Source organism: Triticum urartu, chromosome 7A, assembly GCF_056163025.1.
Source record: "Triticum urartu cultivar PI428250 chromosome 7A, HENAU_Tu73, whole genome shotgun sequence".
In the NCBI taxonomy this organism is placed as follows: domain Eukaryota; kingdom Viridiplantae; phylum Streptophyta; class Magnoliopsida; order Poales; family Poaceae; genus Triticum; species Triticum urartu.
Window position 1 is genome coordinate 136104216 of NC_141879.1, and position 72089 is coordinate 136176304.

Sequence of the window (72089 nt, forward strand, 5' to 3'; positions counted from 1 at the left end):
GTGCCGCCCACGGGAGACAGGAGCAAGAACAGAGGTTGAAGAAGGAGCACGACTGTTGGATTAACATCGAACGGTCCAGCTGCTAGAATCATTTGTTGATTAAGTTGACAAAGCCGTGCGTACACGTCCGCTTAGTAGGCCCACAAGCCAGTCACCAAATCTGACGGGTCCCAGATGTCAACAGGATGAATATTTTTTTTTGCAAAACAAGGTGGCACTTCCTTCCGTGCGAAGATACAGCCAATGGGTCCCAGCTGGCAGGTGGAGGAAACATTTTTTTCAGCTTAATAAGGATGAACTTTCCTTGCGTGCGACCATGGACCTCGTGGGTCCCAGCCGTCTGGCTCTCCATGTAAAGTCCTCTTCCGATGACTCTCGTTTGTTGACCACGCCGCACTGAACGCAGCGAGGCGGTGGACGACGGCGAGGCCCCGGACGGGAACGACTCGGAGATGGGAAAACGCGACAGTGGAGTCGCAGATTGAGAGGAGGAGAAGGGTTATAACTGGTTCTGTTGCGGCATGGGGCTGTAGTCTGTGGAGAATAACAGGAGGTGTCGAGGGGTGGAGGGATAGCCTGGCCGGCGGTGGGGTAGCGCTTTGCAGTGATGCGTGCTAAGCAGAGCCGCTAGCCGGCGGAGGCCGGACCAGGCGGTCCCGACGACGCTGGAGGAAGAAGACGAGATATTGAAGGTGCATGCCGGCCGTTGGATATAAATCCAATTGTTGTGGATGACACAATCATTTGTTGACCAAGTTGACAACGCCCTGCGTAGGTTTCGACCTATTGGCCCACATGCCAGCCTACAAAAATGTGGCATATATTTGACCCATGTTTTTTGGAATATACAGTCCATTTGCTGGGCTGGGTGAACAAATAATTTCACGTCAATCAGAGCCAACAAATAAGATCCAAATAATAAGTACAACAAAGATGCCTACACATCTCATTGATTCCCAGCTTGCAAGATTCAGAACCAACAAATAAGATCCAAATAATAAGTACAACAAAGATGCCTACACATCTCACTGATTCCCAGCTTGCAAGATTCAGAACCAACCCATTAGAGCCTTTTGATAAGGTGAATATCGGGATTAAATCCATCTTGGCTAGCCATGTCATACAATCGAAGAACTTGGCGAATGCTCTTGACCGTCACAACATCTGTAGTTGAGTATTCTTGTTTGCACATCATGTTTGCACAGCACAAACAAGGAGACAAGAGAGCATGATTTCACTTTAATAGCGTCCTCCTTGAACTCAACCTCCAGCTCTTCTTGGATGAGGTCTGCCTGGAGTTCCATGATTCAATTCATGCGCCTTTTTCTGTAGTTCACCTGAAATGAAGCAAAGATTGCATCATTTAGCTAGCAAGAAGTACTTGCTATTGTGAGCTGGCAGGTTCTTCTTTAGTAGTTGCACTAAAATTGAGGAACATTAAGGTTGGTTGTCCGGCTCATGTAAGGTGCAACTATAATTTTCTTATCCTTTTGTGCAGTTCCACTAAAATAAAGTGTCATTGTGGTGACAGTGACGGCTCCATCTTGCAAAGGCTAATAAAATGTTGCACGAGATTACCAGTGGAAGTTGACGGAGATTTTGGAAACTCCAATCACCATTTTGTGCAGTTCCACCAAAATTGAGAGATGTTGCCCACGTGACATTTTAGTTGAACTGCACAAGACACTCATTCCAAAAAAGAGTTTTGTGCAGTTCACCAAAAGGTCACAATAGCAACAAGGTGAAATGGATATCCCTATTTGCACAAAAAGATAGAAAGTAAATAGTTGCTGGTCAATAAGAATATATGAAACATATACAAAATGAAAAGAAGCATCTTAGTTATGTTCATGGCAATCACGCAAGGACAGTAGAAATTTTAAAACGTCAGCAATGCTTCATGTTACCAGAAGCATTACGATCAACAATGAGATTCCTCAAATATGGGATTACTTTAATGGTGGCATTGCTTGTTTACCAGACACAGTAAATCAACAGCAACTAAAGAGTTGGTTTAAGGGCATGGGACCGTGGGGACACCAGGACACTCAGCAGCGTAAAGGGGCAACTTACTTATCATACTGGGGAAAACAGCAGGAGTGCCATTGTACTATGTGAGGGCAGCAAATCTAATCTTGGAGACCTTTTACTATGTGAGGGCAGCAAATCTAATCCTGGAGACTTTTTACTATGTGAGGGCAGCAAATCTAATCCCGGAGACCTTTTACTATGTGAGGGAAGCAAATATAATCTTGAGACCTTTTACTATGTGAGGGCAGCAAATCTAATCCTGGAGACCTTTTACTATGTGATGGCAGCAAATCTAATCCTGGACATACTCTGTTGACTTGTCCACCGGCCGCCATTTTCTATCCTTTTTTCAACCAATAATAGATCTGTTCCTTATCAAGTTTGTACTGCGTTTTCCCATTATTTCCCTTTTCAACCAAGAGACCGGTTGGGTATCCGGTCTCTACTACTTTCACCATATTATTTCCTCTTTGAATCAAGTCCTAGATTCATGCTACAACTTTCCCCCCTTTCTTCGTTGTTTGAACAAAGCCCTAGATTCGAATGCATGAAGTAGCTTTACCTCTAATAATACTAAAAATTTAGGTGGCTTTGGAAGAGCTGATGGGAGTAGAAAAAGATGCACATGCAGACACGTGGGGAGCTGGGGCAGTAGAGCAAGGCCGCTTTCGAAGAACTTATACCTGAGGGTCGCCGGGATGTCGGCGGCGGCAGGTTGGATCTGCGGACAATATGGAAGGGAGGAAGAAGGGTCGGAGGACCTCCCGAGCCGGCCATGTGTCGGAGAGAACAACACGGGTAGAGGATCGGGCCCCTTCGGCAGCTGTGGGTTTCCTCCGTCGGCGGTGATGACCGCGTGAATGATGCACCTTTTAGTCCTCTACACACACTGGCCGAAGGGATCCGGGCGGATCTGTGACCAGCGGTGAGCAGAGAGAAAATGTCGCTAGTGCTGTCTTGTTTATATCTGGAGAGGATGAGAGAATGAAGAGCAACCCTAGTAAAGCAAGCGCTCATGCCCCTGCGTCCATATATAGTGGAGTGATTATCTTTTTTCTCTCCACAACAAGCGTTTCAATTTGTGTACGTGGCATTAAAGAAAAGAAACTCTCTATTTAAGGTGACTACTGTACGACTCCTACTTACTACTAGTAGTACTACAGTATTGTTCACTTGTGCTCCCTGCCCCTCCATTCATTGAACAACCCCACGGGTGAATAAACATACAGTAAGTACTGTATTTATATAGAACGAACAAGCTCGAACTATTTTCGCGTAGTTAAAAGTTGAGGGCGGGGCTTTTCCCGGGCAGTACGCGCGGCGGTTTTCGGGTAGGGCTAGAAGACTATTTTAATTTTTTTTAAAAACTTCGAGATGGCTACATAGCATGGAGCCGACCCCAACGATTTTAAGCTTACAGGCACGGTACACGCTATCCTAGACTACTATACACATGAAACTGCCACACGAGCGTCCGGGCTACGCTTGGCTCTTCGCCTCTTCGGGAAGTCGAACAATGATGGAATACTACTGCACTGGAGGAGTACTACAGTACGCTTCTGGCCATCTGACACCACGTGCGGGAGGGAGAGCGTGTAGCGAAAGCTTCTCCTAGTTTTGCCAGCCACCACACTCATGGGCGAGGGAGGGACGCTCCTGCCTTTGCATGTATGATAGGTGGGCCCTACAGGTGTGTGGCCAACCTATCATATAGCCAAAGGCAGGTGCAATTTAGTCCGCGAGGGAGAGGATAATCAAACTTCTCGTTGATGTACGAGTTGACGCGACACATCAAAGCACTGCACTCGATATATTTCAATAATTTGCGTGTGTGACTCCCAGATGCAGAGGCCGGGGGTCATCATCCTCCTTTTCGAGAAAAAACAGACGCCTGTGTGAGAGGACGAGTGCGTGCGTGCACCTCTTCTCTTCCTGTATAACGTACTACTAAACTCAGAGTACAAGTTTTTGTGGGTGGCACGATTGCGCGTGTGAGAAGTCCCGAGAGATAGGTTTAATGCATTAATTGCAATGCATGCATGCATAAAGTACATGCATTGGTCAATTTTCTCTTAATACTTGCATGCAATGATTTAATGCACCTTGGAATCTGAACATGTGTTGGGGACAACCAAATTGAGCCTTATAAAATGGAAAAACTAAAATTTTGAGATAAGCACTATAAAACCGGAAAGGAGGGAGTAGAAAAAGAAGTACTCCATCCGGGAATAGTGCCGCACTTCGAAACTAGAACCGTCAATAAATTTTGAGCTTGCGTCTCGTCACATTCCAAATTACTCCACGCTATATTTAATTGCAAACTTGTTCACACCGATCACAACCTAAACGGTTTTCCACTTAGGAGCGTATTAGTACTCGGTTATAAATACTAGTATGCCAAGATGACTGCACATTCCTCCTCAACTCATCATCCTCGAAAACAAACAAGTCATTCAGCATTCTTCCCTTGCGTCTGCCATGGCCAGCGTGAGTTCTGGGTCGAGAGATTGCCACCAGGGAGAGGCGAGAGCAGCTGACATGTCCCGCCGCGCGGAAGTAGCAGCATAGAGGTCCCGCCGCGCCGCTGAAGCAGCACGGAGGTCCCGCCGCGCTGTCGATGCAGCCGACTGGTCCGGCCGCGCCGCGGAAGCAGCAGAGATGTCCCGCCGTGCCACGAATGCAGCAGAGATGTCCCGCCGCGCCGCGGCGGCCTGTGAAAATTTCTCGCGGGCAGGCGACGACTGTTACAGGTGCATGCATGCGATCGTCCATAGCCAGATGGATCAGATCTCCGGCTCGGCGAGGTTGCAGGACGACATGATAGCCTCGTTTGAACAGGCTACCGGCGTCATCCGGCAACTAAGGGAGGGCAATGAGAGGCTCCGGGCCGAGCGCGACCTGCTGAGGGAGAAGATCGTCCTAAGTGCAGACTTGCAGGAGGAGACCAGTGCCTTGTTGAAGAAACTTATGGACGAGAATGACATGCTCCACAATGAGCGCCAAATGCTGGTGGAGGAATCCGTGGATGTTCTCAAGCAGCGTATTGAGGACACAAAAGAGCTCATCGCCGCTCGCCGTGGAGACTAGTTTCCTGGTTTCTTTTGATGTAATAATCGGTTTAGGATGTGGATTGTGTCGTCGGTTGTGAAATGTTGGGTTCTAGCGCAGATGTTTGGCCTTTGTTGGCCTCTTGGGATGTTGTGATTTCAATCTGGTAGCTTTTAGTCCTTCGTGTTAGGCTGGAGTTGTGCTGAACTTCTTGTGAATTGTGGTGGTTTTCAGTAATGAAAATCGGAAGGGGCAAGCCCTTCTTTGATAAAAAAATTTAATCGTCCTTATATATTCATCAGTCTTGCTATAAGTCGCAGTATATGCTATATAGGTCCGTCGGATCTTACATCAAGATCCATGCTTTCAGATTTTCTTTTTTCTCTCTTAAATCTCAGTCGAGCGAGACATAGCCACGCCATTAAACAGAGGCTCGGGCGCCATTAATGGAGACCTTGGCAGAGAGGTGGACGACAGTTGGAGGTGAAAGGGCTCTCCTCCCGATAAGCACACGCAGGGGTCTGATCGCACGCCTCTCGTACTCAAATAGCTACCCTGCACGGCGCCTCCTAGCTAATAAAAAATGGGGACGTGTGGCGGCACGTAAATGATACTATTATGTAGAACGCCCATGGTTTCAATAATACTTGTGTTTCCGATTGTAACGTGACAGCACTTGTTCCAAAATGACTTTGTTGATTGTTAATGTGTGCGCCTTCACAAATCGGACTGCAAATTTACCACAGCATGTTGGTGCCATGTCATGGCACCAAGCCAAGTTTCATTATTTTCATGCGTGTTTTGGATTTACAGGAATTAAAAAACTAAGTTTCTCAATGTTTCCAACCCAGCCACGACGCCCAGAATTTTGAATTTCATTCCCATTTCTTGCATGGAACCTAGAAATTTACCCGAGGACACACATGTGATTTTTCAACCAACTTTGGTGCACTAGAACATGTGCTTGTATTTCAAATTTGAATTATTCACACAAAGGTGACACGTTCCCTCCCAGAACCACGAGCCATCTTGAGAGAAGCTCCGATTTGCAAGAAACTTATACCAAAATTTGTTTCTATTCGGCCAATTTTTTTACCACGGCATGGTACTACCATGACATGACACCATGCCAAGTTTTATGATTTTAAAAACAAGTTTCTCAATGTTCTCGACCGACCCATGATGCCCAGATGTTTGAATTTTATTCTCATTTTTTGCATGGGACCTACTCCCTCCTTCCATCTATATAGGGCCTAATGTGTTTTCAAGACAACCTTTGACTATTGACAAGATTAATAGCACATGAGATGTATACTATGAAAATTATATTATTGGAAGCTCCTATGACATACAAAATTGAAGGTATGCTTTGTGTAAGTTGTATGTCATATATTATTGCTCTAACGTTTGGTCAAAGTTAGCCTCGAAAAACGCATTAGGACCTATATAGATGGAAGGAGGGAGTATAAATTCACCCGAGGACACAAATGTGATTTTTCAACCAACTTTGGTGCACGGGAGCATGTGCTTGTAGTTCAAATTTGAATTATGCACATTAAATGACCAAAAACTCAATTAATGTGTAAATAAGGCCAAATGAAGCCGGAATAATTCCAAAATTTAACAGGGCACTCATGTAGTTCTATGTTGCCTTTGTAAATAAGCTCAAGGGGGACAATGTATATCGTTTCGCACTCAAAGGTGGCATGTTCCCTCTCAAAACCATGAGCCTTCTTGAGAGAAGCTTCGGTTTGCAAAAGCTTATACCAAAATCTGTTCCTATTCTGCCAATTTTTTTACCACAACATGGTAGTACCATGACATGACATCCATGCCAAGTTTCATGATTTTCAGACGTGTTTTGGATTTACAAGAATTTTAAAACCAAGTTTCTCAATGTTCTCGGCTGAGCCACGATGCCCAGATGTTTTAATTTTATTCTCATTTCTTGCATGGGACCTAGAAATTCACATGAGGACACAAATGTGATTTTTCAACCAACTTTGGTGCACGAGAGCATGTGCTTGTATTTCAAATTTGACTTATGCACATTAAATGACCAGAAACTCAATTAATGTATAAAAAATCACAAACGAACCCGGAATAATTCCAAAATTTAACAGGGCACTAATGTAGTTCTATGTTGCCTTTGTTAAGAAACTCGAGGGGGGGCAGCGTATATCATTTCACACTCAAAGGTGGCATGTTCCCTCTTAGAACCACGAGCTTCCAAATCGGCCCAATTTTTTTACCACAACATGTTAGTGCCATGACATGACACCATGCCAAGTTTCATGATTTCCAGGCGAGTTTGATTTACATGAATTTAAAATCAAAGTTTCTCGATGTTCTCGATCGAGTCATGACGCCTAGATGTTTGAATTTCATTCTCATTTATTCCATGGGACCTAGAAATTCAACTAGGGACACACATGTGATTTTTCAACCCACTTTGGTGCTCCGGAGCATGTGCATGCAATTCATATTTAGATTATGCACATTAAAAGTCCAGAAACTCAATTAATGTATAAAAAGGCCAAATGAACCCGAAATAATTCCAAAATTTAACAGGGCACTCATATAGTTCTATGTTGCATCTGTAAATAAAATCAGGGGGGAGGCAGCGTATATCATTTCGCACACAAAGGTGACACGTTCCCTCTCGGAACCACGAGGCTTGTTGAGAGAATCTCCGGTTTTGCAAGAGGCTTATACCAAAACTTGTCCCAATTCAGCCAAAAATTATATGTATGAAAATAGGGTTTAGATAATCCCAAACATCTCGCTACCTAGACCAATAATGTACTATGATTTGAATTCAACATAAAATGGATACAAATATTTGAATTGGAGAGCGTATGGTACATGTAGTTCATAGTGAAATATAATTACTGCTATATGTATGTTTTCTGTTATCAAGATAATATTTAAATTATTGTATAACTTGACAACAAGCGTATTCAAGTAAGGAAAATTGATTCAAATTTAATCCATATGGCAGACGACAATATATATGTTCACATGGTGGAGTAAAATGTTCATATATGATGGAAGATCAAAATGTACGACTACATCAATTATAAACCGCAAGGTCACCTAACGATATATTTGAATTCAACATAACGTGGATTCAAAAATTGAAATTCGAGATCTTGGCATCTGTAATCATATAAAAAGGGACATTACTCTTTCTTTGGTGGGAATTGATTTGTTTTTTGTTGTTGTTGAGGGAAGTGCGAATCAATTTGGTATTATGCAGGGTAATCTTGTTCTCCTGATTTTTTTAAAATTTTTCTTGTAGTTTTTTCAATGGCATCTATAACAATATAGTAAAAGGGGACATGACTCTCTTGTGTCTGGTGTGAATTGTTTTTTTACACGTTAAGTTTGTTCTGCCGAACAAGGAATCCGCACCTTGTTATACCGAAATTTTCAAGCTCGAGTATCTTTTGTCTCACCTGCTTTGAAACTCCCGCTTCTTCAACCCGCGCCGCACCTTGTTATCCCGAAATTTGAACGCGTGCGAGAACTCCCTCCTCGTCCGAAATCGTTCCCGCATCCCAGACACGCGAAATCCCCCTTCTACCCCTCTACCGGAAATGAAGTTCCACGTCGCGGTGTCAAAACCGGTGGGGGTACGCTGGTAACTTACCCTACATTTCGGACAAGCGCGTCCCTAAGCTTGGCTCACCCCTCCCCCTTCGCCCCCCATTCGTACACCGAGGCCGCCAAAACCCGCGAAACCCCACGCTCCTCCGTCGGCCTCCCAACCGCCGCCCAACCGGAGACTCTTCCCCGACTACGTCATCCACCGCAACAGCTCGCCGTCCCTCATCCACCGCACCGGATGAGGATCTGTTGTCGATCTCGTCGTCCCGCCGGATCAGCCGCCCGTCCTCCACCTCCAAGGAGCTGCCCCGACGTTCGCCTCGTCTATCGCGCCACCTCAATCCCCACAGCGCCGTCTTGACCTGCCCCACCGGAACTGCAACACCCTCACCAATTCCTCCGATGAAGCCGAGGCCAACTCGGCGCCACCAAGGAGGTTCTGCACTCACCGCTGCATTTTATCTTTTATTCGATCTCATGGGGCTGCCGGTGCTCGATACCGAGCAGACATGGCGTGTCTCCATCGACGGCGCTGTCGTCGGCCACATCATCCACGGCGTCTCTCCCCCATGTCGTTGCTTCCTCGGCGGCGACTTCCACAACGGCACTAGCTGCAGCTGCTCCGGCTCTCGCTCGCGCTGCGGCTCTGTTCTTGTTGTCGGTCGCGCTGCTGCACTGCTCCTGCTTTTGTTCATGCTGCTGCTCTGCTCTTGCTCTCGCTTGCGCTGCTGCTGCACGACCTCCATCAGCTATAGGAGTTGCTGCTTTAGCACTCGCTCGCGGTGCTACTGCACGACTTGCTCTCTGCTAGTGCATTCCCTGCTCGAGCGTCTACTGATTTAGATCACTGCTTCTCTGCTACTAGTGCTCGAATGCCCTAAACATCTATTGCAATGCTCTATTACTAGTTCAATCAGTTTCGATAGTAAAATTCAGTTTCGACTGTGAAGTTCATTTTCTTTAGTTAAGTTTAGAGTGAACAGTACTTACAACATCTGTCGGAGCCGTGGCGCGGCTGATGCGTTTTACATCTAACACCTTTTGGTGATGTATTTTACATCATCTATTGCAGATGATATTAGGGTCCCACTTCAGATTAATGTTGTCTGTCTTGTCATGCTTCAGCCTTGTCGCCGTACACCTTAGCGGAGCTGCTCCAACGATGGAACCGTCCATCACACCAGAGCAGTACCCTCGACGCCGTTTCTAGAGGCCTCGGATCTTCTTCCCCGCCTCTGATAGTCACACCAACATCATCACCATCCTCCACGTCCAACCCAATGATGCTGAGGTCCACAAGGCTATGCCAAATAGGTTGTACACTCGTCGCATCACTTTGTTTGTCCATTCCTCTGTTCTTCCAATCCATGTGAGCCAAACACCCAGGTTGACTGAAATCCTATGTTTCCAAATGCTCTGTTTTGCACGTGCATTCCTATCCTATTCCTGTGTTTTTTCTGCCCCTGTGTTTATAGAATCCTCCAATTCTAAGGAGCCCTTACAGATTTACTTCATTTTCAGATAGGCGTCAAAGAAGACTCTGTGTGTTATGTCCTGCTCCTGCCGTGCTGTCATCCACCCCACCCGAGGTCCACCGTCGATAGAAGCGTTCACTGCACCAGAGATCCCCCCCGCAGACTTCCTTTCGCTACCTCAGATCATCTTCCCCGTTGCCGGCAGCCACGCCAACTACATTACCATCATCGACTGAGCAGATGAACCTGAGGACTACACAGTTCCGGAAGAGATGTCACAGTCTTTCTTGTTTGCTTACGTTATACATCGGTTATTATTACCTGCTACTTTATCGTTCAATCTTGAGTTTTGAATTGCCCATGTCTCATATCGAGCCAGCAACGAATAGTATCTGTCTACTATCTAGTTCATCTGGGTCTTCTATGTGGTTCATGTTGGGTGGGCAACAAATAATAGATGATCCATTGTCTATCTTTTTAAACTGAAGCTATAATCTACCTGCTATCATTTGTTTTGGATCCATCCACTCGTTTGCTACCATCAGTCTTGATTTTTGCATGCACCCCTTAGGCCTTACAAAATCTAACTATTTTTTATTATGCATGTCAGATATTGTACACAATCGTACTGAACATGTAGAGAAAAAGAGAAGACTGTTGCGTGCGAATATAATGTCATGCAGACGTCGCTCCATGGTGGGCGAAGTGCCCCCCCTCCTGCATTTCCAGATTGTATTCCAGAGGAAGATAACTATTCAGATGGAGATTCAGAAGGAGCCGACCACGCCTGTTTACCACCTGAGGTGTTTGCTCTAACCTGGCATGCTGATGTTGGTCATATCATGCATATGACGCCTTGCATTGCTTACATTATACATCTTATATGTCAGCAGCTTAGTTTAGATTTGCTTTGTGTGAATGCCACCTGTTTGGTTTCTATATCATACTCCCACCATTCCTAAATATTTGTCTTTTTAGAGATTTCAACAAGTGACTACATACGGAACAAAATGAGTGAATCTACACTCTAAAATGTGTCTATATACATCCGTATGTGGTAGTCCATTTGAAATCTCTAAAAATACAAATATTTAGGAACGGAGGGAGTATATTGGAATTATTCAATGCCATCGTATTTAGCCATGAATCATATACGTGAATCATGCAATGCCATCCTGTTTAGCCAGTCATCGTATATGTGAATTGTATAGTGACATATTTTGTCCATAATGTATTACATTTGTCAACAATGTTTATACATTCATCTAATCTTCCTGTGCATCAGCCATTTGAGTCGGTCATGGGAAAATCTGGAGTGAAAACAAGGTCTTTTGAGCAGTCAGTGATACCTGTCGATGCAGATTTCTTGTGAATGCCTCCTGTTTGCTTTCTATATCAGATATGTGAATTATGCAATGCCATGTTTTTCAGCCAGTTATCATATATGTGAATTATGCACCGCCATGGAGCCAGGCATCATATATGTGAATTATCTCATGCCATCTTTTTTTCATTACGTATTCCATTTGTTGACAATCTGTGTATATTGAACTACTCTTCATGTGTATCAGCCATTTGAGCCGTTTATGGAAAAAATCTGGAGTGAAAACAAGGTCTTCAGAGCAGGCAATGGTACCTGTTGAAGCATATATCTCAATGGTTACAGGGAGCTCCTCAGAGGAGGATTCAGAGACAGATGACTAGTCCTATATCCCACCTGAGGTGTATGTTCTAAGTTGCAATGTTTATATTTCTCATATGATGCATATGGTGTCTTGCATTGCTTAGTTTAGACATCATATGCACAATATTGAATTCTATCTGCTTAGTTTAGAGATCATACATGCGAGTGCCAGCTGCTTAGTATATGAATCAATTATGTCAATTATATCATGCCATCCTGTATACTTAGACAACATGTATGTGAATTATTTCATCCCAACCTATTTTAGAAAGACATCATATAGTTGTGTCATGTCATCCTCTTTAGGTACTCATCATATGTTGAATTATGACATTATATCCTGTTAAGTTATCCATCATATATGTGAAACTGTGTCATGCTATCCTGTTTAGTTAGGCATCATATATGTGAAACTGTGTCATGATGTCCTGTTTGGTTAGACAACATATATGTGATCTACCACATCTATCTATCATACAATGTCTGTACGTTCAATTTCTTTTCTTGTTTATCAGCCATTTGAATTGGAGGGGGTTCTTGAACAGGACAGCGGTACTGGCCAGCTACAAGCGCTTGTGCCAGCGGTACTGGCCAGTAACTCGAACATCAAGTTACTGTGGCTGATAAACACCAGTCCTTTCTTGTGCAATAGCAAGCGCTGGAGGATTTAAGCGCCAAACAAGAGAAAGTTAATAAGCTTGCTAAGCATCTTGCCAGCATTATGGGTACCCAGGATATTGTTTCTTGAACTCTTCTGAAGTGGTTTCAGTTCTGGACTTGTTTTGCTGCGGCGTTTATATGCTGCTTTGTTCCCTATATTTGCACTGGTGGCGAACTTTGATGCCCAGTGGATGTAATATGTGCAATAGCCGTGATAGCCTAGCATAAGTTGCTTGCTTATTTATTTCCTTGTTGTCTTGTTTATATGTTTGCTTGTTGTCAATGCAGTTCTTTTTCCGCGGTTTGCTAGTGGTTGCAATAACCTATTTTTTAAAACTAGGCCACAATAACCATGGGCTAATATTTACTGTAGTGACACTGGGCCTCCTACGGGCTGTAGAAACAGTGGGCCTTCTACGGGCCATAAAAACAGTAGGCCTTCTACGGGCCGTAGAAACAATGGTCTTTCTACAGGCCATAGAAACAATGGGCCTTCTACGGGCCGTAGAAACAATGGGCCTTCTACGAGCCGTATCATCAATGGGCCTTATACCGGACGTATGATCAATTGGCCAAACATGGGCCAATAGCAGGCCGCATTATGGCCGTAAACGGGCCATCGTTAATAGGCCGTATTTGATGACGCTATGAAAATGGCCCAACGTATTAACGGACCACAAACGGGCCGACTGTAACCACGGGCTGAATTTGGCCCACAAGCAGAAAGTGACAGTAACGGGTTGTAGGTAAACGAATGCTGGAAATGATCCCAAGAATAAATGGGCTCTGAGAAGGCCGAAAGATAACATGGGCTGGAAATGGCCCAATGGAATAACGGGCCGTTAATGGGTATAAAGTGATACACTGTTCATTACGGGCCAGTTTCACCAAGGGCCGTTAATAGGTGTAAAGTGATACACTGTTCATTATGGGCCATTTTCACCATGGGCCGTTCATAGGCCAAGAGTTACATAGGGCCTCATATGGGCAGAAAGACGTCATGGGCCATACGTGGGCTAGAAGTGAAAGTGGGCTGGAATCATATTGGATGTCCCAGATGACGCTACTGGGCCTAATTCGGATAGGGCGTAACGAGCCTTGGGTTAGCGGGCTGTAAATGGGCTATATGCGAACAGGCCGTTAACATGCTTTCCATGGGCCGGCCCTTTCACAGGAATGGGCCTCTGTTGGGCCGTGCCACATGTCGACGTATCATAGGCGCCTTCTGTCCAATGAGTGGATGACATCTGTCCCAACGATGAGCCGACACGTGTTTCCTCCAGCCAATGATGATTTTACACGTGGAAAATCCCCATTGGTCGGGGCTGTTAACGGGTTATCGGATCCAAAACCCGACCCGATAGCTTAACGACGTTCCGTTATGGTGGATGCCACGTGTCGGTCACCCTTGACGAAAGCACTTCTGTGACGCGCGATTTATCGTCATGGAAGTGCACACTTCCGTGATGATAATTTTGGTAATGTCATAGAACACTTCTACGACATCACAGGTATGACTATCTTGATTCTGTCATAAAATCATCATGGATGTACATGCATGAAAAAAAACACGACCTACTGTGACAAACACGTATCATCACGGAAGTGTATTTTTTTGTAGTGAATCTGGTCAGTCTCAGCTTGCTTCGTTTTGAAATCCACCAAATATTTAATGGTTGTCTTGAGTACTGCTTGTGATTGTGTTGTTTTCTTCCTCAACATGTCAACTTCATCTCTAAGTGCAGAAGCAGAATCTCTTTCTACCACTAGTTTAGCCTCTAGAGCATCAGCAGTTGGCAATTCATAATGCACGATTGGGCCGGTGCCACTGCTGTGGGATGATGCAATGTCCATGGGGACCTCGCTCTTTGATCTTGGGCTAACCCATTTTGCCATTAAAGTTCCGATTGGATTCAGAAAAGTTGAAGTTAGCAAAACATCTCAACTAGGAGTTATAAAAGCAAACCAGTTAAACAAACAAGGAATTAAAGAGTTTCAATTGGATGCTGAAAAGTACTTATTAACATCATTATAACCCGCTGTTGCAGCAGCAAAGCAGTTAAACAAACAAGTAGATATTTAAGTTAAGGCAAACAGGTAATTCTTAACAGTAAGTATCAAACACATAGATAGGCGCAGTCTACAATATGATTAACAGGCTGTGCCATTATGTAATCAGTAGCAAACTAAATTAAGCCAAGCAACGTAATTGAACAATTTTGCAATAAGTGGCTAACTAAAATTCCGAGAAGCAGGTAACTAAACTTATGCTAGTGTTCGCACATGAACACGTCACCGTGTACCCTTGACGCCAAGGGTGATGCACCACAGCTCACGTCGAAGGAGACCCGGCCGGAAGCGCGGTACGCAGGCAATCCGGCGGGCGCTTTTGAAGACCCGAAACCCCGCACGCCCGGGAGGGACCCCGTCTGGACACGCGGCGGCTATGGGCTGCCCTAGGTCGACCTGATCGCCCCTAGGGCCTCGTGGTTATCCGCCCTGCAAAGAAGAAGAACAGACGAAGAACGAGGAAGAAGAAGAACTGGGGTTAAGGAGAAAAGATAAAAGATAAAAAGTGGTAGATGAATTGATCGATTGTGTGTTGTTCAATCGGCCGTCACCCCTTAGATACATAAGAGGCGGCTGGACTTCCTGTGCAAGGAAAAGGGTTGGATTCACATCCATAATCCTAGTCAGATTCGGATTGGTTTTATCCGAACTTTCCAAAACTGTTCGGTTTAAACTGGCTGCACCTTGCGGGTCATTTTTGTGATGGTAAACGATCTTGGATGAAAACGAGCCCAAAAGCAATCTTAACCGTTTCGACGAGACGAACAACTTTCATGTTGAAAGTTTTTTGATCAGAGGTCATCTTGAGGGTCAAATTGGTCTCGCAAAACAGGCTATTCTCTCGCGCTACCCATCACACATGTGTTTGGTGGGGCGCGCCACATCTCGCCTCGTGACAGTGCTGCACTCCGATTGCTCTAACTTTTGCATAAGAACTCGGATTTGGACGATTTTTATATCAAAATCAACCGTTTCGACGAGACGAAGACAACTCGTGTAGGTCATTTTTCCATTTGAGGTCGTCTTAGGAGCTTAATTGTCCAAACTGTACTCTGAATATAAGATCTTAGTACTTTGAGCATAGTTTCGGCCTTCGAGATGAAATGGGACGACGATGACCCAAACTTCAAAGATGTTCATATCAATAATACAGAACTATTTCATGTAGATCACTTCTCCATTTGAGGCCATGTTAAATAAGTTCTTGACCGTGCCAAAATCTGGTGTCAACACATGCCCCCTGTTTTTTGGCAAAGCTTGTGTGCCGAAAAATAACTTGCACATAGCTTGCTCTAAGGACGATGTCAACACTATATCGGCCATTTTGCATATGCTTAGACGATAAGTTTATATCGACCATTGTTTGTGTGAATATTTTGATGCAAGCTTGGGTGACTTTCCCAACTTCATTAATCTGACTATAAAGTTCCATAGGTATGCATGTCAAGACCATCCATCAAACATATTGTCCACCCTTCTGCTAGGATCTTGCAGATTATCAACAATGAACTTTCTCAAATCCTTACTTTGTCTGCATAAAAGTTCCATTAGTGACCGAGGTAGTGAGCTCCAATTCGGCCTTACCTATGTTGGCAAGAATAAGCATCGGCCATTGATAGATATGCAATACACCATGACGGACATGGTAGCCGGATGCTTGCTACGCCAACTCTCTTCAATTGACATGTCTAAATATATGAACAATTTTAATGCAACCCAAGGTAAATTTTGCATCTAGACATACCAAAAGATAAACTATAAGTGACTCGTCAAAACGTTGATAACCCTTGGATATTTGTTGCACTACTAATAACGAATCATCGGAAGCCTCAATATGTATAGCACCTATAGCAAGGCAAAGCTCCAATTCGAATAACAATGCATATTCGGCTTTGATCATTGTGCAAAAATATTTTTAGAGGCATGAGGCTTCACAAAATAGATTCATATAGAGATAAATAAACAACACCAACACCTTGGCCATTGTTACAAATTTAACCATCAATATATAATCTCCATGGTACTAGAGAGATCAAGCTAAAAACAATATTATGCATGATGTCATTATGATGCTCAATAAAAAAATCAACCATGATTTGGCCTTACGTAAATTCTGAAAACTAATAAGCCAAAGCACACCCAATCAAAACATAATTTCACTTTGCAATTTTGATGAATTGGTCTATGCATAATATCTTCAATGGCATCAATTTGACAAATTCCTTTGCAAGTACTTATCTCAATCTCTACTCAAACTAAGGACGATGTTAGAATACCACACCGGCCATTCTTAGATGTTCTGAGGGCGATATATAAGTATCGGCCATTCCCATGAGGTCCATGTAGAATTCACCCAGCAAAGTATGTATAGCCGAAATAAACAAATGAAATAGAAATAAAATATTTCAGCCCTTTTGTATTAGCAACAAAAACGTAACTAACCAAATGTATGGTGATTTGTTGATACCCTGTCATGATATAGAAAATTATGTTGCATGCATGGAACAAAATAAATCCATGGAGGGTAATTGATCATACCTATGGATGAATTCCATGGCAAAGGCATCAATGGCATGGTTGAAGAAAATGAATGATGTGCTAACCGAAGATTTTGATGTTGTGATGCACACCTTCGGCTTAATTGTTTGTTGCTTCCATTCTTCTCTTTATTTACTTTTATTGTACTTATTGCAATAGAAGCATGAACATCCTTTTTTTATGATTGATCATCTTTGTAACCCATGCCATGTTCTTCTGTCTCAGCTCTTGCACTAAGATTTTGTAATTCCCTCTTTTGCCAATACGATAAACCGAGTGGGCATCTTGGCTGTGATTCTATTTTGACCTTGTGCACTCTCAACTTCTTTTCTTCAGATTTGGCACTTTGACTCTCAATAATTGGTTGCTTCGTCTCATTGCCTTTAGTAGCCAATGTCAACACTTTAATTGGCTCTTCTTCATTTGAGATCAAATCTGATGTTGCACTCTTACGACCATCTCTTTTAACACGGTAAACTTGCTTGACCACCGCTTTCTTCTTCTTTGAGCTCTGGACCGATTCCTTATGATTGAAACGGTCTTTAACATGTGATTGTTCAAATGTTGATCTTCTCGGAGCTGCATAATATTGATGAGATGGTCTAAAATAAGATGGAGAATGTGCCCTTGTATCATACCTGTCCCATGATGGATATGAATCTACACGAGCATAGGGAGAAATCCAGGACATTGGCATTGGCGGCCCAAAATAAGGATATGAATATGTTGCATGAGAATTTTCACTTTTCCAATGCCGATCCTCATATTTGTGCCTTGGGGGTGATCTTGATGCTTTTGCATTAGTTGGACGATAAGCACTCTTCTCTTCACTCTTATTTTGATATTTATCTAATAATTGTGAAAAAGTGACCTTGAATTTCTTGCACTTGTGCTTATTGCGGCTTTTGTTTCCTTTGGTTGTGCTTGCACCGATGTCTGAATTTGCTTGCTGCCCCCCCCCAGTCCTTGGCGTCTCCATTGTAGCTTCGATGGAATTTTCGCCCTCAAGATTATGTTCATTATGCTCTTCAACAACTTCTTTACTTGAAAGCTTAATCCCATCACCTGCAGTTTTTACCTTCTCTTTAAATGGATCAGCTTGAAGTAGCCGATGCAAAAACTTTCTGCCAACCGGACCAATCGGAATAGACTGGTGATCTCTTGGTGTCTCAACAAATTTCAATCATCCTTTATCAATGGCCGATTTAACTATTTGACGAAACACGTTGCAATCCTCAAAATTATGCGTGGACGAATCATGCAACTTACAATACATTCGTCCCTAGACAGATGGCTCAACATGGTGATCAAGAATTGTAATATAATTATTTCTCAACAACAAATTAAATATTTGATCACACATGCTTGATTTGAAGGTAAACTTTGTATTCTCTATCCGATCTTGTTGTGAGAACGACTTCGGAGTTAAGAAAACGAATGGTTCAGATTTTGCATCACCCCATTCGGCTATGCATTGTGTTTTGCACTCTATCTCCGATGTCTTTGGATAAGAAACTATACTGGCATCGGTTTGCTCAGAGGATTTTAACCTTGGCTTTAAATCTTTGAAACGAAAAAATTTAGAACATACATGTCTCAATTGAGACCAAGTGTAAGCCAAGTAAGAAATAAGCAAAGCTACCCAATTAGATATGAACTTTAAATAAAGAAATGGGAAAAGCTTTGGCTGCAGTAATAAGCACTATCGGTCTCTTTGAATGGTACAATATATTGACCGATATGCTTAGTAACAATTTTATTGCTAACAAGTAAATTGCCCTTCTTCATTGGTCTTTGAAAATTACTTATTAGAATTTTTCTAATAGATGCATCAACAATAAAGTTGTGACCAAATCTGAAAATAGGTAAATTATTTGCTAGACATACCTCTTCAAATATGTTGGGAGAGCATGATGATTGCATATAATGAATAATATTGTGATTTGCTTCTAGATGACTTCCCAACACCATGTCACAATTTTCTTCTTGATTTCGTGCATCATAAAGTTGAAGATCTTCGTCAACCGAACTTTGTTCGGCTACTTGGTCTTGTCCTTGAAGCTTGTCAATTTCTATGGCACGAAACTCATAGGGCAGGAAGTAGGTTCCATTAACTTTAGAAAAATCAAACATGGTTGTTTTGCTATGCTTGCCATGCCCTTTCTCAATAATGCTTGCCTCTTTGGATTTGATGGATTCGGAATATATACTACTTGATTCGGCTTTTTCAATCGAAGCACTTTTGGTTTCTGAATCATCATTCTTTTTGCCGATTATATCAATTGGCAAGGCTTCTTTTCTTTGAGCCAATTCCCTATCAATTCTCTCTTGGCGAAGTACCTGCACCCTATCGCACAAAGCTTTAACTCCCCTCTCAATTCCAGCCTGCTCTAGATTAGTTTGCCTCCCAATGCTTTTAGAATCTTTCGGCAATGAAGTGTTAGTGTTGCCGGAATTTTGCAAATGTGTAGGGGGTGTATATGCTGCGGTACTAGGTGGAGGTGTATGCACTGCTGTATAACCATATGCTCTCTCACCAATTCTATCAATTGATGAAGTTTCATCTTCTTGCAAAACTCTAGCCTTTATTGCAGCATAATCAGGATACAACCCCTTTTTATATTGTTCAAGGCAAAGAGCACTAATCCTCTTATTTTTTGTCAAGCTCTTTTTTAACGCTGCCACAACCACTTCTGGAAGAGATTGCTCCGCAATACTTTCAGATTCTTTCGGCAATGATTCGTGAGTGTTGCTGAAATTCTTGAATTGCGTAGAGTATGCATTATATGCTACAGTATTTGATGATGGCACATGTGTTCCTAGAAAATTTTCACTTATTCGGCTATGACCATGAAGATGTGGGGCCGAATTATGAACATCTACAGTTGCATACGGTGCTGAAAAATTACTAACATGAGGTGTAGCATATGAAGGTTGAGAGTAACTGGCCGAATAGCTAGTAGTAGCATGGCCAATTCTCCCATTGAGGGAGTCCTGGATTAGGGGGTCTCCGGACAGCCGGACTATATCCTTTTGCCGGACTGTTAGACTATGAAGATACAGGATTGAAGACTTTGCCTCGTGTCCGGATGGGAGTCTACTTGGCGTGGAAGGCAAGCTAGGCAGTACGGATATGGATATTTCCTCCTTTGTAACCAACCTTGTGTAACCCTAGCCCCCTCCGGTGTCTATATAAACCGGAGGGTTTTAGTCCGTAGGACAACATACAATCATACCATAGGCTAGCTTTTAGGGTTTAGCCTCTCCGATCTCGTGGTAGATCAACTTTTGTAATACTCATATCATCAAGAATAAATCAAGCAGGATGTAGGGTTTTACCTCCATCAAGAGGGCCCGAACCTGGGTAAAACATCGTGTCCCCTGCCTCCTGTTACCATCCACCTTAGACGCACAGTTCGGGACCCCCTACCTGAGATCCGCCGGTTTTGACACCGACACCCATCCATCAGCAAGGTTGGATTCACATATTGAAAATTAGTTGCCAATGAATAAAAATTTGAAACACTTTCTTGTATGCTATTGGAAATTTTGACATGAGGTGTTTCAAATTAATTAACCAAACCCATCATGTTGTTCATCGGCATATGGATTTGTGGGGTTGCCGATGCATGAGAGTTTGGATACATATGTTGTACGTTGCTAAAATCATAAGAATTTGAAGCATGAAGATTGCTTTGCATTGGCCCTTGCGCATAATTAGATGCATGATTAATAAAACTAGGGCTAGCCGATACATTATGCTCATTAGGTGATCCAGCAACAACATATAGATTATTTGCATCTACAAAGGGGAATTGGGTATTCATATTACCTTTGTAGATTGCAGCAACTTGATGACGATCTCTTCGTAGCAAGAACGGGCTGGAGACTGTTCAAAGCTTCATCCCCAGTGGAGTCGCCAAAAAGTGTGTTCGCACACGAACATGTCACCGTGTACCCTCGACGCCGAGGGTGATGCACCGGAGCTCACGTTGAAGGAGACCCGGCCGGAAGCGCGGTACGCAGGCAATCCGGCGGGCGCTTTTGAAGACCCGAAACCCCGCACGCCCGGGAGGGACCCTGTCTGGACGCGCGGCGGCTATGGGCTGCCTTAGGTCGACCTGATCGCCCCTAGGGCCTCGAGGTTCGCCGCCCTGCAAAGAAGAAGAACAGACGAACAACGAGGAAGAAGAAGAACTTGGGTTAAGGAGAAAAGATAAAAGATAAAAACTGGTAGATGAATTGATCGATTGTGTGTTGTTCAATCGGCCATCACCCCTTAGATATAAAAGAGGCGGCTGGACTTCCCGTGCAAGGAAAAGGCTTGGATTCACGTCCATAATCCTAGTCAAATTCGGATTGGTTTTATCCGAACTTTCCAAAACTGTTCGGTTTAAACTGGCTGCACCTTGCGGGTCATTTTTGTGATGGTAAACGATCTCGGATGAAAATGAGCCCAAAAGAAATCTAAACCGTTTTGACGAGACAAACAACTTTCATGTTGAAAGTTTTTTGATCAGAGGTCATCTTGAGGGTCAAATCGGTCTCGCAAAACAGGCTATTCTCTCGTGCTACCCATCAGACATGTGTTTGGTGGGGCGTGCCACATCTCGTCTCGTGACAGTGTTGCACTCCGATTGCACTAACTTTTGCATACGAACTCGGATTTGGACGATTTTTAGATCAAAATCGACCGTTTCGACGAGACGAAGACAAATCGTGTAGGTCATTTTTCCATTTGAGGTTCTCTTACGAGCTTAATAGGTGAAACTGTACTCTGAATATAAGATCTTAGTACTTTGAGCATAGTTTCGGCCTTTGAGATGAAATCGGACGATGATGACCCAAACTTCAAAGATGTTCATATCAATAATACAGAACTATTTCATGTAGATCACTTCTCCATTTGAGGCCATGTTAAATAAGTTCTTGACCGTGCCAAAATCTGGTGTCAACAGCTAGTTCTTTGTACAAGCACACTTCAACTTCTTTTTCGCTTACAAGGTTGTACGAAGGAGTCCATGGCATCAATTGCTTGGATACGCAGTCCCAATACTTCTTTCTTCCCACACTGCATGGGTAAGTCGAATGGTTAATCTGGTAAGATGGTGCGTCCTTGATATGTTATATGAGGACATGTAGTGAGACTAGTTGTAGCCAAACATATCACACTGGCTTTTACTATATATTTCATGCGATTACTTTTGGCATATCAAGAACTAAGCAATCTACAATAGGATGAAAAGACTGGCATCCTTCACATTATTGGCGAACTCAGTTCATACAAACAAGCAATTCAACCATTCTGTGGGTAAATCAAAAGCGCCACTGGAATATTTTTCACTATCCAATCATACACGCAAAAAGGGGCGACGCCACCATAGGGGCTGGTATGCGCGGCCGCCTCAGGTGGCTGGAAAGTGCACCTAGTTTGAGTTGTCCAGGTTGGCCCATGCTAGTTTTGTTCGTCCCAACGCATGAGCAGGCAATGTAAAAAATGAAGAAAAATGTTTCAATTTGGATGGGCCAATAACATAAGTGCAAGGCAGGCCCTATAGCAGGCTCGCAGCCCAATCGAGCGCCTCCCATATGGATCGGCAGCAGGAAAAATCCCAGTTCATTCGCTCCAGCCTCCAGTCTGGTTCGCTCCTAACCTAGCCGCCGTTGGATAGACCGACAAAGCACTTCCTCGCGCCCTCGTTGGAGGGCGGCCGCCGGGCTTCAAGCGAATGGAAGGACAAGAAGATGAAGATCCAACCCTGGGTGTAGCCTGCGTGGGAGACAGCGGCGGCAGCACGGGCATGGCATCGAGCTTGCGCAAACGGATAGTCACAGCTTGCAAGAGTGGCATGCGCAACGAGCAGGTACATCACATCCCTGATTATATCTAATTCAACTCTTCAATTTCTGGCCAATAGTTAAACCTGACGGTGTTGTAAAACTGCTTGTATGTAGGGAATATATGAGAAAATGAAACCAATTTCTACTTATTTTATAACTCCCCCAATCAATACTGAACTGACTGAATCTGATGTATCTAATCAAGTTTCCGGTGCAAATATACAAGCTCATGTTGTTCTTGAGCCTGAAGTGTCTAATGAACAGACTGCTAATGAAGGATTTGATGCAAACATTTTACATGCTCCTGGTGATGAACATATAGTGTCTAATGAGGGATCTAATGCAAGCATTTTGCAAGCTCATTGAAGGATTTAGTGTCTAATGATGATCTACTATGTTGAGAGAGACAGAGATTTGCAGGCATTGATGACAAGCAAATTATAGTGCATTTTCATAGCTTGAGGAAACGTCGAGGCCATCTACCAGGAAGTCCCCGTATCATGACAACATAGCATAAATACTTTTCTAATCTATTGTTTGAAACTATTGGCATACTTGTGCATGATAGATATATTGATATGCAGTTTGCGCACTGGTTATACGTGCAATTACACTTCGATATTTTCAGCCAGAGAACGAATAATTCAAGCAGGTACAGACCATGTTTGTAGTCCTTGTACACCATATTGCATTTTGTGTTTTTTGGTGCTTGCATCATTTAGTGTTTATAATCTGAACTACTTTGGATCATTAGCTGGTTTTCAAAGTGCATGTAGCTTCACATTTCTCAAGTTATGTTGATTTCCGGAGTGCAAGTGCCTTCGTATTTTTTAAGTTAAATGTTCGCCCCTGGTAACTTGAATTCGTGGATCAGCCACTGCCCACAAATCATACACGAATGCCAGTACGAATTAAATGAAATGCAGGGACTTGCGCTAGCTCATTGTACAGGCTCACTGCAGCTCTGCTTGCGCTTGGGATGTTCCATGAACAAGTCCATGTTACCACTTGCTTGGATGTGCAGGCCTTGTGCTCCTTGCATCCCCCTCTGCATTTTTGACACGGCGAATGGTTGATCAAATAAGAGGAATCGACCTTGATGTTGTACCGGAGGACAGATACTTACAAGGTTATACGGGTGTGCAGGATGTGTACCAGATCCCGTAGCGCCATCATGCTTCGCTAAAATATGGATTTGCTTGTTTCAGATGATATCTCCAGAAGAAATAATAGTTAAGGTCAGAGTTGCATATGCGTGTAAGCTAAGAGAGCAGTGAAAGGATATCCAAACATCGTCAGAACAGTGCACAAGGGAGTGATGTGTGGATACCTAGTTCGGGCCAGCGTTTGGGCATGCTCGCCTAGCTAGAGTGCGGGTCACTTTAGAGCCGTTGAGGGTGATGCACTGGCTGGCCGCGCACGGATGCAGATCTTGAGTGGCAGCGGAGCGCTAGATGCGGTGGACGAGACCGTTGGTGAAGCCCCAACGGCCTCGGGGGGCGGAGGTGCGACGATGTGCTCGGTGAAGTAGCCCCGATGAGCTGGGAGACAGTGTCGGTGAAGTGCACCTGATGCGGTGGAACTCGGTGTCTGTGAGGCACGTCGGTTGCGGCGGCCGACATTGTCGGTGGACCACCCGGTGCGGTGGACGAGGGCGTAGATGAGGTAGCTCCGGTGCGGTGGTGAAGCTCGACCGTCGCCTTCGACGTCGTCGTCCGGCACAGAGGTGGGGAACGGTGGGGAAAGAGACGAGATGAGGAGCGATGCAAGGGTTGGCGGCGAATTAGGGATTTGAGCAATCTGGGCGCGGAAGGGGACCGTGGAGAAGAGAGATTTTGTAGGGCTGGAATTGGGGCCGCCAGATATTTCAATCCGAAACATGAAAGCACGAGCTTATATTATCGTCATCCTTTTTTTGGGGGGGAGGGGTGGGTGGCTAGGTGCTACGTGTCCGTCCGACACACGCGACCACCCCGACAGGACTATGCTTCGGTGCCTTAAGGCACCTGCCTTTGTGTCCATGACATATGGGCCCAACAGGTGGCTGGCCCACATGTCAGTGACCCAAAGGCAGTTGCCTTTAAGGCACCGAAGCAGAGTCCACCCCGACACGACCCTCGTTTGCCTGGTGCACCTACATTTGAGAATGCAAATGAATATTCTTTCATTTCCAAATGAATCTTCTTTCATTTGCAAACGAATCTATATATATTACCATGCCCGTGTTTTCCTTGCAATAATTAGTCATTCGAAACGAGATACTCCATCCGTTCATTTTGTAAGTCATTTCAGACAACTTAAAATGAACTGTTTTGCACATTGTCTGAAATGTCTTCAAGGTCTTATAAAAGTGAACAGAGGGAGTACTATAAATTAATTAATGAGGAGTTATTTGAAAAAAAATCAAAACGGTACCCACGCTAACGTGGATTAGAGTGTTTGTCACATAATTAGTTATTTGAATTAGAGTGTGTGTCACGTAGTTAGTTATTTGAATTAGAGTGTGTGTCATGTAGCGATCTCCAATAACGTGGATTTCGCATTTCACTGTATGGATGCTATTTTTTTAGTACAAATTCATATGTATATGATGAACACCATGGTAGTGAGAAAACTTTTGGATGGATTCAAACATATGACCTACAAAATAGCACAACAAGCTGAGTCAATGTCAACTTTTCGAAACTTAGTATGGCACGAATTCGAAATAATTACCCGTATGCCTGGTCCTCGGTTCAAATCTTACAATGTACGCCGAATTGAAACATCGATATTAAGTCTCGTACTATGTACATTCAAATGTTGTTTTTAGCCCCCCCCCCCCCCCCGCACAAACACTACATACTTCCTGTATCGGTCAATCTTCCTCTCCTAACCACCTTAGGAAGCTATCGGTTTCCAACACACGTTCATTCTTTCTCTCCATGTTTCGATCTCTAAGTCTCTCAACTACACAACCCCTTTTCCACTCTGTTACCAAATGTATTTACCTCACACACCCGCCATTGCACCCCATGCCGAGCTCTCTCTCTCCCCCTCTCCCTCTCACCCTCTCGCGCTAAATACATGCATTGCCTATCTTGCCCCCCAACCTCTCGTGCATGCGCACGCACGCACGTTGTATATCTAGGTCACTCCCTCGAGACTGTCTCACTCTTTCTTCCGCACGGCGGGCCACACTCGCTCAATATCGCTCTCTTTATCTGAGTCTCGTTTAACCTCCTTTTCTTTCACACACAAATGATATATCTCCCTGTTCGGGCCTCGATCAACACACTCTATACTCTCTCACACAGATTGTCTATCTAGGCCAGTCCATCCAAGCCGCCACCACTCTTTCGACCTCATGGTGGGCCACGCTCACTCAATCTCTCTCTCTCTCTCCGTATGTCTCGATTAACCTCGCTCTTTCTCAGACAAAAACGATATATCACCATGTTTGAGCCCAATTCAACCTATTCACATTGTATACTCTCTCACGCACATCGTCTATCTAGGTCACTCTCTCCAACCCGTCTCACTCTTTCGATCGCACGACGACCCTATGTGATCGGTTGACCTTGCTTCCTAACACGCACAAAATATATCTACATGTCTGTGACTGGATCATCTCTCAAGCTCTATCTTACAGCCCTCACCCTTGCCAAAAAGCTCAATCGGACAATATCTCTCCAGAGCATATATATTTGTTCAATGAATGTCGGACCACACTCACTTTGTCTCTCTATCTATATGTCTCTCGATTAACCTCGCTTTCTCACACCATATCTTCCACGCATTGAAGCTACTACCTCTCCATCCCTCGCAAAGCCGGAGCTATTTACATTGCGAGGGGCACTCCAACCTTGGATTAATTTCTGTAGGCATTTATTCCGGTCGGTTTAGATTATATTTTCGTAGCATTCTGCCCACAACTACTCCAATCACCGTAGCGGGTAATTAAGCTACGGGGAGCACCTAATATGAGCACCGGCGAGCCGTTGGATCGAAGATGCAGCGGCACACACGAGGCCTGAATGTTTTATTTGCAAAAAAACCTTTGGAGAGTTTGGAAATTGCGCATAATTACAAAGACTACTCCCAAGCCATTGGATCTCACTTCCAACGGTGTAAAAACTCATATCACCATGGTATCTAAGCTGCGGGGTGGATGTGATATTCTATGCCGCTGTCATTTTTGTTCGTAAACTTGCAAAAAAACATGTAACTCGTGTCATTACTTGTCTAACCGCGCAAAGTGTTTGTTCAAAAAAACCATCCTACACTGAAATATCAGAACAACACACGGGGGTCCCACTTGTCATTAATCAAATTTGGACCTAAAACTAACAAATCTGAAGGACGAGATCCGAACTGGCAACCTGGACTACAAAGTGTAAGTCGATAGCCTGAAAAAACGAACGGTTGTTGGCTTTGTCCCATAACTTGATTTTATACAGTACTTGCGTTGAGTAGAGTAGAGGGAGTGCCTCGTCAACACGTGCATGACCGTTATCTCACTTACTGGTGGGTCCCAGGTCTATGATCTCAATTTCTCTTCTCTCCATCGTCTAACCTTTGCATGGGCACACATGAAGAGCGGCGCTAGCTTGCCGTGGTGTTATTACAACTAAAAAAACTTGGAAAATAGAAGAATCGCCTAGAACAAGAGACGTTGTGCCTGGTCGAGACGGAGCTAACCACATCTATCCTCCGTGCCATGTTTGCATGATGAAGCTGTGTGGCTAGTGGGGTGTTTTCAACCGACTGGCTGGGTCCCAAGATCGAACCATAGGTACTACGTCTGATACAGTATATTTTTACACGCACATTTTTCCTCCGTGCCGATATGTGGCACACCCTACCGCGCGGTTTCGGGGTCCTCCCGGGTGGTGCACACATATATTCTTACTGACGTGGCATGCCCTACCGCCCGTTTTCTGGGTCGTCCTCGGTCGTAGCGCCGAAGCAAGTAAATGAGTCGTCAAATCATGAAAGACCACCTTTCCCGCCGAGTACATCAATGAAGCACGGTGGCTAGCTAGTTGGGCTAGTTCGACCGATTAGCTAGGCCGCCGCCACATTTGTTTTTTCACCCCTTTTTTTATCTACTTGCCGGCAGGTAAATTTAAATATCCACTACGGCGTTGCTCTGGTGTTTGGGTGCGGCAGGATTTTTAATTTTTTGATTGACGGGAGCAGGCGCGGCAGGATTTTTAATTTTTTAATTGATGGGAGCAAGCGGGCAGGATTTTTAATTTTTTGATTGACAGGAGCAGGCGCGGCAGCAATTAGTCACGATGACTCCACCTGTACCCATTGCTCCCTGATGTGAGAAGTCGTCGACTGGTGTTTTACCGTGGTGAAAACCAAAAGATTCCCCTCTCCCTCCGCCTTCCCGTAGATTGCATTGCCTTTCAGCCGTTTCGCCCCCTTTGCTTCCTCTCCCCATTGCTTCTACCTGGTGCCATGGCGGCGCAGCAGATCACGGAGTCCGAGGTGAGGCTCCTGACACAGGAGCTCCATGCCAAGGATGCGGAGCTCAGGGCCAAGGACGTGGAGCTCCGTGAGCTCAAGGAGGAGAGGAGTGCCATGCTCCTCCGTTATGTGCAGGAGTTCACGGAGCTGGCGTCCACCACAAAGATGCTCGAGGCGTCGGCGGTGTTGCTGCAGAAAGCGGGAGATACGATAGGCCATCAGGAGAGCTGGCTGGAGCGCAAGCGGGCCGATCGTGACGAGGTCCAGGATCGCCACAGCCACTTGGTGAACCAAATTGCCACGCACATGTTGCGGCTGCATGATGCCTACCGTCGTGCCAGCGCGACGATGCCGGCCGTCGGGATAAACCCGTTCGACCACCCGGTCGACTTCAACGAGCTACGGCTTCCTGACCTGGTATCCTTCTTCACCTATATCTCCGAGGAGCTGAGCTGTCTCCGCGCGATGGTGGGGGCTGAGCTGGACAAGGAGGGGTTGCGGGCTGCCGCCGCCATTGCCGGGCGAATCCTTTCAGGGCTCCGTCACCGGAATCCATTCATGCCATTGGACGCCGTCTTTGAAGAGCTGGCTCCCGTCGACCGGGAGCGGGCTCTACGGGCGGTTGCACCCTGCATCACCAACATCGTGCGCCTCGAGAAGCAGAGGGACATCGGTGGTGTTTAGGCGCCCTCTGCGTGGGCATGTCCATGTCTCGGCGCAACATGACCGCTGGATCAAACTCAGACGGTGCAGATCAGTCACTGTAGCACAAAGCGTGTGGGTGTGTTTGGTTGCATTCTCATCTCAATATAGTTGTTTCCTCTTCGTGTATTTTTGTAACCTACTAGTGTGGACTCATGCACCCTTCATGCACTCTGCCAAACACCCAAAAGTGGGTCGAGAAGGGAACTTTTGCTCCCATCCCGTGCACCCTTCATACACCCTGCCTAACACTATTCGTGCTTCATATGGTTCATGTTTCGTGGAGTACTATATCACTGTACTCTCCGTGCGCTGTGGACCTAGTTCTGTTAACATTGATCTCACCGTTCATTCTCGACCGGACAGTCGATAAAGCAGTACTATGTTACATATAGGAGTAGTTGACATGCGCACAACATCATTTGTTATCGTCATATCTTACTACACTAGCAACAAGATTGTGTAGTACTGACATATGAACCACTGCACATGCCTAGTAGTAGGAGCACTGTGTATGTTCAAGTGGCTGTCGTGTTTCGCACTCCTCCGTCGTAAGAGTGGAAACTCTTGCGGTAATCATTTTTTTCTTCTAAAAAACAGTGGACACGCTCTACCGTGCGGATCCTCCTCCAGCCATGCACTAAATTACTCACTTTCGCCGACATGTGGGACAGCCAGCATCAGGGTCCACCAGCCATGCACTAAATTACTCCGTAGTAGAGTGACGGTAGACTACCCCGATCGAAGCACCGCAGTAATGCCCAATGAGCCGTCAAATCACAAAACCCTGTCCTTTCCAGCAGTAAGTTGGACGGACGAAGAAACCATCATTTCAATCTTCTCTCTCAGCTTCCTCTCTACCCAACCCTCGCTTCTGCCTCATCTTGTTCCTCATTTCTTCAAGAAAACCCTGACCTGCTTTTGCCATTGTTCTTCTCTCCCAAAGAAGGAAAGGTGAGTGCATCAATGGTGTTGATTCTGGCCAAGGCCCGGTCTTGCAACCCCGAGACCGATCCTATAACTCCCTCTCTTTTCTTCTTTTGGGTTTGTGATTATGGTTTCTTTTCTTTTATTTCTATTTGACAGTTTCTTGATGGACGCTGGAGCACCGGTCCAAGTGATGTCTATGGCTCCGGCCAAAACCGTCAAGGCTCATGGTACGAAGAAGCGCAAGCACCCCGCCGAGACTACCGCAGACAAGCTCAAAGCCATCGCCCTGTCCAAGCCCCCCTCTCCGGGATCCCTCATTAAGCAAGTCCAGGTAATATCTCTTCTTGACAATCTTTTTCTCGATCTTGATCGTGTTTTTTCAAATAACACGCAGTACTAGTACTAGTAGTACAACTTCCTGGGTGATCTTGCATGTGATTTTTGTGTGCCAAATGACGGTTCTAAATTCCTCTTTTGACCAAAACATGTGAGAGTTTGACAATGATTTCTTATAGATTACTTTCAACTACTCCCTCTGTCCCAAATTTCTTGTCTTAGATTTGTCTAGATACGGATGTATCTAATACTAAAATGTGACTTCATACATCCGTACCTAGACAAATCTAAGACAAGAATTTTGGGACGGAGGGAGTACTTTATGAACATAAATGCTACCTTTAAGAGGGTATGTTTGCCTCACTAACTTGTGTTATGGATATTGCATGTAATCCCTTTGCTCTCATGCCTTTGAAGACATGTTCTAGTGCCTTTGTTCACTCACTTCTGTGCGTATATGTAGTCATATATGGAGTATAATATCAAAAATCATCTTATATTTCTGAACGGAGGTAGTAATAAAATATGGTTTCTGTTTGAATTAGAACAAGGTTCGCGGTGGAGATGAAGTTCTCAAAGTCATGCCGTGTGAACTAGAAGACCTGATGATGAGTTCTACTGCTGAACTATCCAACTGTTGTGTCCTTGTCGCCACGTGTCCTGAACTAGTGTTTTCCTGTAGCATTGTTGTCAGGCATGTTCTCGAGGCTGTACTTGACCACAACAATTTCCTGGATGTGCCTTCGATTACGAAGGGTGTGGTACTTGTAAAGCTTCCCAACAAATCTGATGTGGCATGTCTTCATCATCATGTTTATGAGTGGAAAGACCACTCTGTTAGGTTCTCCAAGGTTGACAAGATGGTGATGGTGCATGTAGACATCTCACACGAAGTCCATGGCCTAGTCAGTTATGCGGGGTTCATCCCGTAGGTCGGTGGGAAAAAATAGTCTGCAGAGTTTAGTTAGTGCAACTTTGCTTGTCTGTAGTAAGTACTATTGTTCGGTACTCGATTTGTGTTTGTGAACCCTGTATTGTTTATTAGTACTGCCGCTTTTGGTGTGTGGTCAGTCCCGAGAACGGTCTATGTTAATGTCTGTCCACTCAATTCAGTCTGTATATTTTGAAGTATCCATATCATTTTTTTGTGAGGACGTTCTATCAATTAGGGTTACACTCCAATATCTATATGCATTGCAGGGTTTATTGCACCCTCCAGGATTTCCAGCCCCAGGGATGTTCGGTCCATACGATTTGTCACGACGTTTGGACTGTCCTGCTTGTGGGAGTAGGCGGGGCCCCTGCATGCCACGCGTAGTTGGACGATCAATCTTCTGTTTAGTACTTCAACATAGTGATTTCCTGGTAAGCATTCACTCATGTCACATCAAGTAAATCTTATTGATTTACTGTCTAAATCTTATTGATTTACTGTCATGTTTTCTTTCTTTTCCTGCAATTTTACTATGCAGGTTTTGCCATGTGACATTCATCACAGAATAAACCGTTTGGTTTGCTCTACGATGGCTATTTTTGCAGGTTTCACTTCTTATGTCGTGTCGGTAACGAAGGCACCGTCCATCACTTATATTACTGGAAAAAAATTGGATCAGTCTATTGTCTGAGTACAAGTTGAATCCCTATGATGGACTGCAGTTTGGTTTAACAAAAACGCCACAATTAGACCTTCTCGCGTTTAAAAGAAATGAAGAAAAAGACTGGATCACGGTCACGGATCCTAGTCAAGTTAGAAAGCTGATCATAGCAGACCAGACACGATCGCCGCTGTCTCGCACAGATCGAGCACCGGCAGTTGCTCTAGCACTGACAGTGGCAACAACTCAGTCTGATCCAGCTGAGGATTGGGCACCGACCGCGTCAGTGGATCAGTCTGATCTACCGGAGGATCGGGCATCGACACCGGCACCTGCTCCGACACCGGCACCAGTTCTACAAGGAGCACCATCTCCGGCAGCAGTGGCGGCTTCGGCACCTGCACCAACACCAACACTTTCACTTGCATCTGCTCCAGCCCGTGCAGTTGCACCGGCAACAGACTGGGCTACAGTTCACACTTCATATACCAAAGTCCTTACAAAAACCGACATGTCCACCTTCTTGGTAAGCATTGGCCGCCCAAGTGCTTCGTTCTCTTTTCTTTCCATGTTGTTTCACATGATTCACTGTTTTGATCTAACTGTTTGGGTATGTCTTCTTGTTTGCAAATAGAGAATTTCTAGAGCAACGAGGGAGTCGTTCAAAAATCCGGGCGACCGCGGCCAAGTTTCTCTTACCATGCGCAGCCTTGGTGTGAATGAACCTGCTCAATATACCGTAAGTACAAAGGATGGTCGCATGATGATTGATGCTAAAGGATGGTCAAGGTTCAAATCTAAATCATATCTTGCGGTAGGGGATGATGTAAAAATCAAACTTTCTTGGCAAGGAGAGCTGGTCCAAATCAACTTTGAAATTCTTCAGTAGCAGCACGCAACTGCCGAACTGATCTATCCTCCCAGAGATTTTGATGTAATAATCTGGCGTGGTGAAACAAGTGTCCTGTGTGTATAAGTAGTACGACAGTATTATTTATCACATGGTATATCGTTGATAGAATTGAAACTTTGATTGCTGGTTAGGAACTGTCGTTCGATTTCATTCCAACAGCTGCCGTGCTTTATTCAATTTTGTGTATTCGCCTTGCGAAAACATCTAAAACCAGCGTCGTACCGATCGCTTGCAATATGAAAAGCGCTGAGGTAGAACACATGGGCCCCCAAACATGCAGGGTCGGCCTGCGGCCCAAAGTCCAGAACCGTGAGCCTATCTGAGTATTATATTCTCAGCTGAACCCCCATAAAAAAAAGCTGAACCCCCACAATGCTCGTGTGTTGCAGAGGGGGTATATTTCTCGGCAAGGTGAGCCTGTGATATAAAAGATTTGTATATTTCTTTACAGAGGGAGTATCTCTCTGTCAAAAAATATATTTATGTGTAACTAGTTACTCCTGTCTTTCTACTTCCTTTCACTGATATGTGGGGCAACCGGCAACGGGGTCCACGTGCCATATGCACAAATTAGAGTGCACAACTTCACGGTAGACACACCCCGGTCGTAGCTCCGTAGTAATGCCCAATGAGCCGTCAAATCACAACCCCCTTTCCAGCTTTAGCAGTAAACTGGACGGACGAAGCGGCAATATTTCACTAGGCCTGAATCCCCTTCTCCCTCGTCTGCTTCTTCAGAGAAAACCCCCTCTCGGCAATTGCATAGGGTTTTCTCATGGAGAACCAGGTACAAATTCTTTATCCATCCCCGATAAACCCAAGTCCGTTGGTCGCAGGTAATCCTAGGATGGCAGCCGCCGCAGTTGATGCATTTTTCTTCCTACTGAATCTAGTGTGTTTCATTTGCAGTGCCCAAAGTGCGAGTACCCTACAGGTTTCTGCGCCCTCGGCGAGACGCCACACTTGTTCCTTCTCATCCTAACACAACATTTTGAAACACGCACAGTATGTTCCTAGAATCCTCTTTTCTATCTGGGAGGGTGGGGGTTTTTTGAACATGCTGTGTTCTCATATTATTTTTCCTGCAATGTATTATTTGCTCTGCCAGAACACATGTACTCAAGATGCTCGGCCTTGCCATAACTGAATACACTAGTTTAATGGTCACAGTGAAGACAAGCCATGGATATAAGTTCCGAGTTGGGCTCATGAACCAAGAAGATCGCTGCTTTTTTATGGCCGAACTTGGATAAACTTTCTCAAGTGTTACGGACTGAAAGTTGGCGCACAAATGTTGATGGAAATAGCAGAACCTGGTCTCATCTTCACTGCGATCTTCCACCCCGACGTTGTTCCAATTGTTCATCCATGTTAGTTTTGTATCTGGTTCTTGCTTGTTTCCTCGATTACTTCTTAATCCACCTATTCTGTCTAACTAATCACAATTTAACTTTAGAAGTAGCAACGAATCTCTCACGAAGATGCTACTTCTAACTAATATTTTCTTATAATTGGTGGCACGTGTAGGTTTTTTCAGAGTTAAGCAGTCTGCTCGTTTGTTACTCTGTAATAACTCGGCTGTTACTAATGGCACTGAAGTTGACTGGATCAACATCCACAAGTTCCTACACTTTATTGATCGTCTTGAGGTCCTTGTGGGGCGTTTCAATGGTGGAAGGCCACGTGGGATATGTGTGCCACTGCTGCACTCGTTGAACAGTTCCAACTGTGTCGAGAAACTTATGGTACGAGCTGTTTTCTGTTATATATGTTGTTCATAAACTATTGCTTATACATAGTTTTACAGTTGTGATCTTCTTGAAACAGGAACTGCCGAGTTCTATTGTTCCTATACAGATGCCTGGCCATGGTCGGGTCAGACTTGCGCTTGGTCACAACATGATGTTTATGTCTACCTACTCAATTCCCCTTGGAGGTGAAAAGATACTTATTCATGGGTGGTCTCAAATAATGAAGGCCCGTCCATCTTGGAGAATAGGACAGAAGATTATGTTCATGCTTTTCCATGGCTCTAAAGCAAATATCATGTTTATTGACCACGTTGCGAGATGAAGCCGCTTTCAGAAGGTTGTGGATGCACGGGGTGGCGCCTGGGCCTTGTCCTGGGGCTTGGCGGCCTCACCCTTGGTTAACTGTAGGCAAAGTAGCGTGCTTTGTACGGTTGAACCTATATAAGTACTCATACTGCTTTCAGCTTTGGTTGTTAAGTGCCCCTGCTGGTTTCAGTTAAGGTTGTTAAGTACTCCTGCTGCTTTTATAGTCTGTCATGTTTCTTCAGTCCTGTCTTCCTCCAGCTGCCAAAACCAAACCAGCGCCGGCGGGGCCGCCTGCTTCCGCCTCCCACGGCTGGCTGCGCCTCAGCGCACGCATCGCCGCCCCACCGTCTCCAAAATCATTAACGCCGACGTCCTCCGCGCGCTTTGGTGCGCTCGCCGCGGCGCCGCCCTCTCGCGTTGTCAACATGGTCAACAAACAACAGGAATCGGCAGAAGTACGTGGAGAGGATGACAGTAGGGGCCCACCACGTCAGCGTATGGAAAAATAAAATGCTTCCTCCTAGTGTTTTCCTGACATCTGGGACCCACGACATTGTGAGCGTATATAGTCAATAGACAAGAGAATAGCACAAGATCGACTGACACCTGGGACGTAGCTACTCGAGCAGTATTTTTTTGTTTGGTATTGTTGAGACGGAGTAGGGTTTGAACTGGGCTGTGGCCCGTCTAGCCCAATCTTATATTTTATGTTCACCATGTGACTAGCCTAGCTATTTTTTCTTTGTGAAAATGAGCCCAGTTTATTTTTTCTGAAGAATACCCTATACAGGCCTACTTATTTTTCTACGCCCTGATGGGCTGCAACTCTTACAAGATGCCTGCAAATCTTGAAAGTAATATGAAATGGGTTGTAAATATAAACACAGATGACAAATTGGCAATTACTTTATAATTTCTGAATTTTTTCACATTTTCACATTCCTATTTCACTAGGCATTAACCTAATTTAAATATATCTTCAAAGTACTTTAAATCTGGCTTGACATTTCAGTATTAAAAATAGTTTGGAACCCATAGAAATATGCGAAATTGGCCCTGGCCAACTAAAAAACGGCTGCAATAAATTGCATAAGAAGTTGCCATGAGCTATATATAAATTATTAAAAAAGAGGGAGTGGTCTGACTTGTGGGCCTGTTTAGTTGACGCGTATGCAATATTTTTTAGTTATTATATACGTCAACAAACGATTCTAGCAGATGTAACCGTTGGATGTCAATCCAACGGCCGTCGTGTTACTTCAATCTCTGATCTACTTGCTCCAGCCGCCAAAGCAGCGCCGGCGGGACCGCCTACTCCCGCCTCCCGTGGTCGGCTGTGCTGCCGCGTAGGCCTCAGCGCCCCCTACTACTCCCACCGCTGGCCAGGGCATCCATGTACTCACCCACACCCCCCTGTTATTCTGCAGCGACGGCAGCCTCACACCACAGCCGAACCGGTGAACCCTCGTACTCCTCTCCATGCGCGCTTCCACTGCCGCGTCTTCCCCGGCTTTGTGTCGTCCCCTTCCTAGGCCTCGCCATCGTCCACCGCCGTGGTGCTCTCGGCGCGGCGTGGTCAATGCGGTCAACAACCGACTTCCATCAGAAAGAGTACTATACGTGGAGAGGCTGACAGCTGGGTCCACGGCAGCCGCAAGGAAGTGCCTCCTTATTACGCGGAAAATAATTATTCCTCCACCTGACAGCAAGGACCCACCGGATGGGCCACCAGTATTTCACGAAAAAAAACGTTTCCCCCTGACTGCTGGGACCCACAGGACGGGCCATCATATTTCGTGAAAAAAACGTTCCCCCCGCTGTTAGCTCGGACCCACCGGAAGTGCCTCCTTATTACGCACAAAAAATTGAATACCCCCTGCTACCTGGGACCCACCTTGGTGGGAGGCTGACTTGTGGGCCTACTAAGTTGATTGGGACGGAGGCCTTTGTCAACTTTAGTCAATATATGAACGATTCTAGCTCCAGTGACCGTACGATGTCCATCCAACGGCCGTAGTGCTTCTTCAATCTCTGGTTTTCTTGCTCCAGCCGCCCAAAGCAGCGCTGGTCGTGCCACCTGCTCCTGCCGCCCGTGGCCGGCTGTGATGCCGCGGAGGCCTCACCGCCCCCTACTACTGCCACCGCTTGCCAGGCCATCCCTCTATGCACCCACACCCCCTGTTATTCTGCGGCGACGAAAGCCTCACAGTGCAACCGAACGAGTGAACCCTCATACTCCTCTACGCGTGGGCATCCACTGTCACGTCTTCCCCGGCTCCGCGTCATCCCCTTTCTAGGCCTCACCGTCGTCCACCGCCCTGGTGCTCTCGGCGCGGCGTGGTCAACGTGGTTAAGGAATGGCTTCCATCGGACGTGGATTGTACGTGGAGAGGCTGACATCTGGGTCCACGGCCGCAGTAAGGAAGTGCCTCCTTATTACACGCAAAATAATTATTCCTCCACCTGACAGCGGGGACCCACCGGACGGGCCACCGTATTTCGCGAAAAAACGTTTCCCCTTGACTGCTGGGACCCAGCAGCTACATCTTCGCACGCAAGGAAGTGCGTCTGAAAAAAACGATTCGCCCCCCTAACTGCTGGGACCCACCAGCTACATCTTCGCACGCAAGGAAGTGCGTCCGAAAAAATGATTCGCCCCCTGACTGCTGGGACCCACCAGCTACATCTTCGCACGCAAGGAAGTGCGTCCGGGCAAAAAAACAAAACGATTCCCGCCTGACTGCTGGGACCCACCAGCTACATCTTCGCACGCAAGGAAGTGCGTCCGGGCAAAAAAAAACAATTCGCCCCCCTGACTACTGGGACCCACCAGCTACATCTTCGCAGGCAAGGAAGTGCCTGACAGTCGGGACACACCTGGTCGAAGCGTACGTAGTGTTGTCATTCTGGTCGCGAACGTGTACGTACATATATACTGGTCGATGTAGAGGCGCACACGTGTCATAGTAGATGCGCGTACGTGCCGTAGTAGAGGCGCGCACGTAGCATGTACACGTACGTACAGCAGCCAGGGTGCAAGAAAGAAAATACGCCACGTACGTACATACGGGCAGGGTCTCGAACGCCTACTCGCGCATACGTACGGCCAGGGCTCATGTACATGGCTGGGTCGGAACAGAGAAACAGCGTCATCGTCGTGTTCATGGGGAGGCAACGGAATGCGTCGTGTTCATGGGGAGGCAATGGAATGCGTCGTGTTCATCGAGAGGCAACGGAACGCGTGGGAGCCATCCGGCTGGGTCGGAACGGAATGCGTGGTCGTGTTCATCGGGAGGGCTTGGACGGAACATGACATGGAAACGAGGCCTGGCGTACCGCAGAACGGAGGAAACGGCCTTGTGTTCGACCAGCCACGTTCGAAACGGGATCTTGTTCATTGGGAGGGGTGTGGCGTACCGCAAAACGGACGAAGCGGACCTCCTACGGTCGAAACGGGGGTCCTGTTGATCGGGAGGGGTGTGGCGTACCGCAAAACGGACGAAACAGACTTCTATTGGAGTGCTACGGTCGAAACGGGGGTCCTGTTCATCGGGAGGGGTGTGGCGTACCGCAAAATGGGACTCCATGGGATAATGTTCATCTCCACCATCGACCTCCTCCAGCCTCCATGGGCTCCTGTTCATCCAACCTCCACCGCGCGCTACTGATCCACGGGCTACTGTTCAACCACCCCTCCACCGTCTACTATTCATCCAGCCCTCCACACCACGGGGTCCTGTTCAACCACCCCTCCACGGGCACCCCTCCACCGTCTACTGTTCATCCAGCCTTCCACCACACCATGGGGTCATGTTCATCCAGAGGCAACGCCACCGCTCATTGTTCATCCAAACCCCCCCGCAACGCTCACTGTTCATCCCAGAGGCAGCATCGATCGGCTTCAGTTAGCAGCAGTAGCGAAGGAATCGCTCGATTGGGTTCAGTTAACATCCATCGATCGATCGCTCGAGTTCAGTAACGCGTAGCCTGCAGTGCAATCGCTCGGGTTCAGTTAGAGCCCAACGCCTCACTCGGGTTCAGTTAGAGCCAACGCCTCGCACACACGCATGTACGTGTACGAGAGAAACGCGCATCGCTCGGCCCCCGACCTCCCACTGTAACCGGGAACTCCCCGAAATTTTCCTCCCCCTCGCTTCTACCACGGTTTTTCCTGTCATGGATGGCCCAAAGAATGTCATGCAGTTGCGTCTCCGGCCCGCCCAGGACGAAAATCCCATTTTCTGTCATGATTTTTTGTCATAGAAGTAGGAGCCCACCACATCTATGATGATACCGGGTTTTGTCACAATTATCGTCATAGAAGTGTCATATGTATGACAGAAAAAAATCGTTCGGCCCAAAATGTCACGGATGTGTCTTTTTTTGTAGTGCTTTAGCTATAGCGTCGTACTAGTAGCGCACCATCCCGCGCTACCGATAGGCCTAAAATCCGCACTGCTGCTAGGCTTTTCCCTAGTAGTGCATAAGGCTCCTGCCAGTTGCCGATAACCTTTACAAAAACATGATCATCTCATCCAATAATGTATATCACATCATGTCTTTGACCATATCACATGACAACATGCCCTGCAAAAACAAGTTAGACGTCCTCTACTTTGTTGTTGCAAGTTTTACGTGGCTGCCATGGGCTTCTAGTAAGAATTGTTCTTAACTAGACATCAAAACCACAATGATGTTTCATCAAGTTTGTTGTTTTAACCCTCAACATGGACTTGCCGTAGTCAATTTCGATTCAACTAAATTTGGAGAAACAGACACCCGCTAGCCACCTTTATGCAAAACAAGTTGCATGTTTGTCGGTGGAACCGGTCTCATGAACGTGGTCATGTAAGGTTGGTCCGGGCCGCTTCATCCAACATTACCACCGAATCAAAATAAGACGTTGGTGGTAAGCAGTATGACTATCATCGCCCACAACTGTTTATGTTTTACTCGTGCATATCATCTACGCATAGACCTGGCTCGGATACCACTGCTGAGGAACGTAGCATGCAATTTCAAAAAATTTCCTACGTTCACGCAAGATCTATCTAGGAGATGCATAGCAACGAGAGGGGGAGAGTGTGTCCATGTACCCTCGTAGACCGAAAGCGGAAGCGTTAGCTTAACTCGGTTGATGTAGTCGAACGTCTTCTCGATCCAATCGATCAGGCACCGAACGTATGGCACCTCTGAGTTTTGCACACGTTCAGATCGATCACGTCCCTCGAACTCTTGATCCAGCAAAGTGTCGAGGGAGAGTTCTGTCAGCACAACGGTGTGGTGACGGTGATGGTGAAGTGATCCACACAGAGCTTCGCCTAAGCACTACATGAGTATGATCGGAGGAGTAAACTGTGGAGGGGGCGCTGCACACGGCTTGGAACAATTGATGTGTGTTAGAGGCGCCCCACCCCTATATATAAAGGAGGGAGAGGGGAGGAGGCTGGCCCTAGGCATGCCCCAAGTAGGAGGAGTCCTACTTGGGCGTCTAGTAGGATTCGCCCCCTTCCTTTTATCGGAGGCGGGGAAAGGGGGAAGGAGAGAGAAAGGGAGAAGGAAAGTGGGGCGCCGCCCCCTCCCATAGTCCAATTCGGACTCCTCCCTTGTGGGGGGAGCGCCACCCCTATGTGGGCTGGTGTGCATCCCTCCTATGGCCCATATGGCCCTTATCTTCCCCCAGGGGGTTCCGGTAACCCCCCCCCCCCCCCCCCGGTACTCAGATATGTACCCGATACATTCCGAAACACTTCCAGTTTCTGAATACTATCATCCAATATATCAATCTGTACCTCTCGACTATTTCAAGACTCCTCGTCATGTACTTGATCTCATCCGGGACTCCAAACAACATTCGGTCACGAAATCACATAACTCATATAGTACAAATCGTCATCAAACGTTAAGCGTGCGGACCCTACGGGTTCAAGAACTATGTAGACATGATCGAGACACCTCTCTGGTCAATAACCAATAGCGGAACTTGGATGCTCATGTTGGTTCCTACATATTCTACGAAGATCTTTATCGGTCAAACGGTAATGACAACATATGTCATTCCCTTTTTCATCGGTATGTTACTTGCCCGATATTCGATCGACGGTATCTTCATAACTAGTTCAATCTCGTTACTGGCAAGTCTCTTTTACTCGTTTCATAAAGCAGAATCCCGAAACTAACTCATTAGTCACATTTCTTGCAAGGCTTATCATGATTTGCATTACCGAGAGGGCCCAAAGATACCTTACTGATACTCGGAGTGACAAATACTAATCTCGATCTATGCCAACCCAACAAACACCTTTAGAGATAACTGTAGAGCATATTTATAATCACCCAATTACGTTGTGATGTTTGATAGCACACAAGGTATTCCTCCGGTATTCAGGAGTTGCATAATCTCATAGTCAAAGGAATATGTATAAGTCATGAACAAAGAAATATCAATAAAACTTAACGAGCATTATGCTAAGCTAACGGATGGGTCTTGTCCATCAAATCATTCTCCTAATGATGTGATCCCGTTCATCAAATGACAACTCATGTCTATGGTTAGGAAACATAACCATCTTTGATTAACGAGCTAGTCTAGTAGAGGCTTACTAGGGACATTGTGTTTTCTCTATGTATTCACACATGTATCAAGTTTTCGGTTAATACAATTATAGCATGAATAATAAACATTTACCATGATATAAGGAAATATAAATAACAACTTTACTATTGCCTCTAGGGAATATTTCCTTCATTATTTTTCACACCACCTTGTCATGCATCAATGGGCCACATAAGCCTCTGGGATTTTCCTAGAATTATTGGAAGAAAATATGAATTATTATATGGCCTAGACCCAATAACTCCAACAATCCCCCACGAGATCCTAGAGGCACATAAAATTTGCCTATGGTTCCAAAACATTGTTTATATACATGTATTTTGGTCGAGACTGTTACGTTGAGCTTCCACCTAGAGCTCCATGCTACACTCGTTCACAACTTGGACAGTGGACTACGCCTTGAACTGGAAGTTTTGTGCAAACAAGTTTCACATAAAAGCCTTGACCGATATTAGACCACTGAAAACATTCTCGCGGGTAGGAGCATATACGTCATACTCCGGGGCCTCTTCATGAGTTTATTAGAGAACACCCAACTCTCACAGACTACAACGTTTAACAGTCTAATTCATATAGGTGTGTTCTTTCTAGATGTTCTATAGGAGCCATTCAGAACACATTAGGATAAAAATCAACCTACCATACAGATTAGGAGAAAATTGCATCATGACGAAGTGTATCTTTACAAAAGAAATATTCCCTTCTCAGTTATTCAATAGCTTGTCTCGCCAATTCTAATTCACTGGATCCCCGATCACAAAGAATGGGTTACCACCATGAACAACATATGTAGTGGTTCTCAATCCCATCTCCTTCGATGCATTGTCTATCACATTTCGTCATAAACCCTATGTGAAGGGATCTGCCAGATTCTTCGTTGCGTTTATATAGTCCAACGCTATAACTCTGGATTTTCTCATGAACCTGACAGATTTCAGTCTCCTTCTCACATGTCTTGATGACTTCTTATTATCCTTAGAACTGTTTACCTTGACGATCACAATTTGATTATCATAGTTCATTACAATAGCTGGTATTGGTTTTTCAACCACCGGCAAGTCCAAGAAAAGTTCTTGATGCCATTGTGATTCAATTGTTGCCGTGTCTAATGGTGTGAGTTTTGTTGACCTTGTTAAGATGGTCTGCTTGCAAGACTTCCAGGAAATAGCGGCACCACCAAGTGTAGACACATGAACACTTGCAACTTTAAGCTCATCAGCATCAGATATCCAACTCGCATCACTCTAACCTTCATGTACTCTTGGATACCCGTTATAGTGATTTCCATAACTCGCAATACCTTTGAGATAGCGCATTATTCTCTCAAGTGCATGTCAACATCTCCCGGGTTTGAAACAAACCAGCTTAGTTTACTCACAGAAAACAAGATGTCAGGCCTCGTAGCACTAGCTAAACACATAAGTGAGCCAATGATTTGAGAATATATCAATGGATCCTTTGTTTCTCCTTTGTTCTTCCGAATCAAAACACTTAGATCATAAGGTGTCGGAGAAGGTTTGCAATCTGAATATCCAAAGCGATCTAGAATCTTTCCACATAGTGAGACTGCAACAGAGTTATCCCACCATCACCACCTCTAAAAAGCTTGATGTTCAAGATAACGTCAGCTACTCCAAGGTCTTTCATCTCAAAGTTTTGATTTAGAAAATCTTTCACTTCCTCAATGACCTTGAGATTTGTTCCAAATATAAGTATGTCGTCAACATACAAACATAATATAACTCCCTCGCCCCCACCATGGTGGTAGTACACACACTTGTCAACTTCATTTGCAACAAAGCCCGTAGATGTCAAAGTTCTTTCGAACTTCTCATGCCATTTCTTAGGTGCTTGTCTCAAACCATACAAGGATTTCAACAATTTGCAAACTATTTCTTCACGACCATCTATTACAAAACCATCAGGTTGTTCCATGTAAATTTCGTCCTCCAACTCTCCATTTAGGAAAGCTGTCTTAACATCCATTTGATGAATGAGAAGATTGTGTGAGGCAGCTAATGAGAGTAGTACTCGAATAGTGGTCAATCTAGCGACGGGCGCATAAGTATCAAAGAATCTTCACCTTCTTTTTTGGGTATATCTCTTGGCTACAAGCCTTGTCTTGTACTTTTCAATTGTACTATCGGGCCTAAGCTTTTTCTTAAACACCCACTTACACCCTACAGGTTTACACCCATAAGGACGATCAGTGATCTCCCATGTCTTGTTAGCCATGACGGAATCCATCTCACTGTTCACAACTTATTTCCAGTAGTCAGCATCAGATGATGCATATGCTTCTGAAATAGAAGTGGGCGTATCATTCACAAAGTACAAAATGAAATCATCACCAAATGACTTTGTGGTCCTTTGTCTCTTGCCCCTTCTAGGAGCTTCATTTTTATCCTCCTGAATCTCAGTGTGTTTCTGATCGGAATGTTCCAATGGAACAAAAGGTTCAGGAGTTGTCTCCGACCTCTGATTAGATGAGTTGGACATATCTTTCATAGGAAAAATATCCTCAAAGAAAGTCACATCATTCGACTCCATGATTGTACCAACATTCATGTCAAGTACCTCAGATTTTACCTCTAGAAATCTATAGCCAATGCTATGGAAAGCGTATCCCAAGAAAACACAATCAACTATTTTTGGTCCAAGCTTACCCTTCATGGTAATTGACACGTTAACTTTAGCCAAACAACCCCAAGTTCGTAACTAGGAGAGTTTAAGCCTTTTCCTTTCCCATTCCTCAAACAGGGTAATCTCTTTATTCTTTGTGGGAACTCTATTTAGCACACGACTTGCGATCATCAAAGCCTCACCTCACCATTCCTTAGAAAGTCTCGATGTATCTAACATGGTGTTAACCAAATCAGTTAGAGTGTGGTTCTTTCGTTTGGCAATCCCATTTGACTAGAGAGAATAGGGAGGAGTCTTCTCATGGATTATACCATGCTCCTCACAGAATAAATTGAACTCATTTGAAAAATACACTCCATCGCGGTCTGACCTCAGCCTTTTGATCTTTCGATCGAGTTGATTCTCTGCTTCGGCTTTATAGATTTTAAAGTAGTGCAAAGCCTCATCTTTTGTTTTCAACAGATATATCATGCAATATCTATTAGAGTCATCAATTAGAGTCATAAAATGTCTTTTTCCACCTTTTGTCAACACACCATTCATCTCGCAAAGATCTGAATGTATGAGTTCAAGTGGTGCCTAATTCCTCGCTTCAACAGTCGTATGAAACTTGCGAGGTTGCTTTGCTTGCACACACACTTGGCACTTAGAACCTTTGACAATTGTGAATTTCGGGATTAAACTCAAATTTTCTAGCCGCTTCATGCAACCAAAGTTAATATGACAAAGTCGTGAGTGTCAAACATTTGATTCAGTTTCACTGTAAAAATGACTGATAACTTTAGTGAAAAAGCCTGACAAAGATAAGCGGAACAAGCCTCCGCTCTCATAGCCCTTTCCAACAAATTGTCCACACTTGGACACTATAACCTTATTGGATTCAAACACCAAGGTATAGCCATCTCAACACAAACAAGAGCCGCTAAAAAGATTTTTATTTATAGAAGGGACATGCTGCACATTCTTCAGCCGCACGATCTTTCCCGAAGTAAACTTCAGTTTGACCATACCAACACCATGAAAAGAAGCATGAGACACGTTCCCCATCAGAACGGGTGTAGTTCTTGTGAGCTGATAAGAAGAAAACATGTTGATGTCAGAACACACATGTATATTTGACACCGATGTCAATCCACCAATCAAGAGAATGACATACTGAAAGAATGGTAGGAAATTTACCATACATGAAATTTTCATTTCAATATCGCCAATAACAACATTGGCGGTTTCGTCATTGTTCTCATTGTGATGCATGTCCCAACGGTCATTGCAGGATGAATCCCAATGATTCTCACTGCCGCATACATGGCATTTACCTTTCTTCTTATATGTCTCCTTCTTCTTCTTGAGGTTGGCAGGTTGTTGGACTTTGTTCTTGAAGTCAAACTTTCCTTTGCCCGCATAGTTGTTTTTGTTCTTGGGTTTGTGAGGTTAGAAAATTTTGTTTTGTACCAAATTGGCACTAGAATTCCCCTCATGAAAACGAGCACGTGTGTCTTTTTCCCTTGCCTTTTCTTCCACATCAAGAGTGCCAATAAGATTGAAAACTGATACGTCTCCGCCGTATCTACTTTTCCAAACACTTTTGCCCTTGTTTTGGACTCTAACTTGCATGATTTGAATGGAACTAACCCAGACTGGCGTTGTTTTCAGCAGAATTATCATGGTGTTATTTATGTGCAGAAACAAAATTTCTCGGAATGATGTGAAACTTCACGGAACATCTTTTTGGAAATAATAAAAAATCCTTGCAAAAGATGAAGACCAGGGGGCCACACCCTAGCCACGAGGGTGGGGGTGCGCCTGCCCCCCTAGGGCGCGCCTCCTTCCTCGTGGGACCCCTGGAGCTCCTCCGACCTCGACTCCAACTCTATATATTTACTTTCGGGGAGAAAAAATAAAGAAGAAGGATTCATCGCGTTTTACGATATGGAGCCGCCGCCAAACCCTAAAACCTCTCGGGAGGGCTGATCTGGAGTCTGTTCGGGGCTCCGGAGAGGGGAATCCGTCGCCATCGTCATCATCAACCTTCCTCCATCACCAATTTCATGATGCTCACCGCCGTGTGTGAGTAATTCCATCGTAGGCTTGCTGGACGATGATGGGTTGGATGAGATTTATCATGTAATCGAGTTTGTTTTGTTAGGGTTTGATCCCTAGTATCCACTATGTTCTGAGATTGATGTTGCTATGACTTTGCTATGCTTAATGCTTGTCACTAGGGCCCGAGTGCCATGATTTCAGATCTGAACCTATTATGTTTTCATCAATATATGAGAGTTATTGATCCTATCTTGCAAGTCTATAGTCACCTATTATGTGTTATGATCCGTTATCCCCGAAGTGACAATAATCGGGATACTTACCGGTGATGACCGTAGTTTGAGGAGTTCATGTATTCACTATGTGTTAATGCTTTGGTTCGGTACTCTATTAAAAGGAGGCCTTAATATCCCTTAGTTTCCGCTAGGACCCCGCTGCCACGGGAGGGTAGGACAAAAGATGTCATGCAAGTTCTTTTTCATAAGCACGTATGACTATATTCGGAATACGTGGCTACATTACATTGATGAATTGGAGCTAGTTCTGTGTCACCCTAGGTTATGACTGTTACATGATGAGCCGCACCCGGCATAATTCTCTATCACCGATCCATTGCCTACGAGCTTTCTATATGTTGTTCTCCCCTTATTTACTTTTCCATTGCTATTGCCATCATCACTACAAAATACCAAAAACACTACTTTTGCTACCATTACCTTTTGCTATCGTTACCACTACTATCATATTACTTTGCTACTAAATACTTTGCTGCATATATTAAGTTTCCAAGTGTGGTTGAATTGAAAACTCAGCTGTTAATACTTGAGAATATTCTTTGGCTCCCCTTGTGTCGAATCAATAAATTTGGGTTGAATACTCTACCCTCGAAAACTTTTGCCATCCCCTATACTTGTGGGTTATCAAGACTATTTTCTGGCGCCATTGCCGGGGAGTATAGCTCTATTCTTTGAGTCACTTGGGATTTATATCTGCTTATCATTATGAAGAACTTGAGAGATCCAAAAACCAAGATTTATCCCTCAACTACGAGGGGAGGTAAGGAACTGCCATCTAGCTCTGCACTTGATTCACCTTATGTTTTGAGTAAGCTTCGAACACCTAAACCTGCTTCTGCTATTCGTTCTGATATGTCACATGTTATTGATGATGCCACTTCTGCTATGCATGATACTTATGATGAAACTACTTCTATGCTTGATACTACTGTGCCACTTGGTGAATTTCTTGATGAACAACTTGCTAGGGTTAGAGAGAGTGAAAATATTGAATATGATAATATTGATGAAAGTGATGATGAAGACTCTCCCTCTAATGAATATGAATCACCTGTTATTCCTGAGGGTTATGTTTTTGAAAAGGAAGCTGCTTTAGCTATTTGAGCTTGCAAAGATAGATACGAACTCAAGAGGTTATTAGCTAAATGGAAGCAGCAATCTCTTAATGCTAGAATGAAACCTGGCCTTGCTTTTGCTAGTTCACCTATCTGTGTTACTGATAAGGATTATGAATTCTCTGTTGATCCTGATATAATTACTTTGGTTGAATCTGATCCTTTTCGTGGCTATGAATCTGAAACTGTTGTGGCACATCTTACTAAATTAAATGATATAGCCACCCTGTTCACTAATGATGAGATAACTCGCTACTTTTATATCCTTAAAATATTTCCGTTCTCATTAAAGGGTGATGCTAAGATATGGTTTAATTCTCTTGATCCTGGTTGTGTGCGTAGTCCCCAGGATATGATTTATTACTTCTCTGCTAAATATTTCCCTGCTCATAAGAAACAAGCTTCTTTGAGGGATATATATAATTTTGTGCAAATTGAAGAAGAGAGTTTCCCACAAGCTTGGGGGAGGCTTCTCCAATTACTTAATGCTTTGCCTGATCATCCTCTTAAGAAAAATGAAATACTTGATATCTTTTATAATGGACTAACCGATGCTTCCAGAGATTACCTGGATAGCTGTGCTGGTTCTGTTTTCAGGGAAAGAACACCGGATGAAGCTGAAATTCAATTGAATAATATGTTGACAAATGAAAATAATTGGACAATTCCTAAGCCTATTCCTAAACCAACTCTGAAGAAGAGAGGTGTTATATTTCTCAGTCCTGAATATATGCAAGAGGCAAATAAATCTATGAAAGAAAAAGGTATTAAAGCCGAAGATGTTAAGAATTTACCTCCTATTGAAGAAATACACGGTCTTAATTTACCACCTATTGAAGAAACATATGATCTTAATCCTTCACCTATTGAAGGAACTCATGGTCTTGATAACCCGACATAGGTAGTAAAGGTAAATTCTCTCTATAGATATGATAAAGCTGAAATCCCATTTACTAAGTTTGCTAGCCCATGCTTAGATGAGTTTGATAAATTTATGGTTAAGCAAGAAGACTTCAATGCTTATTTTGGTAGACAATTGAAATACAATTCAAATATGCTTGAACACTTGGGTGATTATATGGCTAATGTTAAAGGTGAACTTAAACTTATTAGTAAACATGCTTCTATGGTTACCACTCAAGTAGAACAAGTACTTAAAGCTCAAAATGATTTGCTCAATGAATTGAATAGTAAGAATAATGATTATGCTGTTAGAGTGGCTACTAGAACTAGTAGAATGACTCAGGAACCTCTGTATCCTGAAGGCCATCCTAAGAGAATTGAGCAAGATTCTCAGAGAAATAATATAGATGCACCTAGTCCTTCTAAAAGGAAGAAAAAGAAAAATGATAGGACTTTGCATGCTTCTAGTAAACCTATTGCTGAAACACCAGAGAATCCAAATGATATTTCTATTTCTGATGCTAAAACACAATCTGGTAATGAACATGAACCTAGTGATAATGTTAATGATAATGTTCATGTTGATGCTCAACCTAGCAATGATAATGATATAGAAATTGAACCTGTTGTTGATCTTGATAACCCACAATCAAAGAATCAACATTATGATAAGAAAGACTTTGCTGCTAGGAAACATGGTAAAGAAAGAGAACCATGGGTTCAAAAACTCATGCCTTTTCCTCCCAAACCATCCAAGAAAAAGGATGATGAGGATTTTGAGCGCTTTGCTGAAATGATTAGACCTATCTTTTTGCGTATGCGATTAACTGATATGCTTAAAATGAATCGTTATGCTAAGTACATGAAAGAAATTGTCAAAAATAAGAGAAAGATACCGGAAGCTGAAATTTCCACCATGCTTGCTAATTATACTTTTACAGGTGGAATACCAAAGAAACTCGGAGATCCAGGAGTACCCACTATACCATGCTCCATTAAAAGAAACCATGCTAAAACTGCTTTATGTGATCTTGGAGCCGGTGTTAGTGTTATGCCTCTCTCTTTATATCGTAGACTTGATTTGAATAAGTTGACACCTACTGAAATATCTTTGCAAATGGCTGATAAATCAACTGCTATACCTGTCGGTATTTGTGAGGATGTGCCTGTTGTAGTTGCAAACGTTACTATTTTAACGGACTTTGTTATTCTTGATATTCCTGAGGATGATAGTATGTCGATTATTCTTGGAAGACCCTTTTTGAATACTGCAGAGGCTGTTATTGATTGCACTAAAGGCAATGTCACTTTTCATGTTAATGGTAATGAGCATACGGTACACTTTCCGAGGAAACAACCTCAAGTTCATAGTATCAACTCTATCGGAAAAATTCCATCGATTATATTTGGAGGTTTTGAATTTCCTCTTCCTACTGTCAAGAAGAAATATGATATTCTTATTATTGGGGACGTGCATATCCCCATGGAGGTAACATAGTGTTATTCGAAATTTCTCCGGTTCCATGTTATTCGGAATGAGTTCGTTAACAAGACTTGATCAACCTTGTTAGTGGATTTCTTTTGATGAGCATTAGATGGATGAAACTAGAAGGCACAACTCTCTGTACCCTCTTTCTACTTTCTGATATTTATATTAAATAAAATAAAATAGTATTTCTCTGTCTGTTATCTGAATTATCCGTGCAATATAAAAGTACACCGAAAATAAAAGTTCTCCAAATGCCCTGAAATTTAAATATGATTTTTTCTGGAATATTTGAGAATATTTGGCACTGAGAACACAGCAGGGGGGCATCCACCTGGCCACGAGGGTGGAGGGCGCGCCCTACCCCCCTGGGCGCGCCCCCTGCCTCGTGGGCCCACCATGGCCCTCCTCCACTTATTCCTGCACCCACACACTCCTTCTTCCTCCCACAAACACGAATATCCAGCTCAAACCCGAGTCCAAGCTCATTTTGCTGCCATTTTCGATCTCCTTGCTCAAAGCACCTCTCACAAAACTGCTTGGGGAGATTGTTCCTTGGTATGTGACTCCTCCATTGGTCCAATTAGTTTTTCTTCTAGTGCTTTATTCATTGCAAATTTGTGCTGCCTAGGTGACCCTGTTCTTGAGCTTGCATGTCACATTTATATGGTCAAAAGTAGTTCTAATGCATGATATAGGCTCTAGGCACTTGTAGGAGTTGTTGCTATCAATTTTGTTGAGCTTGGCTCACTTTTATTTGAAGTTACTAAAAATTTCAGAAATTTTCCAGAGGAAGAAATATGCTTAGGAAAATGTACCAAGGTGGTTCTTCAAGGAAGCAAGGACCCAGGATTGCAATGCATGATGCTAATGAAGAGCCACCAAGAGACGCTCCAGTGCGTCCTTGTGAATGGCATACGGAAAACTTTATGGATCGAGCGGGAATTAAGGAAGAATCTAACGCATATTTGTGTAATGCTGATATTGTGAGCTTCGAGGAAGAAAAATGCCGCCAGTACCACTATCTCACTAGTTCCTTTGTGAGGAGGTTTGAATTTTCATCTTCATGTAATTCTCCTACTGTCCTGTTTGATCTTTATGGAAAATCTTATACTATGGACTTAGAGGATTTTACCGCTGCTTACAAACTTCCACAATGGGGTAGTGTCAGGGAACCTCGCAAATATGAATTTATAGATTTTCTTGCCAGTATAGCTGTGCCAGAATCTAGAGATATAACACAAGCTACCATAGGGAGCATTCACTTTCCTACTATACATTATTTTGCTCTCTTCATAGCTAGATGCATTAATGGTAAAGATGAGGCATGTCACATGTGTGTCCCTGACCTCAGTATTCTTAGAGTGATGTGTTAGGAAATAAATCTTATAATTTGGGAGCCATTGTTGCACGTAGGTTGCGTCTTAATAGATTTAATGGAGATTTCTTTGGTGGAATTTATGCAACCTGCTTAGCTGATTTTCTTGGTGTAACTATACGTGATGATGATATTGAATTACCTCCGGCTTACCTAGACTTTAATGCTATGGTTCACCACCAGTTTGTCGAGAGGAATGAATCACCTCTCCAGTATCGCTTAATCTTTGACAGACACCATGTTGTCTGTATTACTCTCCCTGCTCCTGCCTTCTTTGATTATCAGGCAAAAGGAAGATATGTTATTACCATAGAGGAGCCAGATGAGTACGAGAGGAGGGCGGAGGCCGCTCATTGTCACACTGCAGCTCAGGAGGCGATAGCCGCTGCATCTCAGTACGACCCCAACTATTACTATGGATATCCGCCAGGCCAGCCGTGGCCATAAACCAACTTAGGCCAAAAGCCTAAGCTTGGGGGAGTACGTATTTCCCACTGACATTACATTCATGTTCACACACTCATTTCTAGATGTCGGTGCTCATACTTTTTCATTGTATCATCCATGTTAGTTTATTTTCCTTTTTATGCTTTCTTCTTGTGTGTTTAATAAACCTTAAGAAAAACCAAAAAAATTAGTTGTAGCTTTTAATTAGTTTACTTTCCATGCTTGTAGTAGTAATTAAAAAGAAAACCCAAAAATATTTCCTGTTCTTCTTTTGCTTGTTGGGAGCTTTCCTGTGTAAATAGTTTTATTTATTTTCTTTTCTGTGGGGGTCGATAGGAGAAGACCATAATTAAATTGTTAAAGTGGCTCTTATATGCATTATTGTTGATCTGACAAAAGAGCCATATTGTCTTGTCTTCTCCTGTTTATTGAATGCTTGCAGATTCCAACTTAATCCCATGCCCGTGCACTATTATTATTATTATTCACATCATTCGGTCGTGCAAGTGAAAGGCAATTATGACGATATATGATGGACTGACTGAGATGAGAAAAGCTGGTATGAACTCGACCTCTCTTGTTTTTGTAAATATGGTTAGTTCATCATTCCTGATTCAACCTATTATGAATAAACATGTTTGCAATGACAACTAGAGATCATAGTTTCTTGTGCCATGATTGATTAGCTAGGAGCTTATAATGGTTTACCTTGCATGCCAACATGCTATTAAAATGGTTGTGATGTGGTATGATAGGGTGGTATCCTCCTCTGAATGATTTAAGTGACTTGACTTGGCACATGTTCACGCATGTAGTTGAAACAAAATCAACATAGCATTCATGATATTTATGTTCATGGTGGATTATATCCTACTCATGCTTGCATTCGGTGTTGATTAATTTTAATGCATGTTCATGACTGTTGTCGCTCTCTAGCTGGTCGCTTCCCAGTCTTTTGCTAGCCTTCACATGTACTAAGCGGGAATACTGCTTGTGCATCCAACTCCATAAACCCCAAAGTTGTTCCATATGAGTCCACCATACCTACCTATATACGGTATCTACCTGTCGTTCCAAGTAAATTTGTATGTGCCAAACTCTAAACCTTCAAATAAATATCATGTTTTGTATGCTCGAATAGCTCATATATCAACTAGGGTTGTCTGTATCTTCCATGTTAGGCGGGTTATTCTCAAGAGGAGTGGACTCCACTCCTCACTCACAAGAAAATGGCTGGTCACCGGGATGCCCAGTCACATGCTTTATGCAAACTAAATCAAAATGATTGCAAACAAAACTCCCCCTGGGACTCTTGTTAGTTGGAGGCACTCGTTGTTTCGAGCAAGCCATGGATTGATGCTTGTTGGTGGAGGGGGAGTATAAACTTTACCATTCAGTTTGGGAACCGCCTATAATGTGTGTAGCATGGAAGATATCGCCATCTCTTGGTTGTTATGTTGACAATGAAAGTATACCGATCTGAATATTATTCACCTCTATTTCAAAACCGAGCTCTGACACCTCTACAAATCCCTGCTTCCCTCTGCGAAGGGCTTATCTATTTACTTTTATGTTGAGTCATCACCCTCTTATTAAAAAGCACCAGTTGGAGAGCACCTCTGTCATTTGCATTCATTACTGTTAGTTTACATTGTGTATGACTTGATTGGATCTCTTTTACCATGAATTACAATGTCTAGTCAGTCCTTGATCTTTAAAGGTGCTCTGCATTTATGTTTTGCAGTCTCAGAAAGGGCTAGCGAGATACCATCATGTTATATCATATTATGATTGTTTTGAGAAAGTGTTGTCATCCGAGATTTATTATTATTGCTCGCTAGTTGATTATGCCATTGATATGAGTAAACATGAGACCTATGCGTTATTGTGAATATGGTTAGTTCATAATCTTTGCTGAAAACTTGAATGCTGGCTTTACATATTTACAACAACAAGAGCAAACAGAGTTTGTAAAAGTTTTTCTTTATCACTTTCAGTTTGGCAACTGAATTACTTGAGGACAAGCAAAGGTTTAAGCTTGGGGAGTTGATACGTCTCCGTCGTATCTACTTTTCCAAACACTTTTGCCTTTGTTTTGGACTCTAACTTGCATGATTTGAATGGAACTAACCCGGACTGACGTTGTTTTCAGCAGAATTACCATGGTGTTATTTGTGTGCAGAAACAAAAGTTCTCGAAATGACCTGAAACTTCACAGAACATCTTTTCGGAAATAATAAAAATTCCTTGCAAAAGATGAAGACCAGGGGGCCCACACCCTAGCCACAAGGGTGGGGGCGCGCCTGCCCCCCTAGGGCGCGCCCCCCTACCTCGTGGGCCTCCTGGAGCTCCTCCGATCTCGACTCCAACTCTATATATTTGCTTTCGGGGAGAAAAAAAATAAAGAAGAAGGATTTATCGTGTTTTACGATATAGATCCATCGCCAAGCCCTAAAACCTCTCAGGAGGGCTGATCTGGAGTCCGTTCGGGGCTCCAGAGAGGGGAATCCGTCGCCATCGTCATCATCAACCTTCCTCCATCACCAATTTCATGATGCTCACTGCCGTGCGTGAGTAATTCCATCGTAGGCTTGCTGGACGGTGATGGGTTGGATGAGATTTATCATGTAATCGAGTTAGTTTTGTTAGGGTTTGATCCCTAGTATCCACTATGTTCTGAGATTGATGTTGCTATGACTTTGCTATGCTTAATGCTTGTCACTAGGGCCCGAGTGCCATGATTTCAGATCTGAACCTATTATGTTTTCATCAATATATGAGAGTTCTTGATCCTATCTTGCAAGTCTATAGTCACCTATTATGTGTTATGATCCGTTAACCCCGAAGTGACAATAATCGGGATACTTACCGGTGATGACCGTAGTTTGAGGAGTTCATGTATTCACTATGTGTTAATGCTTTGGTCCGGTACTCTATTAAAAGGAGGCCTTAATATCCCTTAGTTTCCGCTAGGACCCCGCTGCCACGAGAGGGTAGGACAAAAGATGTCATGCAAGTTCTTTTCCATAAGCACGTATTACTATATTCGGAATACATGGCTACATTACATTCATGAATTGGAGCTAGTTCTGTGTCACCCCAGGTTATGACTGTTATATGATGAACCGCATCCCACATAATTCTCTATCACTGATCCATTGCCTACGAGCTTTATATATATTGTTCTCCGCTTATTTACTTTTCCGTTCCTATTGCCATCATCACTACAAAATACCCAAAACACTACTTTTGCTACCATTACATTTTGCTACCATTATCACTACTATCATATTACTTTGCTACTAAATACTTTGCTGCAGATATTAAGTTTCCAGGTGTGGTTGAATTGACAACTCAGCTGCTAATACTTGAGAATATTCTTTGTCTCCCCTTATGTCGAATCAATAAATTTGGGTTGAATACTCTACCCTCGAAAACTATTGTGATCCCCTATACTTGTGGGTTATCAACAATAGTAAACTCTTGCCTCTTGTGCTTCAGAGAGGTAGCAAAATTCCTCCACAAAGGTGGAAGCTTGGCAATGATGGCCTCGGCAATGAATTTGTCTGGTAACACACAATTGAGATGCTCAAGTTCTTTAGTGAGTGACTGAATCTCATGAGCTTTCTCAACAACGGAGCGGTCATCAGTCATCTTGTAGTCATGATATTGTTTCATGATATACAACTCACTTCCTGCGTCCGCGACCCTAAAATTGGCCTCGAGCGCATCCCACATATCCTTACCGACCATGATGATAATGAATGGATGGACAATCTTGTCACTAAGAACACTCAGAACAACACCTCTGAAGAGGGTGTCTATTGCCTGGAAAGCTTGCTCTTGCTCAGCAGTCAGCTCTCCCTCTGGTTTGCCTTTAAAGGCATGCAAACAGCTCATGGTGGTAAGCCAAAGAACTTCCCTAGCACGCCACCTCTTATAGTTGGCACCCTCAAACAATGCAGGCTTTAGAGTTGCAGCAAAAGCAATAGGGGAAAATTGCCTACACATATAAGGTTTTTGGATTATTGAATAATTACCCATTTTCCCATTATGTTTAATCCAGAAAAAATAGGTAAAACATGATCAGCATGATAAGAGAACAATTGAGACATGCAACTGATTGTTGAAACTAGTCATGCAATTGAGATAATAAGCAACAAGAAATATATCCATATCGATCACTGGTACCAGTAAACCAAATGCTAGCCCTGGCGGAGAGGATAAGATGACGTACGAAATAGCAGCAAAAGATGCAGACGTGTCATTCATCATGTCATCAAAGAGGTCGTCGACGTCGGGGAAGAAGTCGTCATTGGGGAACTCATCATCGAGGATGTTGTCGTTCGCAGCCACGATGAACAAAAATCCAGCAGTGATGTAGAGGCACTCCCCCAAAACCTAATTTCCCCTCTCCCGTACCGGATCAAAAGAGGCAAGGTTTTGGAGGCCTGCTGTCTCACTCCCCTGTGCACGCCAGGAAGCGAGATGGAAAAGAGATAAGTGGCGCAATGCTTTGGAATGAGACGAAGAGTCGTTGTTCTTGCATGTAGAGGAACGACCTATTATATACGTGAGAAGAGTTGAAACTGGCCCTTCGTTAGTAGAAGAGAAACCGGTGCAATAAACACCATTAAATAGATGCACTAAACACCATTAATGACAGAAGAAACGAGCGCACTAAAAACATATGAAGTGTTCTGTTTCTTTCCCCATTTATGCATCATTCGTTTCAACTTCTTTCTTGCATGATAGAAACAAAGCATTACATACATGTATTTTTCACACCACCTTGTCATGCATGAATGGCCACATAAGCCTCTGGGATTTCTCTTGAATTATTGGAAGAAAATATGAATTATTATATGGGCTAGACCCAATAATTCCAACACCACCCAGTCCCATGCGAATGGTGCACAACGATGGAAGGTGAAGGTCATGCCACACACTTGGGGCGATGCCATTGGTCGAGGCGGAGTTGTGGGTCGAGCCGCCACTACTGCCAATGCTAGCGAAGGGCGGTGGATGCCTTCCATCTTAACAGCTAGAGTGTTGGAGGGGCTTGCCGACCAAAACTTCATCCCTTGATGAGACGGGGTGCATTGGTGGGTGGCGGTCCAGGAGGGCGTGTTGTCGCGTGTACCCGAGCCGCACGTGCATGAGCGGGTGTTGTTGTCATTCATACTGTGAGGACTATCTCTACCCCCGCTTGATTTCCCCTTTGGCCTCCGTTGGCCTTCTCTTCTACCATGGAATCCAACTTCATCACGTATCTCCTAATGGCGTGCTACACATAACCTATTTCTTCGTGATGCGTGAGTGCTTCTTGGGAACCCAACCACACTTTGGCTTGCGGAAGAAATATTTCTGAGTAAAGGTGCATTAGAACAACGGCAAACGTGATCTCTGCTAGTGTGGTGGAGACGACATTCTGCTGAGGTCGCGTTCCATGTACTTCAAGTTGGATCCACATGGTTTAGATCATGCTCTCGGCTCATCTCAGTAGACTTGGTTGTACTTGCCCGACACCTCGGCTCATCTCAACCTGGACGAGCTTCAACATGGTTTAGATCATGCTCTTCAGGGCAGAGTGAAGTCTTTGCCTGATTGCAGGAAGACCTGGTCGAATTCAGTTGGGCCATCCGGCTATGTTGGCTTTGGCACGCATGGAAGACTTCAAATAGAGCATCGTTCGGCTCTCTGCTGCCCTGTAAGGGGGTCGGCCGGGAGCTGTTCACCATGGCAACTAATTGGTAGTGGCAACCCAGAATGGTTGTGGCATGGTCATTGGCTCCATGGTTTAAGACCAAGGATGATTGCGCCATGGTTAGCTATTCAAGATCTCTGCTCGAAAAATGATATCCGCTCAAAAAAACTTCATAATACAGGATGGAATATTAAAAGATGCAAGACCTCTCTAGAGGCCTCACCATTGAGGAAGGGCCAAGTAAAAGTGGAAAAAGCCTAACATGCTGGAAAAGAACCATGTGAATATTATTTTAAAAACATGAAGATTTTGAAAATTAGATTAACATTTTGAAAATGTATTTGGGACAACACCTACTTCTGCTGTTAAATTGTGATCCAAATTCTACCCTATTGGACTGGACATAGTACATACGGTGTGGGCCTTTGTGTTGGTACCGACGCGTACGAGTACAACTCGTTTACTTGTCCTCCAGGGACTCTCATGTATTGCCCTCATATATACCCCATGTAGTCGCACCTCAAACGGTCTGTCGTCTCGTACTTGTAATACTCCTCCTCATAGTGATTGCGCCTTCGTGCGTCCGTAGTTTTCTCCCGCAAGGGTTTCCAGGTAAAAATCCGTGTCTCTCGTGTCTTGTTTATTCACGTTATTATCTAACAAGTGGTATACAGAGCCAAGTTACAGATACGAGATTTGAGATTGAGAGTTAGGGTTGCGGTGTGTCCACCACCGTCGTCTTGTGATCCACCGAGACCGGCGGAAATTCATTCTGCGCGTCACCTTGCAATCGGATCGACGTGATTTACTTTACTCGGACGCTATTGTACGCTGCATCTAGCTATACGTCAATTCCGCCGAGACCGACAGAACCGTTCGTACGGCGCACATCGCGCGAGCCGCCGAATTCCGCTGCTGCTCTACGTACAACATCAAGTCCCGAGGCAGCCCCAGTACTACTCGTGTCAAGCATCAGATCAGAGTTCTAGTACTGCTACAGTACTAGACGTGGAGATATCCATCCGCTCGTGAAGACTAGTACTAGTTACTAGTAGATCAGATTTGTTTTCCATCATCAATTGCTACGACCACTACCTAATACTACCAGGTGCTATTTACTCTGTTCTATTTGATCCGCATATTAATTCTGTCAAGAATTTCTCTACCGTCTTGTACTACTTTGTGAACACAGATTAATCTACTTATGGCATCCATGAAGTATGATTTTCCGCTGCTGGATCGTGACACAAGGTTTACCCTATGGCAAGTCAAGATGCGAGCGTTGTTGGCACAGTCCGACTATGATGAAGCACTGGATAGTTTTGGGAAGAATAGAATTCAGGACTGGACTGATGAGGAGAAAAGAATTGATTGTAAGGCTTTGTCACAAATTCAACTCCATTTGCATAATAATATTTTGCAGGAAGTTTTGAGCGAGAAAACTGCCGCCGCTCTATGGTTAAAGCTGGAAGGGATTTGCATGACTAAAGATATCACTAGCAAGATGCATCTCAAGCAAAAATTATTCCTACACAGGTTACCTGAGGGAGGTAATGTTTTGAATCATATTTCAGAATTTAAAGAGATCATATCTGATCTAGCTGCAATGGAGGTTAAGTACGTATGAAGAGGAAGATACTGCTTTAATGTTACTTTGTTCACTGCCAAGTTCTTATACCAATTTTAGAGACACCATATTATACAGTCGTGATTCTCTCACACTTCATGAAGTTTATGAAGCTTTGAACTCTAAGGAGAAGATGAAATTAATGGTGCCTCATGATGGTTCAAGTTCATCCCAAGCCGAGGGATTATCTGTTCGTGGCAGGACAAAGGAGAAGAACTCACATAATGGAAACAGAGGCAAAAGTAAGAACGGCTACAGGGGCCGGTCGCAATCTAGAGACAAGAAGTACTGCACGTATTGCAGGAGAGACGGGCATGACATCTCAGAGTGTTTCAAGTTGTAGAATAAAGAAAAGAGGAAAGGTAACAAACAAGGTGAAAATTCTGCTAACGTTGCTCGTGATGATAGTTCCGATGATGCTCTTGTCGTTATTGCTGGATGTGTTGAGACCAATGATGAGTGGGTACTTGACACTGCATGCACTTTTCATATGTGTCCACATAGAGATTGGTTTAATACTTTTGATTCCACTACTTCTGTTGGTTCCATTTTGGGTTTTAATAATTCACCATGCAAGATTGAAGGCATATGCTCTATTCGAATCAAGATGTTTGATGGCATAATCAGAACATTGACAGATGTTCGGTATATTCCGAAGATGAAGAGAAATCTTATCTCTGTTAGTGCCCTTGGTGCAAAGGGGTACAAGTATTCAGGTGGAGATAGTGTTTTGAAGGTCACGAAAGGCTCCCTTGTTGTGATGAAAGGTGACTTAAGTTTGACCAATGGTCTTTATTACCTTCGAGGTTCTACTATTTCAGGTAATGCTACTCCAGTTATTTCAAAGAATTCTGATTGTGATGCTGCTAACCTTTGGCATATGCGTCTTGGACATATGAGTGAGCTTGGTTTAGCAGAGTTAAATAAGAGAGGTCTTCTTGATGGATATGAACCTGGTAAATTGAAATTTTGTGAGCATTGTATCTTCGGCAAGCACAAGAGGGTGAAGTTCAACACTTTGACTCATACAACTGAAGGTATTCTTGATTATGTGCATTCTGATTTATGGGGACCATCTCGCCGAAAGTCACTCGGTGGTTCTAGTTACATGCTGACAATTATTGATGATTATTCGAGAAAAGTTTGGCCTTATTTCTTGAAGCATAAATACGAAGCATTCTCAGTTTTTAAGGAGTGGAAGATTATGATTGAGAGGAAAACTGAAAATAAGGTAAAAATACTTCGAACTGATAATGGTATGGAATTCTATTCTAAGCAATTTAAGAATTATTGCAAGTCTGGAGGCATTGTCAGACATTACACCGTTCCTTATACTCCTCAACAAAACGGTGTTGTTGAGTGCATGAACAGGACCATTATTTGCAAAGCCCGTTGCATGTTGTCCAATGCAGGTTTGCATAGGCGTTTTTGGGTTGAGGCCGCTTCCACTGCTTGTTATCTCATTAACCGTTCACCATCTATTTCCCTTAATAAGAAAACTCCAACTGAGGTATGGTCTGGTCCACCTGCTGATTATTCACAATTGAGAGTTTTTGGTTGCACTGCTTATGCTCATGTTGATAATGGAAAATTGGAGCCTAGGGCTGTTAAGTGCATCTTTCTTGGTTATAAGTCTAGTGTTAAAGGTTATAAATTGTGGAATCCTGAAACCCAGAAGGTTGTTATTAGTAGAAATGTTATCTTTAATGAATCTGCTATGTTACATGATGTTTCATCTACTAATGTTCCCGTTGAGAGTGAACAGCGGCCTATTGTTCAGGAGCCTACTGTTCAGGTGGAGCATGTTATTGATTCAGGTGATACATATGGTAATGAGATTGTTGATGCACATGATGAACCTGCCGTTAATGATGATCATGTCACTCCCACTAAAAATCAGCCTATTGTTTCGCCCAGTTGGAATCTTGCACGTGACAGAGTTAGGCGGGGTATTAATAAACCTGACAGGTTAATTGAAGAGTGCAATATTGTTTCTTTTGATTTATCTATTGCAGAAGAAATTGAAGGTAATGCTGAGCCTTCTTCATATTCCGAGGCTATTATTTCTGGTGATAGTAGTAAGTGGATGACCTCTATGCATGATGAGATGGAATCACTTGAAAAGAATGGCACTTGGGATTTAGTAAGATTACCTAGAGAGAAGAAACCTATTCGTTGCAAGTGGGTTTTCAAGAGGAAAGAAGGTGTTTCTCCTAATGATGAGACAAGATATAAAGCAAGGTTAGTTGCTAAAGGTTACAGTCAGATTCCAGGTATTGACTATAACAAAGTATTTTCTCCTGTTGTGAAGCATAGCTCTATTCACACTTTACTCAGTATTGTTGCCATGCATGATCTTGAGCTTGAACAATTGGATGTTAAAACTGCATTCTTACGTGGAGAATTAGAAGAGGATATTTATATGGAACAACCTGAAGGTTTTGTTATTCCTGGAAAAGAAAAGCTTGTCTGTAAGTTAAAGAAATCTCTTTATGGATTGAAGCAATCCCCAAGATGGTGGTACAAAAGATTTGACACTTTTATGCTCTCTCAAGGTTTCAAAAGGTCTAATTATGATAATTGTGTTTATTTGAAAACTGTCAATGGTTCAACTATTTATTTGCTCCTTTATGTTGATGATATGCTAATTGCTGCAAAGAGTATGTCAAAGATTAATGAACTAAGGAAGCAATTGAGTAATGAATTTGAGATGAAGGATTTGGGTGCAGCAAAGAAAATACTTGGCATGGAAATATCCAAAGATAGACCATCTGGAAAAGTATGTCTAAGTCAGAAGGGATATATTGATAAAGTTCTTTGTCGTTTTAATATTCATAATGCCATGCCGGTGAGTACTCCGTTAGCTGCACACTTCAAATTATCATCAGCCTTATGTCCTAAGTCAAATGCAGATATTGAGTACATGTCTAGAGTTCCCTATTCGAGAGCAGTTGGTTCACTCATGTATGCCATGGTTTGTTCTCGTCCGGATTTATCTTATGCATTGAGTGTTGTCAGTAGATATATGGCTAATCCTGGAAAAGAGCATTGGAAAGCAGTTCAGTGGATTTTCAGATACCTGCGAGGTACTTCTAATGCTTATTTACAGTTTGGGAAAAGTAGAGATGGACTTGTTGGTTTTGTTGATTCTGATTTTGCTGGTAATTTGGATAAGAGAAGATCACTCACAGGTTATGTTTTCACCATTGGTGGTTGTGCTGTGAGTTGGAGAGCAACTTTGCAGTCTATTGTGGCTTGTTTCACTACTGATGCCGAGTATATGGCTACTTCTGAGGTATGCAAGGAAGCTATCTGGTTGAGAGGTTTGTACACTGAGCTTTGTGGAGATTCATCTTGCCCTGCCATATTTCTGACAGTCAAAGTGCCATATATCTTACAAAGAATCCAATGTATCATGAGAGGACAAAGCACATTGATGTCAGATTTCATTATATTCGAGATGTTGTTGCTGAAGGCAATATGAAGGTATGCAAGATAAGTACTCATGATAATCCAGCTGATATGATGACAAAGCCAGTTCCGACCAATAAGTTTGAGCTTTGCTCAGGCTTAGTTGGTATTTCTCACTAGTCCTATGGACTTTGACGCAGAAGGTGTTTATGCCGATTTGGATGGAGTTATATACTTTCTTCGACTACTAGAGGGAATTTGGCTCAAGGTGGAGATTGTTAAATTGTGATCCAAATTCTACCGTACTAGACTAGACGTAGTACATACGGTGTGGGCCTTTGCGTTGGTACCGACACGTACGAGTACAACTCGTTTACTTGTCCTCCAGGGACTCTCATGTATTGCCCTCATATATACCCCATGTAGTCGCACCTCAGATGGTATGTCATCTCGTGCTTGTAATACTCCTCCTCATAGTGATTGCGCCTTCGTGTGTCCGTGATTTTCTCCCGCAAGGGTTTCCACATAAAAATTTGTGTCTCTCGTGTCTTGTTTATTCACGTTATTATCTAACATCTGCGCCATTTGTATGGGGAACCTTGAGACAATGATGCCCTTGGGCTCTCCGGATCTGGGGTCAGATCACTCAGGCGGATATACCCTCCCTCCGACCAACTACTTGGGCGGAGGTGCACAACATTGAGGGTTGGATGATGCACTGCTAGCGATCAGCGGCCGTGGGAAAAAGGAAAGGCAAGATCTCCGTGCTCCATATTTCCTGGGAGATTTGGAGAGAAGAATCGACGAATTTTCCATCAACAGGAGTCAGGAGCCACCCAATTTCAAAGGACTGTGAATGAGGAAATTAATATGTGGGATATGGCAGGCGTTAACATCCCGTTCGTTCTAGGTTGGTTGAATTTTCCTTTCTCCATTTTGTAATAGATTTTCCACTGGTGTCTTGCCTACTTGGGCTTTAGTCATGTATGTATTTTCCTCTTGTTAATCAAATGAATATGGTAGATCTCCTACCAACATTTAAAAAAAATGATCGCATCACAACTACACAAAGCAATCCATGAACTACACACTTGTTATAATATTCAGGTTACATTGCATGTACCTCCACATTTCGCTCTTTTGTTGCTACATTTCTTCTTCATGGAGAATCTCTGATTCTTCTAGTTCGAGAGCAAAGAATGGTGTGGTGTTGAAGCATAGCCGGGTGAAGCAAGTTTCTTTGGTTTGATCCAAAGTTTTTCATTCCCGGTGTCTCCTATTCCCAAGCTAAGCTAGCCTCTCTTTTTCTCTTTCTTCTTTCTTGCATTGTTGATATTAAATGGTGTATGGGGAAATGTGTTACATGCTGAAACTCAGTGACTCATGAAGCATGAATAGAACCACTCACCCTGATGGTTGCTTGTATATATATGTATGAGTTGTAACATATAAGGTGTGGTTGGTGAAACTATTTATTAGCAGTCAATTTTGTGACATGTATTCTACATGACGTAACCAATGATGTATATATGAATGGTAGGGGTCACCTTTTCTTTTACGTTAGGTGCAAACTTATGCCTTTCATTTCAGTCTTGAAAACCAATCCACCTAGCTCTTTCAGAACTAATCTAACATCTTTTCCAAGAGTTCCCGATGGCTAAGATATTGGGCATTCAATTCATATTGTGTTTAACTTGTGACCTCCAACCGTACACAAATTTATTTTGCATTTTGTTGAATGGGGTGGAATAAACTTTAAATCACAAATTTGAGTGGTGGTGTGTGTGCTTTACTTTGGGTAATATGGAATCATCATAATAATTATGTTTTTAACATGACGAAAGCTATCATTTTTTGTAGGTCACCTACGGGATAACATACTAGATCCATACGTGATCCTATCTCCGCCAGGAGGAGTGAAATTTCCTGGTTGCAACCTATGAAAGATTGTTCGCTCGGGTTTATTCACATGATTTGGGTGATAATAGGAGATGTGACACTTGAGGCCTCATTTTATCTTGTTTATGATTGGTTCTAATCACACATAGTCTTTGCCCTTCTGCCTTACTATTTTTTTGTTTTCTACACTATATGGATACTTGTAAAATTTGCAATAATCTATTAAGGGTTGTGTACATGGATCGATAAAAGGTTTGTGTTTCCACCTTATTTCTGAAATAAATGAAATTAGTATTTTTAGAGGGCATGAGTCATGATCATTGTCATTACGGTCACAAGGAAAATGAGCGAGAAAATTATATTCAGTGATCCATATATTATCCATTACATTCTCTTTTTGCAAAAGGCCGAAGTTCATATATTAAGTATCACAAGTCCTTAAAAACTTACCCATACAGAAAGATAAAATTACATTACAATTCTTGAGGGAGCCAAAGTCTTCTTCCTCATGCATCCATCGATGACGCGCCATGAGTGTAGCTCGATGCCTTTTATGGGCCTCCACCTTGGTGGAGTAAACTTTTGTGAACCCGGGAGCTCGTAGAAGCAATGGTTAGGAAGTCATTGATGCAGATTAGGTGATGTCGACGACTATGACCTTTGAACCAAATCGTCACCCTTGAGAAGAAAACTGTTGGGTTTCGTAGTAATTTCAAAAAATTTCCTATGCTCACGCAAGATCATGTGATGCATAGCAACGAGGGGGAGAGTGTTGTCTACGTACCCAACGCAGACCGACTGCGGAAGCGATGACACGACGTAGAGGAAGTAGTCGTACGTCTTCACGATCCAACCGATCAAGCACCGAAACTACGGCACCTCCGAGTTCGAGCACACGTTCAGCTCGATGACGATCCCCGGACTCCGATCCAGCAAAGTGTCGGGGAAGAGTTCCGTCAGCACGACGGCGTGGTGACAATCTTGATGTACTACAGCAGCAGGGCTTCGCCTAAACTCCGCTACAGTATTATCGAGGTATATGGTGGCAGGGGGCACCGCACACGGCTAAGGAATAGATCACGTGGATCAACTTGTGTGTCTAGAGGTGTCCCCTGCCTCCGTATATAAAGGAGTAGAGGGGGGAGGCTGGCCGGCCAAGGAGGGAGGCGCAGGAGGAGTCCTACTCCTTCCGGGAGTAGGACTCCCCTCCAATCCTATTCCAATTAGGATTTCCCGAGGGGGAAAGAGGGAGAAGGGTGGCCGGCCACCTCTCCTAGTCCTAATAGGACTAGGGGAGGGGGGAGGTGCGCAGCCCCCTTGGGCTGCCCTTTTCTCCTTTCCACTAAGGCCCATGTAGGCCCATAGGGCTCCCGGGGGGTTCCGGTAACCCTCCCGGTACTCCGGTAAAATCCCGATTTCACCCGGAACACTTACGATGTCCAAACATAGGCTTCCAATATATCAATCTTTACGTCTCGACCATTTCGAGACTCCTCGTCATGTCCGTGATCACATCCGGGACTCCGCACAACCTTCGGTACATCAAAATGCATAAACTCATAATGTAACTGTCATCGTAACCTTAAGCGTGCGGACCCTACGGGTTCGAGAACAATGTAGACATGACCGAGACACGTCTCCGGTCAATAACCAATAGCGGGACCTGGATGCCCATATTGGCTCCTACATATTCTACGAAGATCTTTATCGGTCAGACCGCATAACAACATACGTTGTTCCCTTTGTCATCGGTATGTTACTTGCCCGAGATTTGATCGTCGGTATCCAATACCTAGTTCAATCTCGTTACCGGCAAGTCTCTTTACTCGTTCCGTAATACATCATCTCACAACTAACATATTAGTTGCAATGCTTGCAAGGCTTTATGTGATGTGTATTACCGAGAGGGCCCAGAGATACCTTTCCGACAATCGGAGTGACAAATCCTAATCTCGAAATACGCCAACCCAACATCTACCATTGGAGACACCTGTAATGCTCCTTTATAATCACCCAGTTACGTTGTGACGTTTGGTAGCACCCAAAGTGTTCCTCCGGCAAACGGGAGTTGTATAATCTCATAGTCATAGGAACATGTATAAGTCATGAACAAAGCAATAGCAACATACTAAACGATCGTGTGCTAAGCTAATGGAATGGGTCATGTCAATCAGATCATTCAACTAATGATGTGACCTCGTTAATCAAATAACAACTCATTTTTCATGGTTAGGAAACATAACCATCTTTGATTAACGAGCTAGTCAAGTAGAGGCATACTAGTGACACTTTGTTTGTCTATGTATTCACACATGTATTATGTTTCCGGTTAATACAATTCTAGCATGAATAATAAACATTTATCATGATTATAAGGAAATAAATAATAACTTTATTATTGCCTCTAGGGCATATTTCCTTCAAAAACACCAAGAAGGTCCTGTAGAAACTCTGAAGATCACAAAGACTGACCGAACCTAGAGGGATTCGTCGAAAACCTAAACAGAGTGGATCCTGAAAGACCCATCAGAGAGATAGCTCCGCACGCCCTCCGCCAGCGATAAATTCATTGAGGGAGCATGGTACGAATGGAGAGAAAATTATTCCTACAAAGGGTCGCCCGCCATCTCGCCATCAAAGGCTCTTCGCTGCCCTATGATGAGGTTGACAGGGAGCTATTCACTATGGCAACTAAGATCATGCTCGGTTGTGGCAACCCAGCACGGCTCTGGCATGATCGTGTTGGCTGCATGGTTCAACGCCAATGATGACCGCGTCGCGGCTAGCTATTTAAGATCATTGTTAGAAAAAAACAACACAGTACATGAGGCCATGCAAAGTAAAGGATAAAAGATCTCTCTAAAGGCTCACCATTGACATGGTGCCGGAGCTCATGGACATCACCACCCACCTTCACAGCATAGTTTTTATTGCCAACCAGTATGATGAAATCAAATGGCTGTCCATGCAGGTTGGCACAGATTTACCACTGGTGTCTTGCCTACTTGGGCTTTGGTCATGCATGTATTCTCCTCTTGCTAATCAAATGAATTTGGTAGATCTCCTACCAACATTCAGAAAAAAATACAATCGCCTGACAACTACTCAAAGCAATCCATGAACTACACACTTGTTATAATATCCAGGTTACATTGCACATATCTCCACATTTGTCTCTTATATTCCTACATAACTTCATCATAAAGAAACTATGATTCATCAGGTAGGAGAGCAAATAATGGTGCGGTGTTGAAGCATCGCTGATTGGTGCACGTTTCTCCGATTTGATCCAAAGTGTTTCATTCCTGGTGTCTCCTATTCTCAAGCTAAGCTAGCATGTTTCTCTTTATTTTGTCTTGCATTGTTTATATTAGAGGGTGTACATAATGGGAATATGCGTTATGTGGTGAAACTCAGCTACTCGTGAACTCACCCTGATGGTTGCATGTATATATAGACATGTATATGAGTTGTAAGCCATATAAGGTGTGGTTGGTGAAACTATTTATCAGCAATCGATTTTATGAGATGTTTCTTAAAGAACGTACCTAATGATGTATATATTGAGGGCAAGGGTCCCATTTTCTTTTACGTTTAGTGCAAACTTATCCTTGTTGTTTCAGACTTGAGAACCAACCCATCTAGTTCTTTCTTGGTTAATAAATGTATCCTAGCAAGGGGCCCCACCGTGAGAGCTTTCCCCACAGCTGGGCACGTGTTGGGGAACGCAGCATGCAATTTCAAAAAAATCCTACACTCATGCAAGATCTATCTAGGGGATGCATAGCAACGAGAGGGGGAGAGTGTGTCCACATACCCTCGTAGACCGAAAGCGGAAGCGTTTGACAACGCGGTTGATGTAGTCGAACTTCTTCTCGTTCCAACCGATCAAGCACCGAACGTACAACACCTCCGAGTTCTACACATGTTCAGCTTGATGACGTCCCTCGAACTGTTAATCCAGCAAAGTGTCGAGGGAGAGTTTTGTCAGCAACACGGCGTGGTGACGGTGATGGTGAAGTGATCCACGCAGGGCTTCGCCTAAGCACTATGACAATATGACCGGAGGCGTAAATTATGGAGGGGGGCGCCGCACATGGCTAACGATCATTGTTGTGTGTTCTAGAAGTGCCCCCCTCATATATATAGGTTGGAGCGGAGGAGAGGCAGCCTGATACGTCTCCAACGTATCTATAATTTTTGATTGCTCCATGCTATATTATCTACTATTTTGGGCAATGTTGGGCTTTATTATCCACTTTTATATTATTTTTGGGACTAACCTATTAACCGGAGGCCCAGCCCAGATTTGTTGTTTTATGCCTATTTCAGTGTTTCGAAGAAAAGGAATATCACACGGAGTCGAAACGGAACGAAATCAACTAGAGAAGTTATTTTTGGAACGAAAGCCACCCGATGGACTTGGACCCCACGTCAAGGAAGGAACGAGGTGCTCACGAGGGTGGGGGCGCCCCCCCTAGGGCGCGCCCCCTGCCTCGTGGGGCCCTCGTGGCTCCCCTGACGTACCTCCTGCACCCATATATACCTACATAACCTAAAACTTCCAGAACAGAGATTAGATCGGGAGTTCCACCGCCAGAAGCCTCCGTAGCCACCAAAAACCAATCTAGACCCGTTCCGGCACCCTGCCGGAGGGGGCAATCCTTCTCCGGTGGCCATCTTCATCATCCCGGTGCTCTCCATGACGAGGAGGGAGTAGTTCTCCCCCGGTGCTGAGGGTATGTACCAGTAGCTATGTGTTTGATCTCTCTCTCCCGTGTTCTTGATTTGGCACGATCTTGATGTATCGCGAGCTTTGCTATTATAATTGGATCTTATGTTTCTCCTCCCCCTCTACTCTCTTGTAATGAATTGAGTTTCGCCTTTGAAGTTATCTTATCAGATTGAGTCTTTAAAGATTTGAGAACACTTGATGTATGTCTTGCCGTGGATATCTGTGGTGACAATGGGATATCACGTGATTCACTTGATGTATGTTTTGGTGATCAACTTGCGGGTTCCGCCCATGAACCTATGCATAGGGGTTGGCACATGTTTTCGTCGTGATTCTCCGGTAGAACTTTGGGGCACTATTTGAGGTCCTTTGTGTTGGTTGAATAGATGAATCTGAGATTGTGTGATGCATATCGTATAATCATGCCCACGGATACTTGAGGTGACATTGGAGTATCTAGGTGACATTAGGGTTTTGGTTGATTTGTATCTTAAGGTGTTATTCTAGTACGAACTCTAGGGCTGTTTGTGACACTTATAGGAATAGCCCAACGGATTGATTGGAAAGAATAACTTTGAGGTGGTTTCATACCCTACCATAATCTCTTCGTTTGTTCTCCGCTATTAGTGACTTTGGAGTGACTCTTTGTTGCATGTTGAGGGATAGTTATGTGATCCAATATGTTATTATTGTCGAGAGGACTTGCACTAGCGAAAGTATGAACCCTAGGGCTTGTTTCCTATCATTGCAATACCATTTACGCTCACTTTTATCATTAGTTACCTTGCTGTTTTTATATTTTCAGACTACAAAAACTATTATCTACCATCCATATACCACTTGTATCACCATCTCTTCGCCGAACTAGTATTGGGTGTGTTGGGGACACAAGAGACTCTTTGTTATTTGGTTGCAGATTTGCTTGAGAGAGACCATCTTCATCCTACGCCTCCTACGGATTGATAAACCTTAGGTCATCACTTGAGGGAAATTTGCTACTGTCCTACAAACCTCTGCACTTGGAGGCCCAACAGTGTCTACAAGAAGAAGGTTGTGTAGTAGACATCAAGCTCTTTTCTGACGCCGTTGCCGGGGAGGTGAGTGCTTGAAGGTATATCTTTAGATCTTGCAATCGAGTCTTTTAGTTTCTTGTTTTATCACTAGTTTAGTTTATAAAAGAAAATTACAAAAAAATGGAATTGAGTTTGTCTCATACGCTTCACCTTTTTAATATCTTTCGTGAGTATGATGGAAAGGAAAATTGTGCTCAAGTGCTAGAGGAAGAAATCTATAAAATGTTTGGCACTAAATATTTGAATGATGAGCATGATTCAATGTTGTTAGTATGAATTCCTTGAATATCCATGATGCTAATGATATGCAAAGCCACAAGCTTGGGGAAGCTATGTCTGATGAAGATGATATTTTTTGTTCCCTAAGCTTTGATGAGCAAATTTATTATGATGAAAGCATGCCTCCTATCTATGATGATTATTGTGATGACATGTATGCTTTAAAGAATAATGATAACCATGAAACTTGTCATCTTGATCTTAATTTTCAATCACATGATAGTTATTTTGTTGAGTTAGCTCCCACCATTATTCATGAGAAGAATTTTGCTTGTGTGGAGAGTAGTAAATTTTCTATGCTTGTAGATCATGGAAATAATGCTTTAGGTGCTGGTTATATTGTTGAATTCATTCATGATGCTACTGAAAATTGTTATGAGGGAGGAACATATGCTTGTAGGAATTGCAATAATATCAAGTTTCCCCTCTATGTGCTTAAAGTTTTGAAGTTATGCTTGTTTTACCTTCCTATGCAAGTTGATTCTTGTCAACATAAGTTGTTTGCTCACAAAATCCCTATGCATAGGAAGTGGGTTAGACTTAAATGTGCTAGTCATATTGTTCATGATGCTCTCTTTATGTTACAATTCTTATCCTTCATGTGAGCATCATTGAAATCATCATGCCTAGCTAGGGGCGTTAAACGATAGCGCTTGTTGAGAGGCAACCCAATTTTATTTTTGTTCCTTACTTTTTGATCCTGTTTAGTAATAAATTAATCATCTATCCTCTGTTTAGATGTGGTTTTATGTGTTTAATTAGTGTTTGTGCCAAGTAGAACCTTTGGGAAGACTTGGGGAAAGTCTTGTTGATCATGCTGTAAAAAACAGAAACTTTAGTGCTCACGAGAATTGCTGCCATTTTTATTTGGAGAGTGATATTTAGTTAATTCTTTTTGCAGATGATTAATAGATAAATTCCTCAGGTCCAGCAATTTATTTGGAAATTTTATGAGTTCCAAAAGTATACATTTGATCCAGATTACTACAGACTGTTCTGTTTTTGACAGATTCTATTTTTTGTGTGTTGTTTGCTTATTTTGATGAATGGCTAGTCAATTAGTTTATAAACCATATAGAAGTTGGAATACAATAGGTTTAACACCAATATAAATAAAGAATGAGTTCATTACAGTACCTTGAAGTGGTGATTTATTTTCTTATACTAACGGAGCTTACGAGTTTTCTGTTAAGTTTTCTGTTGTGAAGTTTTCAAGTTTTGGATAAGGATTCGATGGACTATGGAATAAGGAGTGGCAAGAGCCTAAGCTTGGGGATGCCCCAGAAGGCATCCCCTCTTCCGTCTTCGTTCATCGGTAACTTTACTTGGAGCTATATTTTTATTCACCACATGATATGTGTTTTGCTTGGAGCATCAATTTATTTTGTTAGGATTTGCTTTCTGTTATTTAGAATAATGTTTTGCATCTTTTATTTCAATAAAAGTGGCATTGACAGTCTTTACTATGCCTATGTTACAAGTATA